A 66123-nucleotide genomic window follows, 5' to 3' on the forward strand; every position below is an offset into this window, starting at 1 on the left:
GCCATGGTCCATGGGGCCTCGACAGCGGTTACAATGGAGGCTCCGGCGGCTGCCGCTGGTGTCGCCGCTGCCGCCACCGCAGCTGCCTCAGCAACACCGTCCTGCCGCCGCGCGCACGGCCTGCTGCAGCGCATCCAAAGCCTCGAGGCTCAGCTCACGGAGCTGCTTGTTGCCGACAGCGAGGAGGAGGCTCCTGCTGAGCATGTGTCCAGGTCCAGCCAGGATACGGGTCCTGGGACGGAACCCAAGGCCGGGTCACCGCCGTGTCGTCCGACTGCAGCTAGCCGCCATTGCGACAATCCGCCATCCCGAATGCATCCCCCCAGCCAAGCTCACAGACTCCAGCCCCAGTCGGTGGCGGGACGGCGCAGTGCAGCTAGCAGTAGCAGCAGCAGTAGCAGTGGTGCTGGAAACTTGATGCCCCCGGCGGACGAAGTAGACACTGCCGCCGTTGCTGGCGCCGATGCCTGCGTGGCGCCGCAATGCGCCGCCTTCCGGCGCCGGTCCTCGCGGGTATTCGTGGTGGTGGAGCAGCTGTGTCGCGACTACAACAGCAGCGGCGTGGCGTTGATGGAGGCGGGATTGGACGAGGCGGCACGGGAGCAGCTGGAGAAGGCGCTGCTGCTGGTGGGGCCGGGGGGCCCCTTGGAGGGCAGACCAGACAAGCAGCGGGAGCTTCAGGTGCGTGTTGTGAGGGGAGGCCCTGGCGGGTCCAACATAACGGGGAATGCTTCGGAGAACGCTCCCCGGGGATGGAGGGAGGGATGGGAGGATGGGGGGATGGGGTGCCTGTCCTTGCCGTACTTGCCGCTGATGGCGCCAAGAAACCCTGCCTTGACACCATGGGGTTGCCCGTGTTCCCTGATGGCGTTATTCCTTACCGCCCGCGTTCCGAACCACCACCACCACCACCAACAACAACAACAACAACTACTACTACACCGCCATCCGGTGCAGATTGTGGCCCACAACAACCTGGCCTGTTACTGGCGCAAGTTGGGGAAGCCGGCTCTGGCGTTGCAGCACCTGCAGCACACAGCTCGCCTGGAAAGCACGGCTGCGGCTGCCATGAATGCGACAGCGGATACGGCAGGGCCGGAGCCGTCGTCAGCAGCCGGAGGTTGCTTGGTGGGTGAGATGCATCCGGACGCTTTGCACAAGCAGGGAACCGCTGGTGCAGCCGCTGCTGCCGAACCCGGCGGAGGCGGCGACGCCGCCGACGCTGCCGTCCCTCGTGGCGGCGGTCCCCAGGGGAACCCTACCGCCGCGACCTTGCTGAACCTGGCGGCCTGCAGCAGCAGCCTAGGTCAGCACATGCAGGCGCTGTCGTACGCTGCGAGGGCGGTGCAGGCGGCTGCGGGGGAGCTGCGGGTACGCTGCTGCGGTGGTGTGTGGGGTGTGGGGATATTTCCGGTGTTCGTATCGGTACGGGACCTACGGGGTCGCAGTGCGGACGTGGTGGAAGTGCTCGAAGTGCTGGAGGAGCCTAGCTTCCGGGGGAATTTGGGGGGGGGGTTGAAACACGATATGACACTGGGGTTGGTGGTGTCTTAGTTGGGACTGGGGATGGGATAAGCAGTTGGGCTGGGCTGGGCTGGGCTGGGCTGGGCTGGGCTGGGCTGGGCTGGGCTGGGCTGGGCTGGGCTGGGCTGGGCTGGGAAGGTTAGGGCTGGTGAGTGGCGTTCACGGGGCTCGAGGATACTGCCTGCAGCAACCAGCCAGTAGCTACCGGGCATGCTGGTCAGGCCATTTTCCCTTTCGTATCATCTCTCCCTGCTTGCAATCCATCCGTCTGTTTGCATGTATTTATGGGCGTTTGCTTGCAATCCATCCTTCTGTCTGTCTGTCTGTCTGCGTCGGTCCAAACGCAGATTCCCCAGGCGGCCCTGGAGGCGGCACTGCTCCAGGGGCTGCCGCAGGTGCAGCTGTGGGAGGTGTTGCCGCAGCTGCGGACGGCGTGTCGGGGCGCCACCATGCAGCTAGCCATGGCCTATTACAACAGAGCCGTGGAGCAGGTTGGTGCGCGGGGGTGACCAGGACGTGAACGTGTGTGTATTGCGGCTGTGGTGTAGCCCTGGAGAGGGAGCCTGTACAGCTGAGCACTGGACCAGCACCGGACACATCAACACCCCTCGGCAGCCGCTATGGCCACCAGGGCCGCAACGTCTTCCCCGAAATGCATCAACCCACATGCCATGCATGCCAGTCAACTGCGTGTTGTGTGTCGCACTCAACGTTATCCAAGTTCACTGTGATGCCTGCCTTCTCACCCCAGCCGTTTCTATCCGGGGGCCGTTTCTATCCGGGGGCCGTTTCTATCCTGGGGCCGTTTCTATCCTGGGGCCGTTTCTATCCGGGGGCCGTTTCTATCCTGGGGCCGTTTCTATCCGGGGGCCGTTTCTATCCGGGGGCCGTTTCTATCCGGGGGCCGTTTCTATCCGGGGGCCGTTTCTATCCGGGGACCGGATGTCTTGAGGGGGTTTTGGACGTCTTCAAGGACTTGCGGTACTTGCGGTGTTCCCTTGTTTCTTTTCTCTGACCGCGCTCCGTACCTTGACCGCTTCTGACCGTTTTTTTTGCACATACATACTGACATATACGCAATCCCTTTCTTCCGTCTGACGCGCAACCGGATTTAGGAGCATCTGCACCAGTGGCAGGCGGCGCTGGAGTCGTACCGCCTGGCGGTGGATGTGGCCAGTCGCTTTGTGGGGCGAGGGAATGACCTGACGTTGACCATGCAGCAGTCGGCCGAGGTGTGGCGGTGCGGTGCGGGGTGGGGTGGGGTAGGGTAGTTGGGGCCGGGGAAGAGGGGATTAAGGTGACGAGGTTAAGGCACACGCAACCCAGATGTGTTTGTGTGGGGGCCGCAAGTGCGAGTGCGAAACCCCCCATCCCCCCGGGAGCCGGAGCCGGGTTGCGGAGGAAGAAGAACCCGGGGGTTATGTCCCCCCGTGAGATAGAGATAGAGTGTGTGTGTATGTGTGTGTATGTGTATGTGTGAGAGGTAGGGAGGTCCCTGATGGCCATGTCCGTCATGTATGTGTGTCGTGTGCCCTATCTCCTTCTGCGGGACCTCCCCCTATTCCGGTGAAGGGAGAAGTGCCGTTACCAGGTCCACAATCCCGCACCAATCAACTCCACAACGCCCGCTTGCCACTGTCCGGTTTCCGTGGTTGGTCTGGCTGGATAATCGCGCTCTTGTGTTGGCACCGGCGTCGATAACGGCCGCTTTCCTGATCCCTTTTTGTTTTATTTCATTTTCTGTTCTGCGCTCGGTTCATTATCGGTTCGGTAGCTTTTTTTCATCATATCGGTCCTCGGTTCCGCAGGCCTTCAAGGTGCGGCTTCGGAAGCTGGAGCGGCAGGGCAAGGTGCGCGCCACCGGCCGGGTGGCCAGCCAGGGTGCCAGCCTCTGCGGGGTCGTCGCTACCGGCACCGGCACCGGCAGCTGCCCAGGCCTGGCACCGACCCTGCAGGCCAGCAGCACCACTGGCGCTGGGGCCTGCACCTCGGGCGGCGGCGCTCCGCCGCGTTCTCACCCACAACTGCGACCACTGCTGCGTTGCTCCACTGCGCCAAAGACGACGACCGCCGCCACCAGCACTGCCGCCGCCGCTGCCGGAACCGGGTACGCCGCCGCCGCCGCCGTCGCCACAGCTGCTGCTACCGCCGCCGCGGCCGCGGCGGCCCAGGCGATGGCGGGGTTGCCCGCCAAGGCCCTCTCCCGCACTCGCACCCCTGGACTGCCTTCCATTGTTCCCGGCCGATCCGCCTCACTGTCGCTCATCAGCGGAACCACCGCGCCGCCATCGCAGTCGGCAGCCACGGCAGCCTCCGCCGGCGGCGGCGCCGCGGGCTCCGTGTCCCCTGTCGCCTGGACCCAGGTCGGAGCTACCGGATCTGGGGCGTCGGCGCCGCCGCACTGCCCCGCGGCGCTGCCCCCGCGGCGGGCGCTTTCCGCAGGAAGGGAATGGCCGCCGCAGCGACTGTCAAGCGTCGTACTGTCGTCGGGCTTGGAATCACCAGCGCCCGCACCGGCGTGGGCTGTGCCGCAGATGCGCCGCGGCAGCACCTGCCATGTCACTACGGCAACGGCGGCAGCGGCGGCGCCGCCACCATCTCGAGGCAGCGCCAGCCATGTGCCTTCTGAGGCTGCGACGGCAGCGGCGCCGGAACCGCCGCTGCGCCGTGGCGGCGCGAGCGCGGGTTCAGCGGTGCGCGCCTACGCGGATGCCGCGCAACTGCGCCGATGTACGGCCTGGTCGCCGCCGCTGCCACCGAGGCCCCGGCCTGAGGTCTCTGGAGATGCAGGAGGCCGGGCGGGTGCTGGCGACAGAGGCGGCGGATATAGCGGCGGCGGCGCTCCGGAACCAGGGCTGCACATGGAAGTTGGGTGCCGGCCAGGCGGCCCGTCGGTGGCGGTATCTGGGATTGCTCGCGGTGGCGGTGGCGGTGGCGGCGGCGCGGTCAGCGCCGGTGTCGGGCCTTCAGGCATGTCGCCGCCGCCGCCGCCGCTGCCACCATCGCTGCAGCCGTGGTGCAGCTCCAGCTTGGCGACGGCGACTGTTGTTTCTGAACCTGGTGTAAATGGGGCGCGGTCCGCGAGCACTTCGTTGGCGTCACCGCAGCCGCCGGTGCCGATGCCGCTGGCGGCCCGCGTGGGCACCATCTCTGTCACCGCCGCCACGACAGCGAAGGCACAGCATGCACCTGCCTCTCATGCCGTGGGGCCAGAAGGGGCAAGAAGTTCTACTGCCACAAGCCTTACGGTGCAGCGGCATAGCGAGACGGAGGCGGAGGCGGAGGCGGCTGAGGGGGAGCGTTTTGCGGCTGAGGGAGGTACCCTAGCTGCCGTTGCTGCTGCGGCGGTTGCGGCAGCAGCAGAGCTTGCCCGGATATGCGCGGCTAATGAGGACACAGGTCAAGGACAGGGGCAGGGGCAGGGGCAAGAGTGGAGGCAGGTTGTTGTCGATGCACATGTAGGGCATCATCAGATGTACGGAAGTGAGCGGAGTCCCTCTAGTGTCAAAAAAGAACCGAAGCGTGGGTCACTGGCGGTGCGGTCGTCGGCTCAGCCATCGCCAGCTGGGGTTTGCGGCGCTGTGGGTCGAAGTGATGGTGTTAGTGATGATGTTAATGGTGCTGCTGATGGTGGTGGTGGCTTGGCCCGTAAGGGTAATGGATGTCCAGAGCGTCCGGCTGTGCATTCCGCTGCGTGTCCGGGAAGCATGCTGGTGCCGAAGCGGGATGGTGTGGCAGTTTGACCTCTGTATGTCGATGCGCGCCACCAGAGGAGTCTTGATGTTATTGCCTGAGGTTTGATGTATTTGTACGGTGGGGTCTGGGATGTGGGGCAGGTAGGGGTCAGGTGATTTGTGCACGGTTAGATGCGCGGCTGCCAAAGCACGAGTGCAGGATATTGTTAACTGCCAACTGGAAGTGACGAAATGATTACTGTGCCAACTGCTTGGATTTATACTGGTTGGGCTTTACCAACTAAGAGTTACGCGCCGGTGCAAAGTGGTTGTTTATCGTACAGAACGGGCGTTTTGGACCACAGCTTTGGCATGGCAGCGGGCGCTGGGATCATGATGATTGGTGCGAAAGTATCTACGATTTAGCATTATCACTGCACATAAGTTGTGACAGTTGCCTACAATAGAAGCGCGGTGCGTAGCAGTATTGTGACTACACATCAATTGGCCGAGCCGGACGTTATGCCAGTTCCCGTCAGTATAACCAACCCAAATGGGAAGGGCCTGGCAGCAGCCATGCCTTCGCAGCTTCCTACCGAGGGGCCATTTGCCCGATTGAAGGCTCAAGCGCAATCTGCGGCCATTAGAACAGAACCATCTGCCGGTCACAATCCTCAGCGTGATCCTGTGGACATGACACAGCAGCCTGAGCCAAGCACCAGCGCCGCGGCGACAGCTCCTGGCAGCATCGAGGTTCGCCATCTGAGCTTTGCTTACCCAGGACTAGGTAAGCTCATGGGAAAACCCACCTGCCAAAAGCGTTATGGAATGGAACTTTAGCAGCAGCTTTTAATTTGCAAATCCGTAACAAAATTTATGGTGTTGCTAAGCCAGGCATTGGGGGCTGCTTTTGCCCGACATGTGCGCAGTCAAGTTGAACACCAAAACCCCCCAGATAACCTTCCCAACAACAATTCGTTCTTGCTTTTTCACGCTTGCAACCTTACAAAAATCCACCACCTTCACCTCTCCATTTTCGCTTGTTCTACCCCAACCCTCATTCATTCTCAGATGGTCGCCCCATCCCGGGAATCCCGCCACTTTTGAAGAACCTTTCCTTCTCGCTCGCTCCCGGCACCACTTGCTTGTTGCTGGGAGCCAACGGCGCCGGCAAAACAACTTTTTTGAAAATCTTGGCGGGAAAACACATGGTGTCTGAGGAGTCAGTCCGGGTACTGGGGCGGCCGCCCTTCCACGATACCGCTCTCACCGTCTGCGGTGACCTGTCGTATATTGGCGGCAACTGGCAGCGCGACATTGCGTTTGCAGGCACTAGTGTGCCGCTCACAGGCGACTTCCCAGCGTCGTACATGATTGACTCCATCCCGGGCGTGGATCCAGAGCGGAAGGCCCGTCTGATCAAGGCGCGTCGGGATGTGGGGGACGAGGAAGGAAGGGCGTGTGATTGTTGGATGAGGGTGGGTGTTGGTGTTAAGTCCACCAACGCGGGAGGTGCTCTGGCCCGCAGTTTTATCCGGAAGGCCAAGGCCTTGATGATGACCCCTTGAGGATTGTTTATGTATATTGGCTCAGACTGTTCAAGGGAGATTTTCGTTTCATCGTGTTTTAATTAGTTTTGTATGGGAGCATGGTAAAGGGGAGATTATCTTTAGTGGCTAACGGCAAACTACTATGTGAGGATGACAGTTCCCTAAGAATGCCGGGGGGATGGTTGGGCCGGGGGTTGCAGCGAAGGAAGGAAACCGTAAAAGAACGGAGGGACGAAATCCACTGTTACAGTAGATTCAGACGCGGTGGACCGACTGGCCAACCTTTGGCGGTGCCTAGCTGGGCTTGCAGAAAACAAGGACACGAGCCCAAATCCCAAGCCGTCTCCACCTAGACCCAGCTCCCTTGTTTTCCTTACTTTGCGACTCCGTCCCGCAACCCTCAAGGTGCTGGACATCGACCCCACCTGGCGGATGCACACGGTTTCGGAGGGCCAGCGGCGTCGCGTGCAAATCTGCGTGGGATTGCTGAAGCCCTTTAAGGTGAGCAACTGCTTACGGATCTGCAACCGACCTGTTTTTGTCGGGCAGGACTTTGACGAATGATGATGATAGCTGGTATGGCATCATCATTGCAACGGGTTGTGGTTTGTGGTCATGGCGGTGCTATGCTGCCTGCGTGCTGATCTCCGCGCAGGTGCTTCTGCTGGACGAGATTACGGTGGATTTAGACGTGCTGGGACGAGCTGACCTGATGCGCTTTCTTAAGGAGGAATGTGAGAGTCGCGGCGCCACCATCATCTACGCCACCCACATTTTTGATGGGCTGGAGTTCTGGCCCTCCCACATAGCCTACCTCGCAAACGGTAGGCCAGCTGACGTACAAGGGAATCTCAGGATTGTGCGGGAATGCAGGTATTAGTGCCACTCTAAGCGTCTGTGCCGTATGTTCATGTTCCCTTGGTGATGCTCGTGTGCTGCGCGGTGCGGCGCATCAGCTGCGGCCCTTTGCGGAGATGAGTGGTCAACCCTGAGGCCATTCCGATGTGCAGAGAACCCCAGAGGCCTCCAGCAGCAACGATGAAACGAAACCATCGTTGGGTTCAAACACAGCGTCCACTCAACGTACTTGGGAAGACGGCTTTGTCGTGCGACACTTAGCGGCATGGGCATGGTACCTGGGAGCTAGAGAGGTCTCGCTGTGCTTTCCCACCGAACCTCATCACGTGAGCGCGATAGTGGCCGTATGTGCAGCCACCTCATACCCCGTAGTCCTTGACCCATTCGCTGCCGCTGCTGCCGCTGTCGCCGTCGCAGGTCAGCTCAGGCTCCTCCCTGCACGTGACGTACCAGAGCTGGCTCAGGGCCGGCTGCTGTCGCTCGTGCACCGGATGCTGCTGGAGGACCGGAACGCGCAGCTCAAGGCACGGGGTCCGCGGCCGGTGGAATGGGATCCCACGCGCGAGGGCGAGGTGGGCAATTTCTCCTACGCCTTCAACAACGGCTGGGTGCCGGGCACGTTGTCTTCCTCTCTGAGCAGTAATGCAGTCATGCGGGGGTGACTTGGGTAGAGAAGTTAATCAAAACCATCATTCGACGATGATGTTGAGAACGGATATTTTTTTCACAGGTTCGCTGACGGGCTGTGTGCCTGCCGGGGTTCAGAAGGCAGGCAGGAAGGGGAGGGGGAGGGGGGGAGAGCCAGCGGAGGCGGCTTGGGGGGAAAGCCAGATGGTTACGCCGCGGGCTTGGGGATGAGTTGAACAGATTTGTTGGCATGCCGATGCTGTGTGTGGATTAGAATGTGAGTGCCGTGTGTGCATGTCGATACGTAAGCCTTTCATGAATAGTTGAGTGGTTCACATTAATGGCCTTAGTAACCCTGCTTGGTATTTTGACAAATGCTACCCATTTTTTGACGAGTGAAGACAACACCCCGTGTAGCATCTGACAATACACCTTGGAACCGCCGATATTCGGTAGCTAACGTTCTTCGCACAGTGCTGCGTATCTGGCAACAGCGGAAACTTTACCACCTAAAATACCGAGGCGAGGGCGGGAGTCAAGAAAGGACTACAGCCTTTAGCATCTAGCAACATTTTAACATTATCTACCTGCCCACACGTTACCGTAAACAAATCTCGAATTTCGCCTACATCAATGCTGGGAATGGGGAACTTGCAACGCCTCCGCAGGCGCGGCATCAGCAGCCAACGCGTCTCATTGCTAAAATAGTGACAACGAAGAAGCACGACAGAGTGACAACAACATGTAATATAGCATGTTATGTCAGACACATACACACAACGTCAAAGCATAAATCGTTTGTGACGCCCTAGGTCGATGCCCTGGCCCGGGGATGTGCATCCACATATCATATGCCACGAAGACCCACCTTCTCCGTCTTCACCCCTAATATTCATAAGGGATGGCGGGTAACGCGAAAGGCCGCACAAAGGGCGTGTGCATATTGGAGTGCATAGATGCGCTTGCACATAAATTTGAATGCGCCGCCGGCAACTTAATCCATTCCGCCGGTTAATAAAATAGCTCGATACTGCCAATCGAACCGACCGACGGCTAAGCACTACGAAAAGCAACCGCCCAACCAAAAAGTCAAAACCAGCCCGCCGAATGGAATAACCATCCTTCGTCATCACTGCGAGTAACGCGAGCCCTCGCAAAATACGACTGCAAGCTTAAGCTCACCACCATTAGCCTAGGCCGCCTAAGCCCTGTCGATCGGGACCCAAAAAGCCATGCACGCCGCTAATTCACCCGCCGCAGCCTCATGCCTCACCTATCGTCGCCGCCAACACCTCTCCTCAAGGCCGCACCTGACTTTCCGGCTTGCCTGCGCAAAGCATCAAAGCGCAGCACTGTGCATTCTCTCTTCCGGCCCAACTGCAAGCCGAGATAGCGCCCCAAGCTCTCACCGCCCAGAGGTTCGCTTTTGCCATCAACGCCTTTCCGTAAGGTCCGACGTTGGGGCGGCAGATGTTGCGATGAAATTTTTGCCAGCGTGAAACCCCTGAAGCCGGAGTAACCATGCTGGGCGCAGCTCAACATGAGCCACGTGCATTGCCCTCGCAGCTTAGTGCAATCAAGCAATGCAAAAGCTACCTGGCTTATCCACCGGCTTGCTGGGCGCGCTGCATTCCCCGGCCACTGTGCAACCCAGCTCAGCCCTGCGTACGCTTCCCAAAATTCTTTGGGCGACAGAACTGTGGCCGCATTGCACAGTTGCGTGTTGCGGCAGCACTGGACCCCTTCCTCCGCTTGCTTAGCCACATCTATGCTAATCCAAAAGTTCAAGGCGGCGACAGTGGACCCCCGGTCTACGCAGTGCGCTTCTGGTGACAACTCAGCATCATAACGGCAGCATGCCAGTGGCTGCCATCGACGTTTCGAACCCTCCCTTCATGCTCGCCTGCTGGACACGGCCTGGCTAAATGCACTACACTCTCACGTCCCGCCGCGCAGGTAGGCACAAGACGCGCCTGTCGAGCCGCCGGCCACCATGTTTGGTTAACTGTCAGGCTGTAGGATGCCGCCTGCGCGCTGTTGCTTGTAAACTTGAGTCCATTTGTGGAGGACCCCACCTCGGGAATTCCCAAGCAGACGCCCATTAGCTCCATATGCTGTTTTGCCACAAGCGACCGTCATCTCTGCCAGCTGCGCCACTGCCGTCGCTGTTTCCACCGGTGATGCCGCCGCTGCCGCTCTCGCTGGAACCCCACAATATGCAAGTGCTGGCGGCACTTGCAACTGCGGCGGCGCTGCTACTGTTAGCTGCGCACGGCCGGCCATAGACGCCGTGTGCCGCAGCAGCCGCATGTGCACCTGGCGCCGGAGTGCTGGCTGGTAATCCGGCCATGGCAGCAGCAGGCTCAGGCTCCTGGGTCTCCAGCTGCTCGAGCTGTCGCAACGCTGAGGCCACCATACGCTGAACATAACCGTAAGCTCCCCACCGCTCCTGCGCTAGCTCTGCGCCCTTGCACCAAGCGCCTGGCGCGGCAGGGCCGCCACGGGAATAAGACGAAATAAGGGGGACAGGACAGGATAGGATAGGGAGAGATAGCGTCATGTGTTCGCAAGCACCTAGATGCTATCTGGTGCCTTGGCACAACCGAAGGCGTGTACACCGATAACAAGCGAGAACACACATGTGGGTGCAAGCATTTTTCGTCATGCTGAAGGCCGCAAAATGGCGCCAGCCGTTTCACTCTTGCTTTTTAAGCATTTTCCCTCCTACGGACCTGGCACAGGCTGCTGAGGAGCGAGGGGCTGGAGGTTGAGGCCGGCCAGGAGCGGCGGATTTGTGGCCATGGGTGGGTCCCGCAGCAGGATGTTGTCCACGGAGTGCTCATAGATTTTGCCGTGGCTGTCCAACCGGTACGTGGAGATGCCATCGAACGTCCCCTCCGCCTCCCAGGGCACGCGTGGAATACCGTGAACAGTCCACCGCATCTTTATAATGCCGTCCTCTGGCTGCCATATCCTTCTAACATCCACGTACAGCGTCTTGAAAAATATCTTTCCGTGGAAGCGCAGCGACCAGAAGATCAGCTGGTAGTTTTTCATGCCCTTAAAGCAGTTGCGCGGGTCCCTGAAGACGACATCGTCCCGATAGATGTCAACTGCGCGATTACGAAAGTAGCGACTGGGGTTAAGCGTTTCTGTAGATGTCCTTGTGACAACCACAAACCGTTCCGCAGAACCGCAGCCCGCGATCATGCCCTCAAAAGGGTATCCTTACTTACAGTTGAGTTCCCGTTGAAAAAGCATTGGAATATCCTCTCGGAGGCAACGAATGGCATCCCCAACATTGGCAAAGTAGTCCTCTGAACGTCCCTGGTTGCGTGTTCGCTGCGGCCGGTCGTCCACAGTCACAAAAAAAGCGCCATGTGGCATCCCGCCGAGAGCATCGTCCAGCGCGTTCCAGGAATACAGCCTCTCCAGCGTCACCCGCGCCCCGAAGTCCGCCAGGGAGCTCGTGGAGGGTTCGCAAGGCTCATATTTGGATTCAAGCCGCTGCGGCAGCGGCTCATCGCGCAGCTCGCCTGGTTGCTGCTTAAGGGCGCTGACGATGACGCTTCTGACGCCAGCACCTCCAGGACCTCCAGGAACGGTTGGGCGCCCTTGAGGCAGAGTACTACCCCGTAGGCCAAAAAGCATTCGTTGCTTGTTTCTCCAAGCTGGGCACCACGTTTTTGCTAATACGGACCCAAGGATAAACGCACTGATATGCCAGGTTGCAAACAGTAGTATTAACAGCCGCAGATTTAAGGCTCAAAGACAAAAAAATGTTTTACTGCCATGTGGTGAGTGAAGTTAAGCAGTCTACGGCACCACCTTGTACAGCTCAGTTGAGAATGTTTGCAACCTGTTTCCTCCCACACCTCTGACGCAAGTCCCTGATAATAACGAGCCCCTGCTTTCTTACGGGTCTTTGAAATCATGGGTCTACCGTGCAAGGTATCCATACTCTTGTTGAGCTTCTACTTAATCCTTCAACACGCTTTTGCAATTAAATTGAAGTTTAGGTATGAGGAGTGTATGCAATATGACGTTAATATGTATGAGCCTTTCTACGGGAGCTTTGTGGCGTTGCCGGACCTATATTCACTCCAAGTGGGTGGATTTATGTTGCCCCTGCGCAAGTGTCGCATTTTGCTTCCTGTTAGTCATGTACCATGCGACGTTTAATGAGCTGAGTTGCTTCGCACCGGGGCTCTTTTGTCGATTTTGATTACTACACTCGATCTTGCCGCTCTGGCTTCCCGCAACGGGTTTCATGGCCTGCATATCATGAAACCGCGCCACGCAGGCGCGATACGACTTAATCATCACATCGCCAAGCGGCACACGAGTGCACGAAATCTATGGCGAGCCGGAGACGAAGTAAGAAGTTTTTTCGCACACCGCTTGCACGCATTCGAGGGTCTGGCACGTGAAGGGGCACGTTTTCAATCCGTATGGAGCGAAGCAGGGCGCAAGATCTAGCGGGGTTCGGGTGTTGGCACTTCCCCTTAGCGTGCTGCACTCGTGCAACCGTGTTGGATTGAGGACGACGGAGCTGCCAGCCTGCCATGAAGCCCTGGGGATATGTGCGCCGGAAATGGCACAATCCTTAGTATCCGGCCCTGAATAAAGCCTCACCGTCGGTTTGATTGCACTCCAATCGTACTTAACTGACCTCACCCGTCCAAGACATCTCCAACCCATCTCCCTCGAGCCACCCTTAACAGCTAGCCGCCTCTTCATGTCCCACCGCCCAACGTCCCAGCAATGGCGGCCGCATCTTCGCTTTTCCCTCTCCCACGTGGGCATTGGCTTCCCGGCTCACCCCAGCATTTTACGCAAAGCCCGGCCCATTCCTGCGGCCGCTGCCACAGGTTTCACCTGGTCCCGTACGAGACTGGCAAGTACCGGTTCTGTTTGCGTCTGAACCAGGAGAAGACTGGTAGTCGCTACGTGCTATCCCGGGAGGTATTGTGGGACCTCCACTTGGGGCACTCGGAGCACCATGCGGAGAACGTAAAGGAGCACGACACCCAGGTATTGCGGCCGGAGCCAAATGTCTAATAAGACATGGCGGGGACTGGAAGCCGGCATGAGGGCGCACTGGCGCATGAGAGCAGTAAAAGGTCCGGGCAGGAGCTGCGAAATCACACAGAACGGATGTCCGATCATACTCCTTTGCACGGGTTTCACGTCAGAGTCACACCTTAACCGTTTGGTGACCTTCCAAATGGTGGTAGTATTTGGTAAATGTGGTGTCGCACATTTACAGGGAAAAGCCCTACGGGTAACAGGCCATCCTGCTTACGCTGCACGTGCACGCACGCACGGACAGGATATTGCGGGTTGTGCGGCGCCCGTTATGGGACTGCGGCTGATAAGATGCAACGATGGCAGCGTCGGTGAGCGGTGCTTGGCAGGAAGCTATTAGGCAACAGATGGTGCTGGGGCGATCCATCCAATGCTGCCTGACGGTTTCCTAATCCTGACTCCCAAAATTAACCTGCCACAGGGCCTCTGGCACTACGTGCACCAGGTGGACTCGCAGCTACAGCAGCTGCGTGCCACTCAGCAGTACCTGTACTGGCGGGAGCGACGGCACCGCATGACAGTGGACTCCACCAACCAGCGGGTGCTGGTATACGCATTGGTGCGCAACGGCGTGCTGGTGCTGGTCAGTTTGCTACAGACGTTTTTCATCCGCCGCATGTTTGCCAAGGCGGCGAACTAGCAGCAGCAGCGGAAGCAGCCGCAATGTAAAGAGATGACGGTTGCGACGCCTTGTGAATAGGGTTGGAAGCAGTTTGAGACGTGTGGAGCGAACTGCGAGCTGAGAGGTGGAGTGGAGTAGTGCTGTATTAGGGGGAGGCATGGCTTTGCCTTGGCCCGGAGGGGGCGTGGGTGGGTAGTGCTGCTTTTGAAGGCTGGCGCAGATGTGCGGTGCGTGCGATGGTGTGGCTGCTTTGTGGGACGCAGTGTGGGGTGCGGGAAGCGTTGTTGGAAGTCAGTACCGTGGCGTGGTGCAATACCAGGTTCTCATGTGTCGAGGTGCGCGGTGCCCGGGGCCGTTTGGGCCTAAGGGGGTTAGCGGTGCCTTCTCGTGTAGTCGTGTTTTTTGCGATGTTATCTTGCGCGCGTAGTCACCATTTAATAATGTATCAGGGGGGTTGGGATTACACTATGTCATCGCGGTGTAACTTCATAACGTTAAAAGGAAGTGTGCTGGCGAAGCTATCGCTAGCAATGGCAAGTCATCGAAGATACGAAAACTAGGTATGAACATCAAAAGCTGTATCGAGACGGTTCTACATCGCAAGAGTTGCAATACATGGAACGCTGTATTTTGTTGCATGCAGCACTGCGCCGGGAGGTACGAACGTTCCTTTAGTAACAAAATTTGCCGCGAAAAAGGATGTCCACGGAATATTCAGAGGATTATTTAGTTGACCTTTCCTTCTAAGCCCTGAAGAAGGTGTGTGCTCGTGCCAGCAATGCTCTCAGTAAACATGTTGTCAAAGTGTCAGCCTTTTGTTAGGGGTCCCGTCACGCCGCTGTTGAGAATTAATCCCAGCACGAATCACGTAATTTCTCCGGGAGCGCGTGTCTTGCTTTCGATACGGAATGCCTCCGTCGGGAAACCGAATTCTGCCGGAACGCAGCATGAGCGGGACCACACGGAACAGGCCGCACAAGAAAATGGTACTGCCGATACTCATGCCCACGGCCACACAAGCGATGGGCACGGTCATGCTGGCAGCCACGATGAGGGTCATGGACATGGTCATGGTGGAGTACAGGGCGCTGTCCACCAAGTCCAGCATCGTGCGGCTGAGAAGTCGGCGTTCAAATTCCTCGAGGCAGTTGCAGAGCGTCTCACGAGTAAGCAGGTGCGTCGAAACGGTCACGGACTCGCTGTGTTAACAATTTCCAGACCCTAGGTTAACAATTTCCAGACTCAGTTACGTCCATGACGAACACAATGCAGCAAGAACCTCGCATGTTTTTATGCAAAGAGCTGTCATCCGTATAACGGAGGGTGTTGCAGATGTAGATTAAGACAGTTATGGTCATGAACCTTTTCCAATACAGGTTATGCAACACGTCGGCAGTAAGGTCTTAAGCTCCGCGGCAGAGAAGGCTGGAGAACGCATTGGGGAACGCGCTGGAGAACGCCTAGTAGAGCGCTTGGCGGAACGCGCCGGTGAGCGCCTCACAGAGCGTGTTGGTGAACGAGTCCTCGAGCGCGCTGGAGAGCGCGTAGCGGAACGAGCTGGCGAGCGGCTGGCTGAGCGCATGGGGGAGCGTGTTGCAGAGCGCATGGGCGAGAGGATTGCAGAACGTGCTGCGGAGCGGGCTGGCGAACGGCTCGCGGAACGGGCCGGTGAACGCCTGGCGGAGAGAGTTGGAGAGAGAATGGCGGAACGGGCCGCAGAGCGGGCTGGTGAACGACTTGCAGAACGAGCTGGAGAGCGGCTAGCGGAGAGGGTGGCGGAGAGAGCTGGAGAACGTATGGCAGAGCGGCTAGGTACGGTAAAGCCTGGAGTATTCGTGTTGCCGACGTGCTGGACAACACTTAACTGCCGTAACAAGAACGAACACGCCCCGATTACGGCCAACCCAAATCAATCCATGTCCGACCCAGATCACAGTGCTTGTCCCACGCCATGGCAGATGGTGTCAGGCCGGACCCACATCGGTTTTCATCTTCTTGCGTCCTGGGGCGGCACACATTGTCAAAACTAGTTCGATTACCTATTTTGTCCTGCAGGCGAGCAGGCCCTGACGAAGAGTGGCACCCGCGTTGGCGCCCATGCTGCGGAGGCTCTCGCTGGGCGCATCTTGGAGCCCACGACAGCAGCCACGCGCGCCGCCGAGCACAGCGCCAGCGCGGCAGCGGCGCACGGCGCTGGTGCAGCTGTGGCACACGGCGCCGGCTCCCGCGGCGGATTGTCGATGCTGGACGCAGCCATCCAGAAGCTGCTGGGCAGCCGTCTGGGTCGGCGGTTCCTGACCCCGCAGCTGCTGGCTCGTGTGGGCCGGGGAGCCATGGTGGCGCTTCCCGCCATTGGAGCGCTCTTCGTGGCGCACCTAGCGCATCAGGTGTCTTAACTGTCTTATGCTTCTAAGCTTTGTAACATCGATTAAGCTTCATGTATCATCTGATAAGCTTCGACAGTCGCCCCCGACACCGTAGCAATATTTTTTATGAACGGTCCATGGCGGGCCCACCGGGTTTGACGGAATCCCCCCGCACCTGTGCGGACACTGTGTAACCGTAGCTGTGTAACTGTAACTGATAAGCTTCATGCGGTTTAAGCTTGTTATTCTGTTCTTACATTACAGGACTACGAGCGCATGGTTGAGGAACGCGCCAACGGCCACCTGGCGGCCTTCTTGGGCTTCTTGGTGGCCTTCACTTTTGATGTGCTAGATGTCCTGGCGCACATCGTAGTGGTGGTGGGCCTGATGCACCAGCACTTTCAGGTAGAAGGTTAAAGTTGTGGATGACGGTGTGCAATGCTTGCGGGTCCGCATGGTTGCCGCTGCAGCACGAAGGATCGGATGGAGTTGGGCCAGCGCGCACAGGGGCCAGGTGCCGTTCATACCTCAACATTGAGTACATTTGGCATAACTCAGGAAGCGTAGACGTCTAAGCTCATAAGGTATACTGCATGGGTGTTGGTGAATTGCTGCTGTGTTTCTGTGCACAGGTGGGTCTTCATGTGCCCCACAGCGTCCTCCATAATGTAGAAGGCGCCGGCATTGCCATCGCCGTCATCTCGACCGTCGCGGCGGCAGCCGCAGAGATCATGGCCATGCGACGCGGCCTGGCCATTGCCAATGCTGCCGCTGCTGCCGCCGCGGCGGCGGCGGGTACCGCTGCGCCAGGTACCGTCAATGGCGTTCCTCACGCTACTGCCACAGCCAAAGCTAGCGCGGCATCAGATGCGGCTGCGCCGCCAGTACCCCCAAACATTGATGCCATCCGGCGTCATGTTCACGCAAGCGCCGCGGCGGCGGAGGGCGCGGCTACGGCACCGTCCACTCCAGTGAATGTGACCCATGGGTATGTTGGTACAGTTGCTGGAAAGAGCGGCTCGGCGTCGTCCGTAGCGGTCTTGGGTGTCTTATCAGCCGGTTGGCACGAAAACGGACGGCAACAACCGCACCAGGCGCTTAACGGCGCGAACCCCGCTGCTGCCCTACAGCAAGTGGTTGCGGACGAGCGTACGGTTGCTGCCGCGAAGGCGGCGGATGTCGAGTCGGACATCCGGGCTTCGCCCGGTCGGCCTGACATCGTAGCTGCGGCTGGCGACACGGCAATGGAGGCCGCGGCTGCGGCAGTAGCGGCCGCGACTGCGGCGGAGTTGGCGGCGGACGTGATGGCGTTGGGTGCCAGCGGCAGGGCGTCCACGGCTGCCAGTGCAGCCGATTGCGTCAACCCCTCGGCTCGGGTCATGTCCAGCACATGGCACGGCGGCGCTGCTGACAAGTTGTTGACCGGTAAAAGGACCAGCGCCCGCCTCAGACGCAACAACGGCAAGGACAATGACAACACCGATTTGTGACATAGTTTTGAGCTCCAATATTTGTCTGGCCTTTTCCCTCCCTGGTGTTCGTGTGAGCAGATGCTGTGGTATAAATAACAAGTGTGGTGTTATGGCTAGCTGCATGCGTGGCAAAGGGCTTCATATTGGCGGACTGGCATGCAAGGGCATGCATAACCAAATCGTCGCCTCCTTTCGTACATATGCCATAAGTGGGTATGATGGGGGTTTCGGTGTGAATCGTACATAGGTTTATAAATTATCGTCCATTAAGGCCCTCTAATGGATGATGGTTGTGCAGTGCTGGTGGGGTCAGCGAGACACCTTTCTTAGCGAACTGGCATGCATTCACGCACAGACGGCAGCTCAGGGAGGGGTGCCCAATATCTGCACTGCACGCACCGCCCGCCCGCTCCCTACATTTCGCATTCGCGGCCCAGCAGTCCCTGGGTATTGAGCAGTACCTGGCACTGCTCGAGGATTACCATGGCACAGCCCCGCATTGAGATCACGAATGATGCTGCTGGGCAACGCACAACAAAAAGGGTGGTGCACCTTATCATACCTGGCGCTGCATGACTCGAGAGAAGAGATATGTGGTGCAATGCACTGTGACGGCCCCAGAGGTGGGTTATTTTCAGGCGGAGGCATGTGGGAAGTTGACCGAGAGGAAGTGCGATAGATACTTCAACTTAGTAATGAAGAAATAATGCGTATGACGTTTCGCTTAGCTTTTACTTTCCTGTCCGATTGTGTTAATTTCTGTCCGATTGTGTTAATTTAACTGAGCCGTGATACGGGAACAGTCCGAAGTCTTTGTCTGTGTGTGTGTCTGTCTTTTGGTCCGTCTGTCTGTCTGTCTGTGACACAATAACGCTATGTGATGTTCTCGCTCCTAGCTGCGACACGACGTTTGGCTTACGTGACGCGCTGTTGTGTGCTACTCTAGCCACCTCCACGTAGTAGTAATGCCCGTTTGTGTATCCTAGTCAGGCCTCCAATTCATCGTGTTCCGAGCAGTTGGCTGGAACTCTCATTCGGCCTAGTTTAAGGCCTCTCTCCTCCTGCCCATGCTCCGATAAACCATCACCGGTGGCATTGGAAGCTACCGCCAATCTGCGCGGCCTATCGCCCCTTGGCTCGTGAGGTGTGGGATGGGGTTGCAGCATACACCCTCTCACATAACAAGATTCCTCGTGCCGCTACGTTCGTAATTACTACCAATTAAAACATATTTTCTTCCCAGCACCCCTCCCCCCTCTCCACTTTCCAAGCTGGTCTCCTCACCTACCATTACCGTGTACACATTCGCGCATATCTATTTTCTCCCAACATCCAATCAATAGATCCTGTGCACGCGCAAAAGGGCTCAGTAGGCCCTGCATCCTGACACCGCCCCGCAGCCTCCACCACCAAGTGTCTCCCCTGGTCCCACGGCCCCATCACATCGCGCCACGCCACGTCATATGCTACACTTCCAAATCACTTTCGCTGCTGCTGTTGCTGCTGCTGTTCCCGCTCCGCCGCTATGCGTTGCTGCGCCGCCACCTCCCGTCGCTGCTGCCGCTGCTGCCGATCCTCTACCGCCGCAGCGGCGTCCGCAGCCTGAAGCACGGGGTCCTCCGCGATCAGCTTCGGCCTCAGCCTGTACCACATACTGGTCTTTCCCTGCAGCCGAGGGTAACCGGGGTGAGGCGTGAGGGGGAGGTTCGGAGAGGAGTGGGCCTCTGCGGGGGATAGTCCCGGTCAGGAAAGGGAAGAAACGAGATGCGGTCCAGAGCCATCGGCAGCACCGCCCTCAATCCCTCAGCACCGTATCCTCTCTCGCCACGAGATTCACATCTCAGCACCCGCTACAAGCACCGAAGCAAAGCCATGCGCAGAACCGCCTCTAGACAAGACGTGCCAAGCCCCATTCCTCCGGCCTCCCCGTGATCGCCCTCTGGGCTGGTTGACCGAGGGAGATGGTTAAGGCTCATGACGGCCACGTTACGGTACCCAATTAGCATCTAGCCCTGCAATGACTTCACCAGTATGGCTATCAACTGACCTGACGATACTTGGTGTGGAAGTTGAAGCGCAGGCGGTTGATCTGGTCGTCCACGGGGTCGTTGACGGTTAAGCCCTCCCGGTAGCGATGCTCACCGCCCTAACCCGACACAGAACCGAACACGCAGACACCAGATGTCCGCAGCGCAGTCACAGTGGTGTCAAATACATGCACAAGAACAAGTAGATGCGGTTTGACGTATTTATTACACTCGTTTGGAGCACTACCTACAGTGCATTTAGATGAAATGTGCGGTGTCTGTGCATGTAGGTTCTCTACAGTAACAACAGAAATCTGCCTCCTGCTACTGGCCCCGCTGTACACAAACATGTCCTCCAGCTACTTGGCCCGACAGCAGCATGTACACTGCAAACCACTCGTAGTGTCGCCATTTGTTCGGCACTGCCGAACTAATTGCGGAAGCTCTCTCAGCCATCGATTTTACTACAAATTTTCCCACGTGTGTAGATGCCCTTTCCCCTTCCTTGGATGGTGCGCGGGTCATGAAAACTCATACCGCAGGTACGTAGATGTCCCGTAGCCCAAGCTTGGAGATGGTGTACGAATACGACTCGAAGTCAGTGCGGCGCAGCCACGTCAGCATGCGCCGGCGCCTGTTGACGAGCATCTCCAGCTGCCTGTGACAAAGCGAGTTATGGAGTGAACGGGCCATGGGAAAAGAGGAAAGAAAGTGGCACGGCGTGCCGCAAAATGCACCGCAAATTTCTCCATGAATGTTCAGCCAGTCCAACAGCACCAGGACCTGCCAAGAAACCCCTTATTAGGCACCGTTCCAAGTTGGGGAGCCATCACCTGGACCAATAGCCCAACCTACCTTATGGATGGCAACTGCTTGCGGCCGGAATCGAACACGCGCACCAACGATCTCACCCGATGAGTCCACAGCGCCACTACGAGGAGGGAGCGGCATATACCATTTCCAGTTTGACAGTTGGCAGCGGAGGGAACTCTTTAAGGATGAAAGGTCCAGACTTTTAATTCCAGACCTTTCTAACAGGCGGTGGGCGGAAAGCGCGGCCGTGAGAGTGATCTCAGTCGGATACCAACCCCCAAAAAACGCCAAATTCTTCATTGCTGCCCATTACCGCGCTCACTCACTCACTCACCCATTCACTCACTCCCACTGTCTCTCTGTCTCGCACACATACTCACCCATGACCGACGGCGAACCCGTGTCTGCAGGGTGCCGCTGAAACTCCCGAAGCACCTCCTGTCGTTCAGCTTGCCGCCGCACCCCGGAGCTACACACGTCCAGAGACAGGAACTGCAGCAGCAACCCGCCGAACAAGAGAAGACATACCACAAGCGCATGGCGGGTGGGGCAACATCGGTCAGGCAGGACCGCAGTCGCGCTAGACCGGGCCGGGCCGATCACGGCGCAACTTGGCAACAAAAGAAACAGCAGTACGGGATGGATTGTATGGAAATGGAGTGGTTGAAGCCTGAAACAGCGCCGCACAGGGAGCAGATGTAGTAAGTACAGCGATCCCACCGTTCATCAAAGCACGCCAGGCAGGGAGAATGGCACCTCCCAAAGAGCAGAGTGGGCGCTGAATCGCGAGGCGATCAGGCGTGATAAGAGCAATAGGCTAACTGCCAAAGCCAACTCCGTTGAGGCAAGTCCGCACATACACGGAATACCATTACTGCATACCTGTCCGCGGCATATGCACTCCCTGTTACATACCTGCCAACAGGCTGATTACGTTCACAGAGCTCGTGTATCACCCAAGCCACATAGGTTCTCCAGCCAGGCAGGCAGGCAACCAGATAGCCAGCTGGACAGCCAGGCAGGCAAGCAGGCCAGCAAGAGTCATGTGCTCGCGCCCAATCTTACCTTTTCTACAAGATCCGGCTTCGCTTCCCTGTGCGCTGCCACGTCCTGCCCGCTGCCGGCGCCTGCTGCCACCCCCGAGTCATCACTCGACGCTGAAGCCGACGAATCGGTCGCCGCTGCCGCTGTTGGTGTTCGCGCTGCTACTGCTGCTGCTGCTGCAGGCATACTGCCATTGCTGGTGCTGAAGGCTGCGTTCCATGCGACTGAATGGAGGCCGCTGCACGGCCCGCAGCGCCCGTCAAGAGATACAGGTAGCTTGAGGTGTGGCTGCGCGGTGACAGGTGCTCGATCGAAAGCCGGAAGGGCAGCTGCGGCCGTGTTGGTGTAGGACGACGGATTTGTGGGAGCGAGTGTGAGGGTCCATCTGAGGCCATCTGGTTTCGGATGCGTGAATGCGGGAGGCATAATGGAGGTTAGGTGAGCAGTATGTCGGTGCGTGGGTATGGTAGCGGGTGTCGGGTGGTTGAATTCGTAACCTCGCCAGTTTTGTATTGCAGCACCAGAAGGATGGTACTTAGTGCAGTGGCGGCAGTTGTATATGTTGGCAGGGTTTCCTTAAACGTGCAATTTAGTAGCATGGAGAGGCGCCAGCATTGAGTACACAGGCCGCGAGAGAAAGGACGTGTGATGACTACGGGCGTGGGGGTGAAGTCATGGGGCCCGGCTGTGGGACGGGCCGTACCGGAGGAGCTTACCATGACCATCTGGCCAGCGCTGCAACGTGCTCCCTGCTAGGCATAACAGAGGTATGGGTGTCGCCCCGTCACAGGTGGCTTGACGCGTAAGAGAGAACACCGCTGTCTTTGATGAGACGCCGAGCCCCGAGACCAGGCGACCAACTAGCCACAGAGCCATCATCGGCACACCTATTCACTCCTAATAGCGCTAGTTGACAGGAAACAATTCAAGGCAAACAACAAAGGCACCAATTTTATATCGGGCATCAGACATTACAGGGGCGATGCCAACTTTGTTATGTCTGTTGTCATTGTAATCTTACAGCAACAAGCTCATAGGTCAGGTTGGGGGCTAATTTCTTCTCGTTGGGTTCTACAAATAAGTGCGCGACGTAGTACGGTACGACACGTCTTCCGGTCGCTCAAGTTGGCGACCTTGGCCCTTGAGGCCCATGTCCTTGGTTTCTTACTGCGTTCACACAACTAGAACAACATGTCGACACTACCCGCGGCGCTTGCGCCGCTGATGCACAGCAGATTTCTTATTGGTCTTGCCAAGTCTTTTGGCGTTATCTTGGCCTCTGAAATCGGGGACAAGACATTTTTCATCGCAGCGGTTATGGCGATGCGCAACCCGCGAATGACGGTATGAAAGAAGCCGTTTCCCAGCCCTAACGCCCAGCAGAGTCCCCAACAACCTGCCTCCCCCGGGGGCTATTTGCAGGTGTTCGCCGGTGCGATAGGTGCCCTGGCTGCTATGACGGTGCTATCAGCCGCTTTGGGTTGGGCAGCTCCAAATTTGGTGCGTAATGCTGTTGGAGGCGGGAATCAAGGCGTGTCTTGACACGCTCCTTGACTATTTGCTCCAGATCTCCAAAGTTTACACTCATTATGCGGCAGTAGCACTCTTCTTCTTCTTCGGACTTAAAACTTTGTATGACGCCTTCTTCAAGAAGGATGAGGTGCGCTTCGGTTTCGCAGTGCGAAGCAAGAAAGCATGGGCATTCTTAAAGAGCCTGGTATATACAGGGAGAAGAATCAGAGCTTGAGCAAGTGGAGCACGAGCTCAGCGATATGAACAAGAGCAAGAGCGCAGGGAAGGACATGAAGGACATGGAGAAACGGAGGACTAACATCATGGTTGCGTTGCTAGGAATGCTCTTTTCCCAGATCTTCTTGAAATCGTTCACGCTTACGTTTCTTGCGGAGTGGGGCGACCGCAGCCAAATAGCCACGATCGGGTGAGTCCGCCACGGTGACCTCAGAGGGCAGCTTATAATGTGCCGTAATTCAAAGATATTGATTCAGATAAGAGCATTCCTTGACGGAGTGGGGTTTGCAGGAGCAATTTTGCAGCCGCGCAACTGCCGGTCCGCTCGGTTTCCCCAACCCCGACCCTCCGTTCTGGGGGTACCATGAGCGGCCTCCACCCATACATGACCTTGCTTGAAATGCCCTTCCCGCCACGGGGTTTCCGTACCACATCATTCTGCGAATTTGTTCAGGCTGGCGGCCTCGGAAGACGTGGTAGGAGTTACCATCGGCGGTATCCTAGGACACAGTGCGTGTACGGGCGCCGCCGTGATCGGCGGGCGCCACCTAGCTACCCACATTAACGAGCACACAGTCGCGGTGAGGTGCAGCATGGTGGTGGGCGTGCTTCATAAGCGCATGCGGGGATGGGCTCGGCTGGGCTTTGGCTGTGGCGGATCACACTACATGCTGTTACGGTTTGCTGCCAACTTCTTACTTCTAGTTACTGTCGGCAATACAGGAGTGTGCATACCTGGGTTAACAGCACCTGTATCCAGTACCCTCCTGTCGGTCTTACCTTACCGACAGGGAGGATTGCGGGAATGGGTTGGATGGAGACCTAGGTGAAGCTGTCTTGCTTTTGGCTTGGCCCCAGGCCTAGCCCCAGCTAGGACTTGGCGTGGAGGCCGTTTAATAACTGACACTCCGTTCTGACATTTCCCTGTGTGCTCACTTGCACTGCTGCGACAGATCTTTGGCGGCGTCATGTTCTTGTTGTTTGGCGCGCACGCTCTTTGGACAGGGCCGTAATGACAGCGCTTTGCTGTAATCAGCCTATTACTTATGCGCAGCAGCCCGCTAGACCTGGAGCTGCAGCGAAAGTTTTGCACGCACTCGCCAGAATGGCGCCGGTCGTGTTGAGCTGCTATCCTGAAGGCTACTTTTGGCTGCGATGGCGCATCATCGATGGATCATTCTTCCGTCGCCCTGCAGCGGATAGACATTTGCATGGGATTTGGCCTGCGGTTCTGGCTACTCATCTGAGATCTGCATCTGCAGTGAGAGGAGTGAGGGGCGATGCGTCAGCTCGAAAGTGGCCGCGGCTTGAGCTGGCTAGGCCTGGCGACGGAAGGGCATCAGCTGGGCCGTGGCAAAATTATGCGGCAGTTGTTCGAGGCTAGGGCCGCAGGGTTTATATGTCGGTGCAACCGCTCTTGTGCTCTAGGTCAGCTGCAATTAGTATGTACCAGCAGCATTGGACCGACATTTTCATGGCGTCGCAACTTAGCAAAAACTCTCGATGTGGGTCTTCCCGCAAGTGGGTCATCCGGAGCGTGCCTCTTGTGCCTGTTGTGGACCCCAGCCAGCTTTTGCCGATGGCCTTTGCCTGCCTTTCATACTGGAAAAGCACTCGCGTGGAATTACCCAAAACAGTGGCCGAGCACGGGCGCCATCTGTGCGCCGCGATGCTGCACATCATTCCGGCAGGAGGCATTGCCATGGAGCGGGCGTTAGTGCATCAGCTTCTGTGGCGTTGCATTGGGTGCAGCGGCGGGAATCAGGGCGACGAATTGCGAATTCCAGGGCCGTGCGCCAAGGGAGGTCCCAGCAGCTATGAAGGGCCGACTTTCTGATGACCTGAGCAGGGTCGCACCTGGCCGCTTGGCCCGGCTTTATATCTCTCTGTCAGACGCGTTGGACACCCATTTTCCAGACTGAAGCAGCTTCGGGTCGCTGTTTCGTACAGATGTCGGAGCTTATCATCACATGGGAGTCCCACTGGGCAGTAGCTTGTCCCTGCCGCCTTCTGGCATGGCGCCTGTTTGGGTTTGGGTTGGGCGGCCCTAGTTAGTTGCAGGCATGTGGGCCGGTGGAGCTGTCCGAGACGTGGTGGGTGGGGTTCAGCTGGGGCGTGCGCACCTAAAAAGGATGTGTCCGTGCAGGTTGCGATGCTGTGCCGAAAGATACGATGTATGAAGTTATGGTGACATATTCGTAAGAGGGTCCAAGCACACAGCTGTTAGTTACAGCGGAAGCTCGGTGAGATGCCGGTTGGTGGTGCCAGTCCGGTTCGAGGGACTTCAAGGATCGCATGACTTTGACCAATCTCAGTGCTGTGTGTCGTCTCTCTAGTTTTATCAGTGGGGGTGTCGCTGTGAAGTAGTCCTTGATGCATGTTCAGGTCTGGACCAGACCAGGCGGAAGAAGTCTAGATGGGGCGGAATAGTCTGATCTTCGCAGCCTCCCACGCGAGCGTGCGGGGCAAGTGGCGGCTATTGTACAGGGGTGGGGCTTATGGCTAGCGCCCGTCATCATATCGCATATAGGCATATTAGCATCGCAAATGAAATTGTGGAGCGGAGGAACACCGCAGCGGAGGACTTTCAGCAGGTGGCCTTGGTCGCCTGTGAGGAGAACGCCCTGCCAAACCGGAGACCTGGCGGTTCCTGTGGTCGGCTGTCGATGTAAGGGTCGCAAGAAATCGCTATGCTTGAACTGATATGCTGTGAGCGTTACTAACGGGGTGCGCGCTTCGCGAAACGCTGCATGGCGGAGGAGGGTTCCTCCGGAGCCCGATAGAATCATCCTGATTGACGCGCTTATTGCGAGCATCGGTAGACCGACATTCATATACCATGTGTAAGCATGGCGCCAGGTTAGCCAGCTGTGCTACGGTCCGGCCCCAGGATTAGGAGTGCCCCCCCCCGGATTGGATTGGGACCCGGCCACAGGATTAGGATTAGAACCCCGCCCCTAGGATATGGATTAGACCACCACTCTGGATTAGGAATTAGAAGTGGTCCACCCCTGTTGAGATTAGAGGATTGCTGACCGGTACCCACCCCCTGGATTAGAGGATTAGGACCACTTTGCATCCCTCTGAGCCAGCTGTGCTACGGTTGCTGTGAAGTCATACTGCGCCATGGCCTTTATCAGGTCTACAGACCTTAATTGTCCACGACGCGAAACCCACTAATCCGTCGCAGAACACCAGCGGGAAGCGCAGTCGCTATAGCTTTACATGCTAACAGGCAGGAAGGTCAACCTGAACACTTCGGACGACTGCATGGAGACACGTTGGAAAAGTGCATCCTGTTTCCCGACAGGTATGTTGCATTGCGCAGTCATTACCAGTAACAGTATGTCCTAACCTGAACAGGAGTCCCAACCTGAAAAGAAGAAAGTAAATCTGCCTGTTGGTAATTTTGCTCATGCAGCGCTTGCGTGCTTCGACAACATCTCGCCTGACAGCCTTCCAAGGACGAGCTCCAGTGGTGCCACGCGCCTTCTTCACAAGGTAATGACCGTTTCTCCACAGTTCCAAGCTTTCATCGCGACTTGCCCTTTCAGCTCTGCCGTGCGAATAAGCACCCCGAATGAGGATCGCCCGGAACCACTTTAAGCAAACCGCTTCGCAGGGAAACCACACGTACAATCTCATTAGAAAACATCAATGCAGAGCACGCATGGTGCTGGGCGAACTGGGATGAACTTCAACATTTTGCTCCCGATGCAGGCTGGGTAGTGTTTTATCAGGGCTTCGCTCAGGAGGCGCACCCATGGCGTACACAACCGACAAGTGGTGGGATGAGAACACGGTGGCTGTAGTAACGGGAAGCAACAAGGGCATCGGCTTCGAAATCGCCAGGATCTTTGCAGAGGTCTGGGCGGGACTTGAGGCGTGTGCTATTGGAAAAACCCAAGGGGACCAAAAAGGAGCAGGGGGGTTCAGAACGAGGCCGTGGGGCTGGGTGGGGTCGTGGGTTGCGGCCTCCTGGACGATCGGCCATTCCGGATCGCCTGGAACACCGGACGAGGATCCGTGGCCCGTCGATCCCGTCTCTATACAAAAACGAAAATTGGGGACTGCCGTTCTTGCGACTCTTGCTGGTCTGCAGTTCCTATTGCAGCAGCAGCAGCTTCCGGTACCCAGCCCAGCACGTGCGTTCTGTGGTATTCCCCGGGTTGCCCCCCGCCATTTCATTCATTAGAGGTGTTGCACTAGGTGGCAGTAGGTGGCAGTAATTGAAACTCCCAATCGGATATGCGCTCTGTGTGTTACTGCTGCGCTGACCTCGCCACCTGCTACTGCCTTGTGGCCTTGCGCGGGGCGCTGTGGTGCCGCTAGGCCGCAACCCCCGGGGGAATTACTTTGTTTAAATCAAAACCCAGCTTAGCTCCCAGCTAAGTTGCCTGCTCAAATTTGCATCGGCATCGGAAGGCAGGCGTGTCTTGTTAGGTGTCGGTGCAGCAAGCATGCTTTGCACGCCTTGCTTAAGCCTAGCCTTAGCAGCCTTACACGAATGCGGAATTCGAGCTCGAACGCGTGGGACGCCAAAGCCCCGAAACCCACCCCGCCCGCCGTGCTCCCGCATCTCCCGCCTTTCTGCAACCCTGTCTACTTGCGCCCACCCCTGAACACTCGTTCGCGATTCGCCTTTCCCCACCCCTGAACCCAAACGAGCTGAACGCAGCAAGGCATCACCACCGTGGTTACGGCACGCGACGGTAAGCCCGGAGTACGAATGAGTAGGACTTCTGTACACGGGCAGTAGAGGATTGACTGCGTTGAGGAAAGCAGTTTATCAACTCTCTGTATCCAATCTGCAGCAGTAGCAGCAGCCGTAGTAACAGCGGTAGCAATAGCAACAGCAGTAGCAGCAGCAGTAGCAGTAGCAACAGCTTAGCAACAGCGTTGGCATTAGCAACAGCCGTAGTAGCAGCGGCAGCAATAGCAACAGCGGCAGTAGCAGCAGCAGTAGCAGTGGAGAGCAGGCAGTCGCAGGGTTTGGGCAGCCTTGTTTCGGAGCGGTACCTAGATGGAGGCCTTGTCAGCAAGCCAGCGGGGTAGGGTTGACACCTTCCTTGCCATGTGGGTGAGCCCCTCCCGTCGGTCGATAACCCCGCATTAGCAGCCCCCAACTCGCTTCCTCCTTCTCCAGCTCCCCCCTCTGGTGTGGGATGGTCCGTGTGTTTCCCCTACCTCCCCTTTGCCCCGTGGCACCTGGTGCACGATGACATCTTGCACGTGTTGTACTCCTCACCTGCACGTGTACTCCTGCTTGTACGGATCTTCGTGTACGGCATGACATAACGCTCGTGTGGTTACGGTGGTGGTGGCCGCGGGCTGTGCGGAACTTCAGAGGAGCTTGGGCGGCAGGCCGTGGCCAAGATCAAGGAGATAGGTGGGTGGTAGTGGGTGATAGCATCCACCCAGCGCGAGAACAAAAAAGGCGAGGTAAGTAGGTAGGTAGGTAGGTAGGTAGGTAGGAGGATGTAGATTTAGATAACAGGGGGGGACTTATCCGAGTACTGGGTTGCGGTCAAGGTATTGTTGGGAAGCCGGGGGTCCCGAAGGGCGCCCGGGGCCAGACGGCGGGAGCTACCATGCAGCCTTCAGGGCTTTCCGAATCGTCGGTCCAGGTTGTGGTAAGGCACCGCACCGTCAGCGGACCGCGTGACAGAGACACCCCCCCCCTGGTTCGGTCCGTGCACCACCTAGCCTCGAATCTCGCTGATGTGCGGCGCACGTGCCGCACCATACCCCCACGCCGTGCCGTGTCCCTCTTACCTGCCTCGGCTCCTGTGTTTCTTTCTCCCCTTCCCCCCCCGCAGCCCCCTCTTCCCGAGTGCTGCTGCACCAGCTGGACATCTCCGACCCGGCCTCCGTTGACCGCTTTGTGGAGTGGCTTCGGAGCGATCTGGGTGGCCTAACCATCTTAGTCAATAATGCAGGTCCGCGGGAAGTCTCTACAGTGGGCTTTTTCTTTCCAAGATTTCTTCTCCGAAGTAGCCAACACCGTGCGTGTGCGCGCGTGTGTGTGTGTGTGTGTGTGTGTGTGTGTGTGTGTGTGTGTGTGTTTTATATTGCGTGTCTTATGGCGCGGACATGAAGTGTCGAGGATGGCGACCCGTGTGTATATCCGTGGAAGCATGTGTGTGTATAGACGGATTGTGCAGGACGGATTGGTCAACTGGCCCCGTAATGGGGATGTAACGGGATGTACAGATAGCTGCGATGTCGGGTGTAAAGGATAACTTCTTACTTAACTTCGCTCGAACCGCTCGACTGCGCCTCATCCACCCGCACCCCGCCTGGTGTCAGGTTTTGCTTACAAGGGCAACATCTTCGGTGCGGACGAGGCCCAGGTCACCCTGGTGGGTGGTGTGGGTGGGTGGGTGGGGGTGGCTGACGGTTATGATATTCCTAGTCCAGGGAGGGAAGGTGAGAAGGGCGAGCAGGCGCCGTTGGATTATGTTGGGCCAACGGCTGTCTGTCTGTCTGTCTGTCTGTCTGTCTGTCTGGTCAGGGCGTGGATCAGTCTTAGAAGTGCCTCTACAAATGTAAGAATGCACCCCTTCGTGACTCGACTGCCTGCGTCCAGCTGCCACACCGTCACACCAACTGCCGCCGGCAACTGAACTGCCTCCCAACTGCTCCCCACAACCAACCGCCGGGCACAAATGCTAATGCGGGCATCAATGAAGGGCATTAATTTCCTGGGCACTCGAGCCCTGACCGACAAGCTGGTTCCGCTGCTCAGAGGTCCGTCCCGCATCGTCAATGTGTCGTCCAGGCAAGTGCGAATTACAGGGGTTGTGGTGAGTTGTGTGTGGGAAACTGGAAATCGTCTAACCCACCACCACACATCCCGGCCTCCCTAGACTTCGATTTCAGTTCTTGCTTCCTCCGTGCTTCCGCTTCAGGGCCGGTCTGCGATCCATTGTCAAGTCCCCCCAGCTGCTGGGCCGCCTCACCTCCGCCAAGACGCCGTACGAGCTCCAAACACTGGGACAGGAGTTCGTGGACGCCATCCGGGCTGGAAACCACGCCGCGGCCGGCTGGCCCAACTCAATGTACGGTAGGTGCGCAGCATATGCTGTACGGTCTGCTCACCAACTTCTACTTGGTTTCCCGACTGCGAAACCCTTTCTCAGCTTCAGTCGTCAGGATAGATAGATAGTTTTATAGCAGATTTTGGAAACTGTTTGCAACAGTTGGTTTGTAACGGCTGCGCCTCGGCTCACAGTGTGAGCATGCTAGCCAGCCGGCCCGGGTTCTCTTGTCGCCTGTTTGATCTACCTCCCCTCCCTCCTCCCTCCCCCCCACCCCCCAACACGCGCCCATCCATCTGACCTGCAACCGGCCAGGCACGTCTAAGCTGATGTTGTCATTGTGGACGGCTCAGCTGGCGGATCAATTGCGGGACAAGGGAGTCATGGTGAACGCCATGTGCCCCGGGTAAGGGTCTCCGGAAGGGGGGGAGAGGATGGCGACTGGGGGAGCACAGACCTGGGAAAGAGAAAAGCCCTCAGAAACAGTTCAGAACAACTAACTATCTTCAGCTGGAAAAATTGCCATGTTTGCCTCACCTTGCGCCTGATCGGCCGTCCGGCCTCCCTGCCCGCCTGTCATACCTTTTTACCTCAGATGGTGCCGTACTGACATGTCTAGTCAGGTGGGTGCTCTCTGGAATTGGTGTCAGCTGGGGACCGCGGCTGGGCAGGGGTTTCACACAGTGGGGGGTGGGGACGTACTGGGTGATGAAGGCACATAATACTTGAGTGACGGGATAGCCCATATGCACACCGTAGCAGTCCCGTTGTAGGTTTCTTCGGCCCGTCGGCTGGCCTGTGGACCTTGCATGGCTTTCTTTGCCTAGGGCTCCCTTTAGTGAGGCCCCACCTGGTAATGTAATCACATTTGTGGTGATCGTAGAAACCAGCAACCGTCCCGTCGAGCATCGTCCATATCCCGCGTCCACCGCTTCATTTTTTTGTACCGTGATCTTATCATTTAGCCAAATGTTGTCACATCCCGCTGTGTTGCTCCTGTGGCCTCCTTCGCCTTTTTCCCCATCACCGATCCGGACATCCCCCTCATCGCCGCTGGCGGCGTTACGCCTTCCCCTTCCCAATGCGGGTTTCTTCTATCCTTTCCTACTCCTCTTCCACGTCATGAAAACACACGCATACAAACGCTGTGCAAGTAGTCGGGTACCAAGAGTGCCGCCGACGGAGCCGATACCGCGGTGTGGTTAGCGCTGCGCAGCCCTCAGGACTTCAAGACAGGGGCCTTCTGGGGGGAGCGGAACATCATCTCCTGGTGAGGAGCCGGAACCGAGCGGCGTTACTCCGATACGACCTGTCCTGCTAAGCTTTTTTGGTGCATCTTCGTCGGCTACGCGGATTTAAACCTGAATATGTTGGCGAGAGAGCGATCCGCAGGCCGCCTGATCTATTGCAAGAGTTTGCAGCAACACCAGCTGATACTGTCGTATCGGACGATTCTACTGATTGTACGGTCGGAGGACGGAAGTTACGGTATACTCGCGGAATTCGTCGTAAAGAGAGAACTGGAAGCTTGTGACTGCGCGTCTCAATACGATCGTTGTTGCAGCTGCTCCATATTGTTGACACTGCTGGCATAACGACACCAAGTTTTGGAATGCTGTTTGAGCATTTCTCGTGCTGGGTTCTCTGGTATTACACGCCGCCCATTTGGCTGTCCTGGCTATGGTTTAATTCGTTTAGGGTCTTAGTGGCTCTATGCATTAATTGGCACAAGATGCACAAGGCGCTTGGCCAAATAGCCCAGCGATATATCTGGATTGTTTACTACTTGATGGCGTGGATGGTTAGTGGATTGCCGGGTGGACACGTGATCACGTATTACAAAGAAATTGTAAATTAGCCAAAGCTAAATTAGTGTATGTCCAACCAGTAGGCAATTATCCTTTCGACGCGCACAGATTTTCACAAAAGCCTGGCAACCCGGTGTCCTGTATTCGCCTACACCCGAGCCCAAGATCACACAAAGCTCTCCGTACTTCTCCACACGCCGTTTGGTCGTACAAAATATGTCTCGATGTTGGACGAGGACGCTCTTAGCTGGCTAACGCTACCAATAAACATTCACTCCATACTCCTTACCCTGTTGTCACACACACGCTCCTCTCCTCCATATCACGAAGTCATTCGACCTCCAGACCAGAAGGCTACCTGCATCCCCCCTTACCGCACTGATAAACTTTTGTAAAAGAATACGCGTGTAAATTAATAAACACCAGGCAGCCGATGTGCAAGGGGCCGCGGTCCTCTCAGCCGCTGCCGTCACACCTTCACTCCACTAGACCCTCCGCTGCATATCATTACTACAAGTGATTCCAACCAAAGGCAATGGATGTGCAAGAAGAAATTAAAGCGAATTTTGGCAATAGCTATTAAGCTTAGGGTTTGACACAGCATCATGCGCACTAATAATGCGGCAAGAGCGCGAAGCACGAAATGCACGGATGTGTCACCTGCATACATCAAGAAGAGTTGGCGCACCAAGCAGAAACCACCTCCTCACGAGTGCACAATCACCCCTAACCACCTGCTCCAAGGCGGCCATTGCCCCTGCCATTCTTTTCCATTCAGCTCGCTTCAGCACAAGCCGGTGTCCTTGGGCAGGCAGGCACACAACTCCCGCAGAGGAGGAGGGAAGCCAACTGCCCGACGGAGCAGTAAAAATGTAAATGGGTTGAGCCATTTCCTTACGACAAGGGCTTTGGAGTTCAGGAATGCAAGGGGCCCGGCACGGGGTCGTAACCTGGATCTGGCCCACATACAGATGCACGTTCACGAGCCTAGTTTATGCCAGCAGACTGGAGTTGTTGTTATGACGGTGGCTGTCCTTGAGGTCCTTGGCCAGTTTATCCCGCGCCGCCTCTACCACGCGCACCTAAGCAAAAACAACAAATACGACGCACATTACGAGAACGTCAGAGGGCCTGCGAATCTTCTCATGTGTCATCAGATACTTGTGGGCAGTGTAGGGTTGGCTTTCACACCACATTTAGGAAGTGGGTTTGCGGGTTTGAGCGATGTACATGCCCGCGACGTACCTGCTGCATAGTCATGAATTTGCCGGCCGGCACCACCAGGACAGGCTCCCCATCGGCCTCCTCCAGCGACCAACCCAGCGCTGTGAGCGCTTCCACGGCTCCTTGTGTATCACTAAGGACGGCCTTGACTTTAGGGTTTGCTAGGCGGACCTTGCGGAATTTATCCTCCTTGGGCTGGACAGCACAATTATATACAAGCTTATGGATCATCTCAACAGCCTCCATGGATTTCACGGCCTGCAAGCCCAACGGCCAACGCCATGCAGGTCCAAGTAATGGATTTGCGCAAGACATGCAAGCCAAGCTATTATTGTGCTCTGGTTCAAGGCATGAACGTCAAGTCCCAGAGACCCAGCAAGGAACACCAAAACTCCATCGTTCCACACACCACTCAACAAACCTGCACAGCTGCCTCAACCTCGCTCGGCTTCGGTGGCGGAAGCTTGGCCGAGACATAGCCACCGTAGCCCATTTTTTAGAATTAGGGAGTTTCACGAATCGGTCCTACTTCTGCAACGCTTCGCCCAGAAATATAGGCGAATAGGCCTTCAGAAGGACCTATATATATATTCTGGGCTTAGAATGACAGCAGGCTCTGAGAACTTGAGGACACGTCGCAGAGCGCTCACCAAGGATGGAATTAGGCCGCGGCCGGCAGGAACCTATGTGTAATTTCAGAAATCTATTATGCATAGATTTCTGCTGGCCTAGATTAAAGGACAACCTCCGCGTTTTATTGCATGGTGCATGTTGCACGACTCTTGGATCCTGCATGCATCCGTTTGAAGGGCAACATGACTACGATCACCGTCATGCTGAGTGCATGTTCATTCTGTTTACTCTATGCGGGAGAAAAACGAGGAAACGGTGTATCGAGTACCCCGCTAACTCGTTTCTCCCAAAATATCGTTGCCCAATTTTGCAACATTTGTGGGTGATGTTTGTTCGCTAATACATTACAGGCTAATATAGGTATAGATTACAGGCTAATAGATTATAGATTATTGCTTGGTGGTTATATTCAGTGTTATCTATTCAGAAGAATAGAATTCCACATGTCTCTCATTGTTCATGGATCGTTCATATCATGTTGAACGCAGCCCATCCCATTAACAATGAGCACATAAGTTATGTTGGGCCAGATCAGTAGTACGGTGGGGAACCACGTGCGAAACCCTGGTGACGATTTTTTTTATAAATTGTAAACATTGTGGGGTTACAATTTTTCCCTTACATGGTGATTGAAGTTGATCCTTTTTCCCCACCTTGCTGCGGGAAGCTTGTACACTAAAATCGCTTTTCATGTAACCGGGTGCGCCTTACATAGCTTGGGCCAGCCAATCTGAAATAACTTTCGATAGGCATGAGCCTATATATGACCACAAAATATTATATTCAAATGCTCTAGAAACGCCTGTAAAAGTCGCTGTGCACGGTGTCGCCGCAGTTCAGTAGCTTCTTGCTGCACCACAACCAGAAATCAGCTGCTTCCCACGGCGTGTTAAGCAATACTCTACCACTATTCATTATAAAATGATGCTCTATCAAAACGTTAGTTATATTACCAGCCGCCCTTGGCTGCAGCGATTCTGGCAGTGCAGGGGTATCTGTTTTCCCACCTCCGGACGCCACTTCGAAAGGTCCAACAGTGGGCGGTGTTGCGAAGCACAGGGGCCACTTCTTTTGCTGTGCTCAAACATCCCTTTACCTCGAGGCAGTGCGCTCCTGAACGACCTGACTAACTAGACGAGGACGAGGAGGCGGCCGAGGGGCACCTCCCGACCTATCCGTCTACCTTATATTCCGATAACAGCCCTCTGTACATGCGTGCCGCCATCGCCCCAACCCCAACCCACCCAAAACACGCAATCGCCACAACCTCTCCATCCTGCCCGCTTACCCTCACTCCCTTCATGATTAGCCCTCCAGGCGCCCTGCACCTCAAGCACAGGACCGCACCGCAAGAGGGACACCATAGCAACCCGCGGGCTGTGCCATAAAGCATAAAGCACGCTGTGCATCACGCCACCAGGAGCATCAGCCCGTACACTGCTGCCCTCCTACCTCTCCCCTGAAGTCCTTTCAAAACTCAAGTCTCTCTCTCTCTCTCACACACGCATACACACACACGTCCTCTCTGCCCTACCTATGGAACACGCGCCGTCCTAATAACGAACCGCTCTACGCGCGCCCTCATCCTGAGGTACAAACCGTCGTCAGGTCCTAGGCCCCCCCCCCTCACGAGTACAACACCGTCACATAACAACAAACACGCGCCCCACGCCATCCCGCCATCCCACGTCACTCCTCTACCCGCCAACCCCGACATGCGCCGTCTCCTGCACATCAGTGAGGCGGGGAGGTGGCCATGAGAGTCAGCCCACCACCGCGCGGCCCACCACCCTTTCCGCTGCGCATGCCCTGCAGCCCGCCGAACCCAATCTCGCGAAACGCATCAATCTCCTCGTCTGCATCCAGGTCCAGATCATTGCCGCCGGCGCTGCCCGCATCCGAACCCTGGATGGATGGATACAGGCGACCGGGGGCCCGAGCAGCCAAGGGAAATGATTGACACCATGCGGCGCCATTCCAAGGTAAAACCCACTAATTTCATTTTTCAACAGCAGGCGGCCCCAGTCAGCGCAACGAAAATCGACCCCAAAAGGCAGCTGCTTGCGTAAAATCTCAAGCAAACCCCAACCCCCCATCCGCACTCCTGCAACCCAACAAGCCCCCGGCGCGACGCATCACAACCCCCGGCCCCTCCACTCACCGACAGCCGGTCACGCACCACGTCCATGGCATCCACTTCCTGGTATAGCCCCGCTAGGTCGCCGTTGTTGAAGTCCAAGTCGGGTTCTGCGGGGGAGCCGGGTGGCTGCAGTAGCGCCGCATCACCCCGCCGCAGCTGGTGATAATCTTGGTGATGTTGACCAAAGGAATTGCACCCCGCGCCGCCGTCGTCCAACGCAAATGCCGCATAGTCGCCCGCATCGTACCCGTAACCTCCGTACGCCTGCGGCTCGTCGTACAAGTTACTAGGCCGGCCCGCCAAAGTGGTGCCCTCGCCGCCACCGCCGTACGTGTTGCCGACGTGCATGGGCGTAGGACTTGGGGGCCCCACCATCGGGGCGCCATCGACTCCACCATACAAGTCCGAGCTACCGACGCGGGCGCCATCACCGCCATCACCGCGGCTGTCACGCAACACGGGAGCTCCCAGGCTGAACGGCGCCGTGCTGCGTCCCTCTACCTCCACCTCCACCACCTCGGCGTCGCCGCCGTCCCCACCGCCGCTAACGCCGCAGGCCGCCTGCGCAGCCGCTGCGCCGGTGCCCAGCCCCCCGCCACGGCGCGCGGAGGCTGCCACGGCGGCTCTGCTGCTGCCCTGGTCCTGGTCCTGGTCCTGGTCGTGTTGGGGCTGCCGGTCACTTCCCGATCCGGGACTGCCGCCCTCGCCCTCACCCTCGCCCTCGCCCTCACCAGGGGCCGCTGCTGCTGCTCCTGCTGCGGGACCAGCATCGGACTGGAGGAGGAGGGGCGGTGCAGGCAGTGGTACGAGCGACAAGCAGCGCAGCATCAGCAGTAGCAGTAAGAGGTAAGGCGCGGTGAAGCGGGGGCAGTGAACGTTGTGATGATGGTCTTCCGCACCGGCAGCTCGGACGACCACACCATTTTCCCAGCTGGCTCAGGGTACATCTGTCCCACACCCCACACAGGGCTATACTAGGCCGCTCTCCCCTCGAGGGCTCATCAACCCCAAACCCCCAAATCCAGCCCCACCCCTATATAACCCTAGACACCCTCCACCTGTACAATTCTGTCCAACCCCGCTCCCAGCCCCAGCTCTCCCATCACGCAGCTCTCCACCCCCCACATGAACCCCCGACACGCACCGCCGCCGCCGCGGCCGCTGCTTGTTGCTGCAGCTCTGTGCGCTGCTGTCTGAGCTGCTCGAGGAGGTCCCCCAGCTCGCGGGGGTCAGCGGAGGCCTCTGCCCGGCGGCGGTAGAACAGCACATAGGCCGCCGGGGAGCGCACCCCCTCGGGGTCCACGGAGGACACCCGGCTGTCATCAAAGCAGTACCACCTGCATGGCGGGTGGCGGGTGGTGTTAGGGTTTTTGATGATCTGATGACCCGCGGGCGGGCACTGGGGAGGGTGCCAACGTACACGCGTAACAACGACTTCGTTAAGTCCTTGGCAAGCTGACGTGACGTATTCAGATGCGTTTGTGGGAAAACGGGGCAGTGTAGGAGTGTAGAGTGAGTGCGTGAGTGCGTGAGTGCGCTTGCTGATGGTGCGTTTGTTGACGGAAGCCCCGACACCAGGACACCGAAGACCGCGTATGTGCGTATGTGCATACGTATGTACGTACGTACCTGTCCCCCGAATGCGTCGCTGCCTCCTGTGTCTGCGCGTCTTGCGGCGGTGAGGGCAGTTTGGCGTATGCGGTGTAGTGTCCGCCGCCCATGGAGCCGTAGTGGTTGGACACCGCAAAGAGGTCATAGACGGGGGGTACGCTCTGGGGCCGCAGCACATAAGGCCCCAGATCCAAGCCGTGCAGCGGGAAGTCCACGGGCGTGTCCAGCTTGTTCCGAGAGTAACTACGGTTGCGGACCAGAAAGTAAATAACAATAATAGAAAAAATTATAACAATAACAACAATACGCTGAGCGACAATAGTACAATATGGAAACGGAGTTAGGGGCAGTTAGGAAGAGTGATTGGGGATGTTGTGGGGGGTTGGAGGGGGGTTGGAGGGGTTTCCCGGCTGTGTGGTTTTCGAGGGGTGGTGAATCACCCCTAGGTGGTACTGGGCCAATAGGATGCGGGAGAGGACGGGGTGTGTGTGTGTGTGTGGATGAGGCACAAACGCCACCGGACAGACATACGGATATACAGCTTAGGCAGGCGGGTTATACTCCATTTCCCCCGTAACTGCACCTCTCTCGCCCTCTCTCCCCCAGGCCCCCCCCCCACACACACCAACCTGACCCCCTCCGCTGTAGGGCAGCACCCAACCCTTCCACCTGCCCAACTACTCACCACTCCCCAGATTCAACCTTTTGCCGATGCACCCTTTCCCCCCCCCTCCCCTCCCCTCACCCTACCACACCCCGGTCAGCCCGTCATACCGTGTGTAGCTGAACCTCTTCAGGTGCACCACCAGCACCTCCGGCAGGCTCCAGAGGTCCAACTTCTTGTCGGCGCACACGTGGGACTTGCAGCGGGGACAGTACCTGTACAGGGAGGAAGCGGCAGCAGCACCACCACGACCACCATCGCAACCAGCAGCATCAGCAGCAGCAGACGTGACAAGACGGAGACGGAGAGGTATTTGAGCGGTTTCGAAGCAGACAGGAAAGCCGGAATAGCCGAAGGAACAGCCGAAGGAGGAGGAGGAGGAGGTGGAGGAGGAGATGCAGATCATTTGCGATGAACACCCTCCCTCCTCCGCAAAACTTCCCAAACTCCCAACTCCCACCAAGCCAGAGTGCCAGATAGGCACGTAGACAGATAAACAGACAGATAGACAGACAGACGGACAAACGCCCACCATGCATCGCTCTCCGCCAGTCTTTCCGGCTGTAGGAAAGTGGTCATGCACGCGTCCAGGCTGACCGGCTGCGGCCCCGCTGCCGCCCTCCGGCGCTGATCCCGCAGAGAGGGGTGCTCAGAGGGACTGTCCAGCAGCTCGGGGTCGTACAAGACCCTCCCCCCGGAACGTGCGGCCTCCGGGGTTGCGCAGGTGCCGGTGGCGGTTGTGGTGGCGGTTGGCGGGTCGTTGAAGAACAGAAGGAACTCCCTGGGCGCGGTTCACGTGAGCAGGAAGAAGAATAGCAGTGGTAGTTTGTGGTAATAGTAATGGGTGGCGGTATTCAGTTACGGGGATTACCGTACGATGCCGTACTCTACGGCCGTCTACCACAGCCCCACAAAGGCAGGCAACGTGTCAGCGGGCGAAAGGGGCCAAATATGGAGTAAAAAAAGCTCCCCGGGTGTTTGTGTGTGTGTGTGTGTGTCTCCGTACGCTTCCTCATGGCCTCACTTCGTATTCGGCCGCGGATGATGGCACTGACCTGTGGTGCTCAACGTTGATCTCCTTGTCATCGTACAGGTCCCACAGCGTCGGGTCGCCCTTGGGGTTACAGAGCTTTAATGAGAAGGGGCGGCCGGGGGCGGCCCCAGATGGCTCCGCAGCTGGAGGCTCCACAACGGCTGGAGGCTCCTTCCGCAGGTTGCCGCCGTAGCTCCCCTGCACAGCGGGGTAACAAAAACTACGTTAGCAAATAGTATTGATAACCCGCGGCACAGCACGGGGCGGATGACAGGGTGGATGGTCGTGTCTCCTTAAGAAGCGAATGGATAGTGGCCCCGCCGTTAGGTGTTAACGGCCATCAAGGTCATCGTTGCAAGACCTCCTGGGGGAGCAGTTCGCGTGCGTGCGCGCGCGCGCGCGCGCGAGAGAGAGAGAGAGAGAGAGAGAGAGAGAGAGAGGAGCACAGAGACCGCAGGCCGGGGTCCTCCCCCGCCGCCGCCGCCTCCTCCTCCTGCGCCCTCTCGCCACACTCTGTGTGTAGCATGGCCAAAGGAATCTCACTCACCCCGCCCACCCCCGACTCCATCATCACCCTACCATCCAACCTTCCTCCCCAGAACCCGTACATCATCACTTCACCAGCTCACCACCATGTCCCCACACTAGTCCGCATGGACATATCCGCACCAGGGCATCGCCTTACCACGTCCCACATGTTAAACGGTTCGACATCTCGGGGGCCCAGGCACCCAGTGGTCGCCGCATCCGCGCTTGGCGGCGGCCCCGCCAGGATGACCGGTGGCAGCGCCAGCGGCGCCGCCGCCACGTCATCCTCCATGCCCACCCAGGCCACCGGCTGCGGTGTGCCTGGCATTGATGAGTCACCGTACGCGGCGCCGCCGCCGGCCAGGCCGCTGGCGGAGCGCACTGGTACGGCATTCGCCGCCGACGCCAGCGGGAACACAAACTCCATCCCCTCCATAAATTCGGCGCCGTCGGCAGCGGCGGACTTGCCGCCGCTGCCGCTGCTGCAACGCCGAAGGGGCGCCTCGAGGCCACCGCCGCTGCTGCCACTTCCCCCGGCGGTGGCGGCGGCAGCAGCGCCGCGGTCGCCATCCCACACCGGGGTGCCCGGGCGTAACGCCTCATCACTACTGGGATCGTCAGCACCGGTCACGGCGACGGGCCTGCCATCCTCCTCCATCGGCACCGCCGCCGCCACCGCCTGTAGCTCACCTGCGCCGCTACTCCGCCCTGCGACGGCTACGGCATCTGTTTCAGCGGCGACCAGCGGCGGCGGTGGCGGAACCGCAATCATCGCGCTCGCCGCCTCCGCCGACGGTCCTGACGCGGCCTGCACCTCCGCGGCGCGGCTTGCGCCATTCCCCGCCGCCGGAAACGCTGACGCGTCCGGGGACAGGCTCTGTATGGGTCTCAGGACCTCCACGAGGGCCGACGACAGCGGGCAGTCCCCCGATATGACCCACTCCTGTTTATCCGTTTTATTGGTCCGTGTCACTTTCATCACCTGATCCGGATCGTAGGGGGGCTGGGCCTCGGGCATATACAGCACCTGCATTCGGGATAATTCATCATCTTGCAATGTGGCACTATAGTGGGGTGATGCGCTACGTTCGCTCCGATACTGGACACTGCTAGCAGCATCGAGCAGTCCCAGATGAAAAAATTGCCTCGCAGCGTATCTGGGTTGTTTTTTGTGTGTGCGGAGCTCCGCCTTGCCTTTTTGCTCCGTCTTGCCCAGGTACACACATACATACACACATGCATAGACCTTGCGACTCAGTTCATTGAATCACGTACACCCAGACACGCACACTCATACACACGTAGCAACATGCACACCTACAACACCTGCAAAACACACACACACGTACACACACACACACTTCCTCACCAGCGGCGCCCCGCACCAGGCTTCCCGCATCCACAGTCGAGAGCCGTTGTCGTGTCGCTTGAAGTGCACAACGACGGGGGCCATGCCCTCCGCACGAGGACCCCGACCCGCATCAGAGTAGTAGTACACCACCAGACCCGCATCTGTTCGGTGTTGTACGGCGGGTGGTTGTTGCGGAGCATTGACACGAATTTGGGAATTGGGTGCATGGAATGGATGGGGGTTATGAGTCATAGAAATCGACGAGGTTAGCAAGGTTGATGACGAGGTTGAGGAAGTTGAGGAGCAACCGACACCGCTCCTCGTCCGCCTCCACACAGCGTCACACCTCCACACAGCACGCCGGAACACCGTGTCTGCACACACCAGCTGCCGCAGCCAGTCCTTCTCACCCTCCCCCCGTTACACCCCAGCCAGGCGCCTTACGTCATATGCCACGTAATGCCTTGCTATTACATGAAAGCATACATGGACCACAAGTACATGCGCTCTGAACACATCACATCACACCAGATGGGCGCTCCCCAACGCCGCACCCCGCGCGACATCACAACACATCACTTCACCAGCTGCTCACAGAGCTTTCTCCCCCCCCATCTACCACCCTAGCAAACAGCACCTCCCGGCCTGGGCCCCTCCAAGCCCCCAAGCCCCGCCCATCAGCAACACGCGCTGCTCACCCGCGGAGTTCGTCGTGCTGCGCAGGCTGTACGTGGAGACGCCACCCGCCCCCCCCGCATCCACTGCATCCGCCACTCGCACCCGGCAGTCGGTCAGCAACACCAGCTCGTCGTAGGTGGCGGTGGCGGAGGTGCCGCGGAGTGTCCGGGCGGCCAGCAAGTGCGAGTCAGGGGAGGTCACGACCTCGGCTTCGGTGGGAGAGGGAGGGGGACGAGGGCGGACGAGCGCGGACGAGGAGGGACGAGGAGGGAGCGGAGCTTAGAAAGAAATTCCCCAAAGAAGAAGTTGGACATCGGTGGACCTTGTTCGGGCTCCCCGGGATCGAACACCTCCAGTGGTGTGCCACTGACCCACCAACTTCACCTTACACCACCACCCCTCCACACACACACACAAGCACATACACGCAGCTTGCGGCTGTGTGATTCGTCCTCAGCATTTGTTTCTTTGCTTCTTTTGCACCACATGATTCATCCCACCTCAAAGACGTCACCTGGGAGCTTTAGGGGGGATGACGATGACTTTGGGGGTCCCCAAACCCTAATCCTCAAATTCCCATCCACCACTGCCCACCACCATAACCCACTCTACCGGTTTCTCACCACACCAGTCTCCCCTCCTTCCCCCTCCGGCACCCCACCCGGCTGCCCTCCCCTCCCGCCTACCACCACCGGGCCCCTCCCTTACCCGGCAGTCCCGCAGTGCTAGCGGTAGCCCTCAGCAAGTCCCCCAACGTGGCACCACTGGCCAGCTCCAGAGCCATCCGGGAGGGCAGCTCCGAGCCGTCCGTGTGAACTAGAACCACCTCCACCACACGGCGCCGGCTCTCAGGCAGCGGCAGAGACAAGTACATGCTGTCGGTCGGATGGTGGGGGTCATGGCGGGGGTCATGGGGAGACGGAAAAGGGGGTGGGTGCTCCCATCAAAAAAGAAATATCCATTTTATAAAAAAGGAGATGCGGACCCGGCCGGGGGTTGAGGAAAGGGGCGGGTGAAGGGCAGCGAGGTGGGGTGAGGGAATCTCGACACAGGAGGATACAGCCGGGGGATGAGGAAGGAGGAGAGGGAAAGGGAGGGAGCGTAGCGCCTGACATTTGAACATCATTAAAGGATCTTGAAAGGGGCCGGAAAAAAAGAAGTTGACGGCGGCTCGGTGGTTACCCAGCCATACAAACAAGACCAAGCGAACCAATCCCACTATACGCGACAATCATGTGCGGGTAAGTGCTGCCAAGAGAGTAACAAACGGCGCTGAACCGATGCCGTGCGTGGCGATGCTTCCCTCCAGGCGCCAGTAGCCCCTAAACACGCGAGGAGAGGAGGGAGACCAAATCTCCAGCAGTCTTCAAATGAGGATGAGAAGGGGTGAGCCACGATGGAACCTCCAGACTTACAAGGGGTCGAATTTAACGGAGTTGAAGCCGCATTGAGGGCAGTCCACAGTGCTCTTGAACAGACCCTGCAATGCAACAAATAGGGGGCGAAAAAGAATAAAGAAGCTGTATGATTTAAAGGGGGGATTTGCCCAAGGCCAGATGGGAGCAAGGAGATGGACTTATACACAAAATGCATTAGTAAAAAGTAAGCACTGCCGCCGACGTGCAAGCTGGGTGCAGGGTCCAAGTATTTTTGCGGTGTTGGTGCTGAAAAAGAGGTACGTCGAGGCAGGGGGGCCCGGGCGGCTTCCTGGGGCACGAAGAGATACTTCAAGAGTACGGACGAGGAAAATGCAGCCCGCTACCCTTTGCTGGTTCGAGTCCGTCCTTCCCAGGCCATGACAGCATCCTGTCCTTCCCAACCCCACTCCAGCCCACGACAGCAAACTGTTCCCTCATCCTAATCAGTGGACCCAAACCAAAAGATACGCGCGCCAAACACACCGAGTAAATACAGATAACAGGCTAACCTCCCCTGTCCGCACACAGTCCCCTCCCCTTGACCACCATAAACTCCCCTGCTCCCCCTCGCGACTCGTCTCCATTACCTTTGCAGACACCGCCTCATCCCCCCTGACCTGACTTTTGCACCTTCCTCCTCACCTGGAAATGGTCCACAACCAGGGAGTCGTTCCTAGCCCGGTAGTTGGACCAGGCCTCCGCAGCCACCGCCTCGTCGGGGCGCCCGTGCAGGTCCTTCTCCTGCAGAACCCCGGCATGGTGGCAGTGGTGGTGGTTTCGGAGCGGAGGAACCGCCAACAACCGGACACGACCGGAAATGGCGGCGGGGGCCGGAAGGAAGCAGTGCACAAGAGGAGGAAGCGAAAGACACCGAACCCCCACAGCCTTCAAGACATCCTTCCGTATCGCCCGGAGGACCCACGCCACACCACACGCCAAGCCACGGACCGATCAAACGAACGGACGAATGAACCAGCAAACAGTGTGAGAAGCGAAACGGCTCTAGGCCGAGAACCAAGACGTACTGCCCTGCACTGCCCTGCAGGTACAGCAAACACTCTGCAGCCGTCTCACGGGCGACTTCCACCACCGCCACCAGGCCGTAGGGAAGTCAAACGACTCCAACCCCCAACTGACGGACCAGAGTCCGCCCGCTGGCCGCGCCGTATCCTGCGTTTCACCAGGCCTCCCTCCCTCGCTCTCTCCATTTCCCTTCCTCTTCCTCTCCTTTACCCTACCCCCTCTCTTCTAACGTACACACACACGACACCGTGTCCACTCCGCGGCCCTCCTGAACCTCCGACTCAGCATCAGCAATAGGTTGGGTCCGTCGCCCACCCTTCCCATATGCAATCTTTTGGTAAGTAATCTATTACTAATTTTGTCCAGAAATCCCTGATCCCTGCAAGCTGCGGCTCAATTGACTACTTAAAAACACAATCGTCAAGGAGACAACCCCACCGTCAGCTCACCTCAATGTACGGCTTGTTCTTGATGCGGTTGGTGTCCTCGTGCAGTCCGTCTAGCAGGAAGGCCAGAAACTCTTGAGAGTCGTGTTGTGCGTAGCCAGAGAACTGCGGCGCGAAGCGGCCAATCTTGGCCTTGAAGGAGCGAGGCGTCACCGCGGACAGCCCTCCCTGCATCACATCAGCATGACCAGCATCAAGAGCAGCAGCATTGTCAGCAGCAATCACCGGGAGCAGAAGGAACAACCAACAGGAAATGGTGGGGAGAAGCACCAGGCCGCACCGTGCATAGCCTAGGGAGTAGCAGCAACTGCTGCCCGGCGACAAGCAATGAACGCGATGAGATCGGCTAGACACAAACCAACCCACAAACCCACATTCATGCCGCATGCCGCTTCCAAATGCATCACACAATGCATCATCACTGCTAGAGACGTCATGCCTACACGCCCAAGGCGTGTAGGCTAAATATGCACGCGGGGTTCTCTTCACCAGCTCACTACCTCACTCACCCTCCACAGCTGCTCCATAAGGCCCCCAAATGCCTCCGCCAGCTCTCCCTTCATGCCCAGAGGGTTGCTGCGGTTCAGGTCCTGCGGCGAGTGGGGCCACGATAAAGGGGAAGAGGGTTGAAGTCCGTGAGGAGTCCAGCAAGTAAGAAGCTGTGGCCGGAGGGACAAAAGAACATACGGGAGCCTTGAGGAAAAGACACGGCGGTCAAATACCGGATGAGTGGAACCTTCCATACGCCGCATCGAAGGCCGCAACTGGGACATGGAGTTTTTGATCCACATGGCAAACAAATTGCACCGTACGCCTCACCGTATCGCACCGTACAACCGTACATCACCACGTACCTGCAGGTACCCTCCCCCCAGAAAAGCCCGCATGAGTGGCACCGCGTGTGCTAGGCACTGCAGACTGGAGCTCATAAAGCACGTGTTGCCCAGGTTGGTGAGACCGGCAAGACCGGGCGGCTGCCCGTCACGCTGCAGATGAAAGGTGGGTGGGGAGAGCGGGAATGGGCGGGTTCATGGGAGGGTGGGAGTGGGAGGGGTAATGGGAAGGGGTAATGGGAGGGGTAATGGGAGGGAAAGACGAACCACCAAGGAAAGAGAAGCAGAACTGACCAGTAGGCGGTTTTGAAGGAGCCGACCTCGGGATCAATGGGAGGGGAAGAAATGGACGTGTGTTAACAATTCCGCGGGAGGGGAGGTAGAACGGGAGGGAACCAATGGAAAGCGGGCGAGCGGCACAAGTCATGACCTGAATACACCCGATCGCGAAGTGCCCGGAAAACGAGCAAGACAGGGGCCTGAGAGACAGGGGCCTGAGGAGATGGGGCCGGAAGGGGAGGCGATGTGCAACCCCGGGTAATCATGCAATGTGGACAGCCTGCACAGGTCTCCGGGACTTCTGTTTCATCCCCTGATTGCCACCACACTCACTGTGATGACGTTATCCTCCAACGCGCCCCATGTCGACCGCTGTATAGCCGGACGAGTGCTTCCTAACCCCAGGACCCCACCGCCGCCGCCGCTGGTCCGGGCAGTAATGGCCGGCTGCGCCGGCACAGCCGGCCCAGAGACGCCGTCGCTGCGGCTGCTGCCGGCGGCGCTGGCGCGCCGCAACGCAGCAGCTCCCGCGGCTTCCGTCGGCGCCACCCGCGTCGCCGCCGCAGTCGCCATCGGCTTCTTGTCCTTCACCGTCTTTCGCCCCGCCGCTGGCCCTGTATCGTTGTCGTTGTCACTGCCGCACGCGTCGTCCTCGCCGTCCTCCTCGTCGCCCTCCAAGAGGGCTCTTCCCGCCATGACATCCTAAACGGTATTTGTAAAGAAATGACAACAGTCTCAGCTCGTTATGTTATTACGACAGCCCCTCCTCTTTCACACCGCGAGGACCTCGGCTATGCGAAGGCTCCGCAATACAAGAAAGACCAAAGGGCTCCTTCGTGTCAATATTGTTTGTTAGGCCCATACAACACCAAACACCGAGAAACAATTAAGGAGCTGTAAAAAACAACGGGTAAATAGGTACCATTGGCATAGTAGTTTTAGCAGCGAAGCACAACTTTTCACTCCACATTCAGGGTTGGTTTTCAGATCGGATGCAAATGCCAGGGAACTGAAGCTCAGAGGGTAAGTGCTCATCACCGATCCTACACGAGGAGGAGGAGTGTGGGAGAAGTATCCTGCCGGTGGCTGCGCCTCCCATGTTGTCTCTACTGGAAGTAAGTGTGATCCGGTCCTAGTCTCTTCACACCGGGATGGGAGGGGTTAGCCATGCACGGAACCGGCGGCGGGGGGGGGTCTCGTGAACACACTTCCAGATGACGGTCAAGGACTGAGACAGAATTCAACCGGATCCAACTAACTTAACCGAACCCAGACAAACAAAAAACTGATAGTTTTCTAAGCGAAGCATCTAGAAAACTAAGGTTTTCTGTGAATTCGGAGTGCCACTGTACGATGTACGGACTGGAGTGGTTATGTGTCGCTGCGAGTGACTATGCTGGTTACTTAGGGTTTGCGTAGAGCTACGTTTGGGTGCTGCCCTGAAGCGTAGGTTGGTCTGCAGGCCTGGTTGTCGCTTCGGGTAGTGCGCCCACACCCGGCCCTACCCTATCACGAATACTGTTTCTATTGCTTGCAGGTACTCTCTTTGTAACGAAGACTTCTCACGAAGACCCAAATCAACTGACGCCCTCCAATCGCAACCCGAATGCAACCCACATCACTCGATTTCTAACCTACCTATCATAACCCAAGTACCTCCAAGTTCAATCTAAGTTCACCAAACCCCTCTCGAGTTTGTGTTTAGGGCTAGGAGTTTGATAATATGGTGTGAGTTAGTCGATTGGATCAAGTTTGGTAGTGCTGCTTTCGTTTCCGTGTGTTGTCTTGTCCTCTGGGTTTTAAGCCCTCCAAACTTTGATTTAGGTGAGCTAACGCGAACTGTGTTGGATGTCATTAATCACGCTATCAAGACTCATGCGCTTCTTCCTCTAGCAGCCTAGCACCTTTCCCCCCCTCAAAAACACGGCAACCGCGTCGCCCTAAGCATTTCCCCCCATCCCCCTCTGCCCCGATCGATAACCGCCAGCTGCCGCTCCTTGTCCAGATCTTGCCACAGTCCAGTATTCCTATCCTCCAACCCCTTCATGCGCAACCCCTGGAAGGCCAATTCTCACCGTCCTCCGTAGCACTAGCAGCTGACCGTCCAGTAGTGGGACCTCCCGGAGGGACGGCCCCTGCACAGCAGCAGCCTTCCCAGCCGTTGCTGCTGCTGCCGCTGCTGCACCGCCCCCGCCCCCGCCGAGCTCAACATCCACATCCATGTTGCCCCTGCCGTCACCGCCACCGCCACCGTCGCCTGTCCTACCCGCGGCGTCTCCAGCTGCTGCAGCTGCAGGCGCCTCCGGTGCCCCGTCCTCCACTGCCATCGGTGAAGTGGTTCCGGCAATGGTGGCGCCGGCATCAGTGGAGAGCGGCGCCGGGGGCTCCAAAGGCCGCACTGCCCTGCGACCTGTGAAATCCCACAGGATCACCTCCGAGTCGGCGACGCCAATCGCGGCACAGGCGCGGGTCTTGAGCGCCGCAAGGGGGGCCTGCGTAGGAGAACGAGCACCAAGAGAAAAGGCGCTTTGCTGAATGGCAGGTTAAGCGATTCGCACAGAGTCAGACAGGCCGGCGGGCAGACAAGCAGGAATTGTGCCAGCGTGAAGCCGAACGCTTCTTTCCAAAACTAACTGGGGCCGCATGCGAAGATGCATGCAGACACTCCGTAAACCACATCTTCGCCACTGCTGCTGTTGTTGCTGCTACTGCTGAAGTCTTGGGCGGTCTTTTTCCTCGCATCCTATATATAGCCCTCAAGAGGTCGGCTACTGCAATGGTTTCGGATTTGGGTGCCTGTCCGGCGGCTCTGGGGCTCAACCACAACAACAGCCTCGAGATGCTGATTGGTAAGCCAGTTATTGGACAGAAAGGCGGGCTAAGAGGCCGGCTGGTGTAGAGGCCGGCTGGCCGCGCCCCCTGATCGCCGCCATCTAAGCTGTCCACCCACCTCAGGATCCATGGCTACCACGGCAGACCGCTCCTTTCCATCCTTGGGGCGATAGACCACCTCCAGCCGAAGCGGATACAGCGCCAGGCGGAACCAGCGCTCCCCAGCGCCCCTCCGCCCGGTCGGCCCAGGCGCAGCCTCGGCCACGACGCGCCGCGCAATGGCAGGGCCGGCACCGCCATACCAGCTGTACAGACGCTGCCAGGTGGCAGCGGACACGACCACGAAGTCACGCTGTTCCACGAGCCCCGGCCGGAGGGGAACTGTCTCCGCATCGGAGCCCAGCTGCGACGACTGTGGCTGCGGCGCTGCAGTACCGGGAAGCTGAGGCTTGGCGGCAGAGTAGCCAGGTGGCAGGAGTTCGGAGTTGGAAATGGGGCTGGGGCGTGGTCCGCTGCCGCCTGGAAGCGGAAGCAGCGAGGGGATGGCCGCAGCGCCGGGGCCATTGTAGCTGCTATACTGCACCCAGGTGTTCCACCACCTGCGTGGAGGTGGGTGTGAGATGGCGAGGTGGTGTCGCGGTGGTGGCAGGCAAGGGAGGTGGGAGTGGGGCCCAAGGAACCTGCAGTTGGACCTACTGCCGCGAAAACCACCGGGAGGAGTTACAACAATTTAAACGACGAGTAGCTCCGCGCAATAGGATGGGATGGAAATGAACATTGCTCGATTGCCGGTAACAGGTGAGGTTTCACTTAGTTGCCCGGGGCAACACGCCAGACACAAACATCCTTCTCGCCGATCAGCTGCCACCCCACAGCGCAGTGCCTGTGCACCATAACTGAAGTCCAGCTTTGTATAGCAGCTAATTACGGTTTCACCAACGCCCGAAAACTCACGTTGTTGAGACAAGATAGCCGATGGAGCCGACGGTCCAGGTGGCATTCTTCTCCAAAGCACCTACTTCTAATGCTTCGCTATGGCCATCAGCAGTCATTTCTGCTGTTCAATTGTTTACAAAAATTACGTTGCGCCGATCACCCGCCAAATGCATAATTGTTTCCTGCTCCTGTTTTTGCGACTTGATTGTACGCCGACGCAACTGGCCAAGCTTACACAAGATGGTCTCAGGACCTAAAACGATTAACAGACAACTACCATGCCGTACTCTGGGTAAGTAGATAGGGGCCGCTGCACAAGCTTGAATGCCATAAACAGGATTTGTCCAAAGAATAGCCCTTCTTTTTCATCTGTGCGCAACCGTCCACAGACTAGGCCATAAGGCCGTTAGTGGACGTTGCCGGAAGTTCATGAGTCCGAATGTTACCATACACCATGCCAACCTCCAAATGGTCTCAGCCTCTCTCGAGCAATGCTCAATGGCTGCCTTACGCTGCAAATTTTAAAAACATATTGCAGGCCCCGCAAAGCAAAATCATTCGCGCTCGCACCGCCAACATAATCCGTACAGCCATCAGGCCGCCCATGTGCCCACGAAGAAATATGCTGCACTCCTTGGTTACCTTGAATGCACCATCCCCGGTACTACACCATACGGTCATCAGTTTTGCACATGAATCCTAGCATAAATAGCCGCGAAGCTCGCACCTGAATGCTGCGCACCTTCAAGGCCGCGCGCGGATATCCTCATGCACTGAACGTGTCCAGGAACCTTGCCCGGCAGCAAAATCCTATTCCCTCCCTTCCCCTCCCACACACATATCAGCACTTCCCCAATTCCTGCCTTCTCCATAAGGCCTCCAGCACGAAATTTGCCTTCTAATCCCAACCAGGAATGCACCACAACAAAACTATTTCCCCTCCCCACACACAATCTCATCATCCGACAGGTCTTCAACACGGTCAAACTACCAAACGCGGGCTGTACAGCAACCAAACGTTCCTTTCCCCAGTCACTTGTGCACTCTCCAAACGGAACCCCTCCTGCCGGCCCCCTCAGTGATCTCCAGAGACGCTGCTTCTGTCGCCACCGCCACCCGCCTTCGCTGAACCCGTCTCGAAAATGCCGTACATGCCGTACTTACACCCATCCCCATCGCCAATCAAGTCCTGTTCCAGTCCCCGGCATGCCTCCAGGCCGTCTTTACCCCTTAAGACGTGGACACGGCGGGGGCCGGCACTGGAAACTGAGAGACGCCTGACTCTGTGAAAACGAGGAGAGGCCCCTGCCTGTCTCATGCCATTGTTGGCTTTTGGACGACACACAGCAGGAGGACTCCTCCACGCCATTCACACTTACACACTTACACACTTACTCACTTACGGAGAGACCAGCTGTATGCCTGTCTTGCGTTGAGTAGTCGGTTGCGTTCAGTCATATCTTCACGGGTAGGACGCGAGTGACTTTTCCCGCGCACATATAGACATACAGGTATACAACCTGGCCGGCCTGACAGTTGACGCCTCCTCTAAAACGGTCACGTCCCTTGCCGCTGTGCTCTGGATTTTGGTAAGCTGCACCACCACCATTTTCACCAATACCAACACCACGACGCGTCCGGTTCACGGTTTTTCTAAAAAAACACCCACTTTCCCGTTCTCAAGTCATACACATTATGCCAGAACCAACCACATGTACATTTCGATGTGCGGTGGTGTACATCTCCCTCGCTGGTGCCCCCTCACCGGCCCCATGTAGGCCGCCCTTTCCCGCTCCTCTCCGCCACACTTGGCGCACTTAGGGCTCTTCACCGTTCGACACTCAGCTGGCCTCTGGCGAACAGGACAGGTCCGCATGCTGTTGGTGGTGCTGCTGAGCGTTGACCCACTTCCCTTCACCCCTCCCCCTTGGACGCTAGACGCCGGCGGTTCATTCCTGATTTCCTCGCAGATGATTGTACCCCTACTGCCGTCGGTCTTCCCCCTCTCCACATCCACTCAGAAAGACAATCGAGGCATCAACACCGGGACACACAGCCGCATCTTGTCACACACAACAACAACCAAAAGCTCGCAGCAGGCGGAGCAGCAGCAGCAGCAGCAGCAGCAGGATCAGCCACGACAGCCACCATCAGCCCGGGCTGTGGCATATTCGGCCATGACCTCACGGTCACAAGTACGCCTTACAAGTACAGCAACCACCTCCACCTCATCGCACTTCCTCCTGGCCAAGTCAGCACCACCCTACAAGTACAGCGACGCCGCGAAGATGATGTCTCGCTTGATTCGCTCCCTGGTCTGTTCGAACCTCTCAGACAGGGCGAGCTCTCCGATGCCCTTGAGGGCCTCAGCCAGCTGCCGCAACAGCTCCTCCAGGCGCCGAATGGCCCGAACCAGGGAGCCCTGTACACGGGCATAGTGGTGGGGTTGGCGGTCTGGAGAGGAGCTGAAACGAGATCAATGGTGCTGGTGGTGCTGGTGGTGCCGGTAGCCACCCGGTGACAAAAGCAGCAGAGGAGGGGCAGCGGGAAGAGGAGGAAAACAACACGGCTGATGCAGATCGAGGAGGCTGAAGACGGGGAGCTAGTGGTATCGAAGGAATTGAGCGAGGAGGGGAGGAAGAGGATGTTAGGGGAGGAAGGGAAACAGCAGCAGCAGCAGCAGCAGCAGCTGCAGCGGCCGCAGGATGATGCAAAACCATGGGCCCCAACCCCCCCCGGCCCCACCTCGAAAACGGTGGTCATCTTGACAAGCTCCGCAAACTTGACACCACGCACCCAGGCCGCCACGGGCTCCATCAGGTCGGGTCGGAACTTGGCGACGTAATCGTCCAGACTGGTGGTGGAGGCGGACCCGCCATGAGGGCCGCTGTGCGAAGAAGAAGAGGAAAAGGAGGACGGACAGGAACTTTGAAAACGCAGTCAAGGGGAAGAGGAGGAGGGTTGGAAAGGGATGAACGCGACCAACAACGGTCAACAGAACTACGTAAAACAATTGCATGGTAAGTTACGCACGGGTTAGCACCAGTCGTGATTCAGTTACTGAAACCGGAATGATAGCTGTAACGGATTGTGTGAGACTGTCAACGTTGGTCTTTGCTCGGGGCGCCGCGCTCCTTCAGGAGCTTCCCACAACCCCTCTCTCTCTCTCTTGGCCCTCCTCCTCCTTCTCGCCCCCTCCTCCGCCTCCTCTTTCTATTCTTCCCTTCCCCGCTCTCCCGCACCAGTCTGCCTCACCAGTCGAGAGCCATCTTGCAGTCCAGCTCCACCTTGGCAACACGACGAGCCGCGTCCTTGACCGCCGCCAGCGCACCCACCAACTCATCCCGGAGCTGTGCAAGACGGGGGAAGGGGAGGAGGTGCGTGCGCGCGCTCGTGTGTGTACGTATGTACGTATGTGTGTGTGCACGTGTGTGTCATCCAGCTGAACCGGTAGCAAGACAAGAGGGTCAGTCTTCCGGTGGAGCCACGGGGTTAGCAGCTTTCGGCTGGAAAGCATCCCGAGCAGTCAGACATGATCCGATCCACAACACGCAATCACGCACACACATACATACACGAGCATTCCCATCGCTATTTCCTGCTTTTCTCGAGGTTCAGTCGTGTCAAAGAGCTTATTAACGCGCCACATGGCAACCCACGGCTCCAACTGGCTCTTCCTTGCGCCTCTCTCATTCACACTCGCGCAGACGTAGGGAGAGATACAGCTCACCTTTGGCCCGCCGCCCTCCCCTCCCTTCTCCTGGAACACGAAGCACGAACACGCGGCGGCCAGCGCCTCCAAGCTCATGGCGTTGAAGGCGCCCGCGAACACGAGCTCACACAGCACCAGCTCATCTCCGCAGCTGAGCCCCGCGGCCAGACGGCCCTTCACGGTCACCACGCCGTCCTCGTCCACGTAGGTCAGACGACGCAGCACCCGTTGCCGCGCCTGGAGACGACGAGAGGGGGTGGGCCTCGCGATGACCTCGAGCGAGGTGGGGCCTGCCCTGCCCCCTTTCCCCTCCCCTTTCCCCTCCCCCCTTTCCCCTCCCCCCTTTCCCCTCCCCCCTTTCCCCTCCCCTCTTTCCCCTCCCCTCTTTCCCCTCCCCCGTTTCCCCTCCCCTTTTTCCTCTCCCCTTTCCTTCCCCTTTCCTCTCCCCCCGTTCCTCCCCTCCCCTTTCCCCTCGCCCTCCCCGCACCACAGGACATCACGCACCTTGAGTTCGTCTTTTAGGATCAGACTGGTGGCGGCCTTGGCCTCCCTCCGTGCCGCTGCCACCGCCTCTTCCGCGGCGCTCCGCCGCTGCAGCGCCCCCAGCCGGGATCTCAGCTCGGGTGCTGGAAGGGAGGTGGCCAGGGGGTGGGCCGCCAACAGCCCCTCCACACTCTCAATCTTGGACTGGGTCTTGCGAACGGCCTTGTCGGTAACCTGGAGAACCAAGGGTGTTTGTCTGTCTGTCTGTCTGTCTGTCTGTCTGTCTCTGTCTTTGCTTAAGCAAAGTTTTCTCCCAATTCCATCCTCCTACTTTTCATCACTCATCACTGCTCGGCCTCTCATCCCTGTCCTCGAGTCATCGCAGGTCACCCTCACCTTCATATCGTCCTCCGGGTCCAGCAACGGTACCCTGCCCCCGCTCTTGCGCTGTCCAGCCAGCCGCACCAGCGCCTCCGCCAGGGCGGCACACGCGGCCTTCCGGGCGTCCAGCGGTCTGAGGTCACGTTGCAGGTAGATACGCACACTGCTGAGCCGGTCCACCTGGTGGAGCAACGGCGGCGTTCCCAGTAGGGGTTGGGGGCCGTGTTAGGATGGACCAAATGCCGATGTTCAGAGGAGGAGGTTGGGGGACATCCATGCATCCATCCATGCATAGATACATACGTACATACACAATCGCCCAAATCACCCATAAAAGCGCTGCCACGCCTCCCACCTGCGCGAGGGAAAATGTGACCACCAGCGGCACCCCCGTCTTGTCTCCGGGGGGCAGTAGCTTCACAGGGTGACCTCGGGGCAGAGTGCCGCTACTGCCACCTGCCGTACCGCCCCCCGGGGTCGGTGCCGTGTTCACCAACACGTCCACAATGAAGTGGCCCGCACCCCCCGAGGACGAGGAGGAGCTCTTCTTGGAGGATTTCTTGGACCCACCACCACCATCACCACCACCGTCTGCGTGGGTGGGTGGGTAGGTAGGTAGTTGTAACGGGTAGGTAGGTGGTAACACTTTTAATTTGATTGCATGACATGCGAGCATGTAGACATGAAGTAGACAACAACAAGAACAGCAATAACAGATAAGAAGGGAAACCAGAGGACGGACGGCGCACCTGCAGCCGCCGCCGCGTCCTTCTTGCCGCCCACCCGCTCGAAATTGACCACAGCGCCCCATACACCGTACGCCACCTCCGCCACCACAGCCTCCCCACCGCCCGCGCCGCCGCTAATAGACGCGTCTCCGCTGCCGTCGGCGGACGGTACGGCACCCGCCCCGGGCGGCTCGTTGAAATCCGGCAGCGGTCTAGCTGTCTCAGGTGGTTCCGGGAGTAGCCTAACCAGGCGACCTGCGGAACATGTGTGAACATGCCATTTCGTTTTGTTGTAGCCGTCGTACAGTACGTCGTACATACAAGTCGTCAATAGATTATGCGCTAAAAAAAGCGCTCTGCTTGCATCTTAAGAGAGATCTTGCCAGCGCCCAGCTACTACGGCCCGCGCACTTCTGACATCATCGACCAGTCAGTCCTCGCTCTCCTAATACACTACCCCCAGCACTTCCCCCTCTGCACCCATAAGGCCCTCATAAGCTCCCCCCCTTAAACCCCCCTTGGCCCTCATAAGGCCCCCCCAACCCAGCCGCATCTGCGGCACCTCACCTGGCTGCAGGAAGGGCAGGCACACCTGCGGCGAGTTGAGGAACCCCCGTAAGCTGGCTCGCAATGATGCCAGCTGGTCCAATAACGCATAGTACTGCCGTACAGACTGCTCGTCCGGTACGACAATGGCATCCCGCTGTGCCTCCAGTGTCGATACACGGGCCTCCAGGGATGGCAAACTCCGCTCCACTTGAAACTGCCTAAAGGGGAATGGAGCGGAGCGGGGGGGGGGGGGTTATTGCGTTACACTATCCGCCTGTCTGTCTGTCTGTCTGTCTGTCTATCTGTACGAAGGTAGGGGGGAGAGAATCATGCGATACTTGGTGAGCAAAATTTGAACTGTTGCTTAAATCCTTGCCGAGGACGCGGGGAATACAAAGCCTGAGATACTCCACCCTCAGGCCCAAGGACCCCGCAAGGCCAGCCGCCCTCTTTCCCCCACCCCCAACCAACCATACACGAGACCCCCGGAGCCCCACGCACCTGAACGATGCCCCCATGAGCTGCTCCGGTTCCGCCCCCTCCACCCGCATAAGGCCCAGCAGCATGTTGTATCCCAGATGGAAGGCCGAGTAGAGGGTGTCCGGAGCGCCCTTGATCATCTCCTTGGCCACGGGGGGCTCCAGTCGGGTGTCCAACATCAGGATCACAACACCTGACAACGTGCGTGCGTGTGTGTGCGTGTGTGTGTGTGCGTGTGTGTGCGTGTGTGTGTGTGCGTGTGTGTGGGGGGGGGGAGAGGGGGAAATCATGGGGTGGGAAAGGGGGAGGGCGTCACAGGACGATGCAAAATGCAGGAAATCATGCAACAAAACGCCAACGATGACAAAATGAACCAACTGCCATCTGCAAAGAGGGTTTAGATCGCACAGTAACATCCCGCTGCCAATCCAATCCAATCCAATCCAATCCAATCCAATCCAATCCAATTCATGTCAAGTCAAGAATGGAAAACAGCAGCCTGCACCCAGTTGGAGATGGGTTGGAGATGGGATGGGGTGGGTTAGGGGGGGAAGGGAAATGAGAACAAGGAATGCTGCGGACCCCCGAGCCCCCTCCTCATTTTTCTCCCCCACACCCATCCCCATTTGTCCCCTCCTGGAGCATCCGTCTATCTCCGGCATCTACTTCAATCCTCAGCGGTTCGCCTCCGCGCCCCTACCCCCCTCCGCCCCCTCGCGCACCTCTATCATCCAGACCTCGTCGCCCCGCCCTGCCGCTCATCTGAATGTACTCCCCGCTGGTGATCCAGCGAAACACACCGCCGTCGTACTTCTTGACGTTGGTGAACACAACCGTCTTGGCGGGCATGTTGAGGCCGGTGGAGAAGGTCTCCGTAGCGAATAAACACTTCAGAAGACCCTCCTGAGGTTGGGCGGTAAATTGGGGGGTAAGTTGGGGGTTCGGTGTGTGTGTGTGTGTATGCGGAAGACGAATCACTGACGGTTGAAGCAGATATTAGAGGGGGGGTTTAGGCATGGGGGGGAAGGAGATAGGGTTAGGGTTTAGCGTATAGGGGATGTAGGAGGCGTAAAATACACGTCCTTTATAAGCAAGGCAAGAAGCCCAACTGACGTCCCAAGTACCTAAGTGCTGGCGGACTGCAACGGGATTTGTGCGTGCGTGTATGTGTGTATGTATGGAAAAAACGGGGTGAAAGGGGGGGGGGGCCCGCCAACCATTTGCTTGTGTGGGGCCAATGGTTTGGGGAGGAGAGGAGAGGAGGGAGGAGGAAGGGGGGGAGCCAAGTTGAAGGATGTCTCCCAACGCACGAGCCCTTCCCCCTTCCCGCCCCTTCACACAAGCCGCCCCAGCCCCCACATCCAAACCCACCCACCCACCCACCTACCTGGAACAGGATCTCCACCACCTCCTTCACGATGGGCAGTAGCCCCGAGTGGTGCACCCCCACCCCCCGCTGTAGCATGGGCAACATGGCGGTGATCTGAGGGAGGCGCTGGTCGTCCTGCGTGCGTGTGGGTGTGGTTGGGTGGGTGGGTGGTGTGTGTGTTGTTCTTGGGTGGGGTGGGGTGGATGGTGGAGAGTGTGCGATGGAGCAGCAGGACAGAGGCGTTGTCGAGCGGTCAGGTGGTTTTATTGAGGGGTGCTTCCCTCGTGGTTGGTTGGGCAAGAAGCGGCCAACGGGCATGTGAGAGCCGCCTGGATTTCCCCCCTGGGTTACACCTCTGGTAGGCTGGCGTTGCACCTGTCGTACAGATACAACAACAGCTCTCCATCCCCTTTGAACCGGAACCCCTATCGCCGCTCCCCCCCCTTTCCCCCCATCCCCCCTCACACGCCTGTGACAGGCACTCCATTGCCGACCAGTAGATGTTGGCCACCAGCGCCTTCTCATCCTCGCTGTTGAGCTCCAGGGGGGCCATCTGGGCGGCAAGAGCCTCACATTCGCGCTAAGGCACGGGGGAAGGGGTACGGAAAGAGTTGGATGCTAAAGAATGGGTAGTGAATGAGTGAGTGAGGAGAACTAAAACCCAAGCTAAAACCCGGAAGCAACGCCTGTGAAACCTCGAACAAATCCGCAAATGAAACATCACAGCACATCGGGATGGGAAGCACATCGCAGCGGTTGGGTTCAGACGGGAAAGTGCCGTACTTTGGAGAAGGAGAACACGATGACCGGGTCGTAGTTCCGCTCCATGATCATTCGGACCAACTTGAAGATATCAGATTTCTGAGAGTCGGCACCGCCCACAGGCGCGGAGCCGCCACCGCCGCCGTTCTTGCCGCCCTTGGCTACGGCGAATGGAGGGGGAAGAGATGGAGGGGGAAGAGGTCGAGGACGAAGGAATCATACGCAAAATGCAAAGTATAATGTATGATGTGTGGGACAGGGGGGCATATCTTCACCCGTGGCCGCTACCCGGCGAAACCCTGCCTTCCCCGGTATTTCGGGGCACCCTCATCTAGTCACCCTAGTCAACTTCTCAGTGGATCGCTCAGGTTCCGCACCCACCACCAGCATCCAACGGAATCTGCCGGGTCGACGGCGGCCCAACTCCATTCCTGGTCAGCTCGCAAGTTAACTTTATCCCAGGTCACCACCGTCCATCGACTAGGGGCACTTTACCTTCCACCCTCGGAAGGATTTTCGACCCGTGTATGTATGCATGTATGTATGTGTGGTATTACGTTTTCTGACCGTCACCTTCGTTACGTTATCCTTCAAGATGTACACATGCATACATACATACACGCGTGTGGGTCTATACGAACCCCTACTGCGGAAGGCCAGGTGGGCACGTACCAACATCAGGAAGATGGTAATAACTAGATATTTAATAAAGTTTATGTATCATACATAAACTTTATAGCGCCAAAATACTAGGTAGCCGATAGGTTAACAAACAGACAAATTGGGCAATGACCGCGGGAGGACAGACAGACCCCACTTACCCTTTCCGCCGCCGGCGTCCGTTTCGGTTAGTACACCAACCGCTTTCTGGAAGTTGTCCTCCCGAAATACGCCCCGCTCGTCCACCACCATGTACAACCCATCACCACCTTCGGAAGGAACACGGGATCAGGGGAACAAGAGATTCGGGTCGCTGGTAGGTGGGGCGGTAGTTGCCGATTCGGTTAACGGTTGGGTAGCCAAGCGGTCGGTAGTCCGGCTGCGGTTTTCAGACACATTTCCGGTACGTTTCTGGAAGCCTGTTCCAGAAATCTTGGCACCCGGTTGACGGTTTCAGTGCGGTTGGCAGTTGGGTTGTTGGGCAGTTGTTTGGGCGCCAAAGCATTCACTCACTCATTCACCCACTCCGACAGGCCCCTCTCTCTTCTTTTGCATACATTCTGTCCTCCGCGCCGTACCCCGTCATACTCCGCCGTACTCACCCGGGCCCCCGCTCACTCACCCGCCGGGAAGAGGTAGTGTTGCAGGGGTGTGGGTCTGTAGTCCGTGTACACCACATGGCAGGGCGAACGGTGCGTCTTGGCCACCCAGTCAGCAAACTCGCGCGCGTTGGGGATGGTGGCGGACAGAAATACGAAGCGAGCCTGCCTGAGGAAAGGAACAGAAAAGATGGCCGAAGCGACAACGGCCGGAAAAGGTTTTGGCCGACGGCCGCGCCAGGCAGCAGCAGCATCAGAAATGGCAGTAGCAGCAGTACGCAGCTCGTCAAGCCAGCCAGGAGTTCCGTAGAGAGCACGGGGGACGTGCGTGTGTATGTGTGTGTGTGTTCCCGTGGAGAAGCCATATGCGAGAAAGAGTGGGAAGACGGCGGTGGTGTCCTAGAGGTCGGAAACTGCCCCTAGTGAGTGAGGGAGTCCTAAGCGGTGTCATGTGATGTCATCCACCCATTGGGACCAGCATTGGGGGCAGCATTGGGATGCGCGTGTGTGAGAGAGAGAGAGAGAGAGAGAGAGAGAGGAGAAATCCATTTTCGCAGGAAACACGACAGGGAACCAGAAAAACTTAGGGGGCCCTATCCCGGCCGGCCAGGAAACAGCAAGCAAAGGACGCGAAAGGCACGGACAGCGAGATGTCCAGAAAGCCTTATGGCAGGGAAAGGGGCCCCTACATGTTCATCTTCCTGGTCAAAACACGAATCCGTACATTTCCCGTACGCGCGCAGGTATGTGACCCTTACCTGGGGGCTAGGATGATGGACTCCTCCCACACCACGCCACGCTCCTTATCACGCAGGTAATGGATCTCGTCGTACACAACCAGTTGTACTTCACGTACGACCTCTGTAAGTGGGGCCCCGAACACATCCAGAGGGCCACATTTTCAGGCAAAAGGGCCGCAGGGCGACCCAGATGGCGGTAGTGAACCCGAGCCGCGAAGTTGATGACGGCGATGGTGATGACCGGAGTGGCGGTAGGGGTAGAGATGTCTTTGCAGAGGGTACTTTACACGGCGCAAAAACGTGTACTCTAAACGAAGAATGGTGCAAAAGGGCGGAGGACCATCACAGGGCCACCACGCCGAAACACATTCCCCCGATACCCTTCCCCCCTCACGTCACACGCACACACATACATACACACGTGCCATCGTGGGCTTCTTTTTTAGCCATATTCATATCAAAACCTATCCCAGCAGGTATTAACCGACCAACTAGTACTATCACATTCTCTTTGAAACCAATATCACCTTGTCTAATCTACCGGCAACAGCACATCATACCGACCCCCCGATACCCACAATCACTCCCCATGTGAGATGTTCGCCTACCTGACCCCCTGTACAACATGGACCTCAGAATTTCCGTGGTCATCACCAGGCAGGAGGCATTCGGATTGATGGTGACGTCTCCCGTCATCAGCCCCACATCCACAAACTCCTCCGCCAGCTCCCGGTACTTCTGGTTGGAGAGGGCCTTCAAGGGGGAGGTGTATACCACGCGGGTTTTGTCCCTGCAGGGCATGTTTGTGTGTTTGTATGTGTGTGTATTTTTATAATGTGCGTATGTGTGCGTATGTGTTATTAGAGGAGTGTTACTGAGCCGCGAGGAGTGTTAAGGTATGCGAGGAGGGTGTGTATGCGTATGTTTTCGTGATCGGATGTGTGAATGTGAATGTGCATGTGCGTGTGTGTGTATGCCCGTAGGACGTGTGTTATGCAGTGTTGGCAAAAGACAGAAGGGGAAGCCACGGGAGCGCGGTGCAGAGGAGGACATGTGAGGAGATGGGAAAGGAAAGGAAAAGAGCGGGAGATTACGTGCAAATTGGACATGGAAGGCAGGAAACCCTTCACTTTGCATCACTCAGCAGCCAGTCCGCCTGCCAGCCACGCCCTCCCAACCCCCGGGTGCATACCTCAGGGCCATAGCAAAGGCATACTCCGCTACCACCGTCTTTCCGGCCGAGGTGTGGGCCGCCACCATGACGCTGTGGCCTAAAGAGTAGACAAAAAGGTCGGGCGCAGGATCCGGGGATCGAACCCGGGTGGTCCAGGGAGTTACGTGTGCGAACATCATCAAGACGGGATTTGTGGTGGTCAACATCATCAGCATGAAACGGGAAAATGTAACCCCCGGAGGGACATGAATGAAAGCATGTAGGCGCGCACAGGCTTTGGACCGAACAACCTTAACGTTCGCGACACGTCATCATGTCGTACCGCGTCACGTCGCGCCATGTGGGTTCGGAGGGTCAATGGAAAACGTAAGGCCCATATGCTTTTGCCGGCTTGATCGAGGGGGTAGGCGAGCGTGATGAGCGCGGGGAGAGGACATGATAGTCAAGAGTTGACTTTCGCCCAAATGGCTACCCCGCCTAACTCTTGGACGCCCTCTCTCCGCTTCGTTAACTTCCCAACCCCTTAAGAAGAGAAAAGCAAGGAAGTGCTGCTTCATACATAACCCGCAAATTACATGCGGTTGGGAATTCTCTTCTTTGCCTGTTCGCTGCCCGTGCTATGCCGGCGGCGGGCAGCTGATGCAGGACAAACATGTCGGGGTGAGGGGCACGGTTAATTTGGGTCTTCTCTATCCCCATGGGCGTCTCCCCCTACCTCACCTGCTTCCAGACAGTTGACTGCCACTTGTTGGAAAGGATCAATTTTGAAGGGGTAGACACGCGCGGGGGCCCCCTCCCGTGCCGGCGGCGGCAGCGTGCTGCCCTCCTGGCCTGGCGGCCATGCAACCTCGTGCGTGCAGGACTTGCCATCCACCTCCACCAGGTTTGCGCCCACAGGCAGCTGGGCTACGCGTTCACCGCCTAGACGAGCCGCCTTTGCTGGGGGTGGTGCTGCCGGGCCTTCGCCGGGGTTTGAGGCATCGGCGGAAGCACTGGCGGACCGCTTGCCGAGAGCCGTATCCGGCGACATGCCGTTGACGGCGTGTAAGTTGTTATCTTTGAAAGGCTATATAATGCCGGGATGTTCTTTGAGGATGAGGCCGCCGCTGTTGACAGGCCCAATGCGGCGGCGAGATGCGAAAACAATTTATTATAGGGTCTGTCAGATTATTCAACGGATTAAGGAAAGAACTTGTGCATACACTTCAGGGGAAAAGATTTGAGCTTCACTCTGCAGCTTCGTTTTGCAAAGGTTTCCTAGCGAACACCAAGCAGAGAGAAAAACATGGATAAGAAAATAACGACTGCAATAATGCCAGAGCTGGCCTACTGCCTCTGGAAGTCGAATGCTCGTTCAACTTGTAACGACAGTTGCCGGTTTTCCAAGTGGTTGCACACTTGCAACGCTTTGCTGCAATCGCACAAAGCCATAGAGCACGTAGTCACTACGTAGAAATTCCACAAACCCTTTCTGTGAAATTACATTGTCCAAAATGATAGGACCTGACCGTGCGACCGACCGGCAATACAAGTCATTCAATCACTACAGCCACAGCGTAGCTTGTACCCTCGAAAGCATGAGGATTTCATCGCGAATCAACAGTCAATCGTTACGATGCAATCATTTCAAGGGGGACAGGGAACCAACCCACATCACTAGCCGTACATGCTAGCGGTTGACCTTGTTTCTTCTAATCTTACAAAGACCCACATGGATACGTAATGGAGCGCATGCAATAACAGAACTAAGATTGTATATGAAGCTCATGAGAATGCAATAATCTGATATAGTAACGGCATCTGTCCGTCCCGTAAGTTGCACCGTGCGCATCCCACATATGTTTCTCGGCGCATTGCTGCTTCCTGCAAATATTATAGACCTGACGACCCAAACCTTTGTTTAATTCAAACAATTTCACCATAGCCATAACCCCACACCATCTCCAATTCGCCGTTCAGCAATAATCTCCCTGTGAAAATACAGAAGATTTTGTGTATTATTTGCTAAGCCAAATACGTCTGCTTTGTAGTAGCTGCCGCTGAAAAGGCCTCTCGAGATAGCGCCTTAGCGCCTATTTGTAAACGTCGTGTGTGCCGTACTATCTACCAGCTGCAACGTTCTTCCCCTTTGAAGGGATCCGTCTCGTTCCCTTACGGCAACATACACACGCCTGCGCCTACGATTGCCTACCCTCGGGCAGTGGGTTATTTATCCACATCCTAACATGCGCCTAGCCTAGTCTTCAGAGTTTTCAGGCACAGAATCTTTCCAGTCAATCACAGCTACATTTAGTCACGGTAGTCGTGCAAGGGATCGTCATGCTTGACCTAGTCGTCTGACCCGATATCCACAATGCGGTCTGTCTGGGTCGAATTGACTGCATCTGGATCGTAAAATTGTAGTGGCTGGCATGCTCAGCTCATGATTCCTCCCCAGCTCCGTGGTCAATCTGGGTCAGCGCAAGAGGACGTGATGCATCCCGCAAGCATCAACATGAGGGTGTTAGAGAGCCCGATTCAATGAAGATCACGGTCGAGACAGGCTGAGCATGCTCACTACCAGTCGGGGTAAGCGTAAGGCCGGGTGGCGCCTTTCACAAGCAGCAGCACTGAGATGTAGTAGGACAGCGGGCAGCTACAGCGCGGTTGTGTGTGTGTGTGTGTGTGTGTGTGTGTGTGTGTCTGTGTGTGTGTGTGTGTGTGTGTGTGTGTTACATGGTTGGGGGTGCGTGACCCCATACCTGTAAGACTACCCATACGAGCCGAAGGCCCAAGGGCAATACTACAACGCCTAAAAGCCACGGAGGAAAGGAAAACACCGCACATCAGCCCAGACTAGCGTCCAAAGGGGATAATTGAGTTTCGGTGAGCCCACATACGTTCCAACATCCTCGCCAGACGTGCTGGTTCCCATTTCATGGCCTCCAACATGCTCTGTTGATGATCGAATCCCTCTACAGCACGAATATCATTATAGGCTGGGCATTCCAATAACACGTGTTTTTCATCCTCGATTCGGCTATTAGTACCACAACAGCGGCAAAACCGCTGCCCCCTGGGGACATGGTACTTGCCTCTTCGTGCTCTGTTTACCTCCAAAGCCCAGCAACATAAACGAAACTGCATTAGCTTACGATGTGCTAAACGAGGAATGAAACCTTAGCATGTGTTGGCCACATGACGGCTGCGGCTCCCGAAAAGGGCAGCCCCATCCAGTGCTTATACTTCGCCATTTGCACTCCCGGTTGCTTCCCATCTGATGGGTACTCCTTTGGCGCGGTTGGCTAGGAACAAGGCCCACCCACTGAGCATGCTCACAACCGTGCACCAGTGATGTCAGTGCTACATTTGGGGGGTGCTAATGAGTTTAGCACGAGTTTAGCATGATTTTAGCAGTTTGGTATGACGCGTTATTAGTAGGTTGTTATTTTCTTTAAGTTTGGGACCGAATGCGGCACTAAACACGGTGGAGCAAGCTGAGCACGTGATTGCGGCACTCGCACGTGAGTCATGAAACCCCGGTTATCCAAAATATTTTTTGCTCCGCGACTTTGTCGTACTGCTTAGGTCTTTCTGTTGTCCGTGCCATAGTGTGGAGTGCAGTGCGCCTGTGCGTGTGTTCTTTGACTGACGTGTCGTTGTGCACCTGCCAGCCGCCAGGTACACGATCTGCCTATCGTAGTGAATGTCGATGTTTGTGTGCACGCGCACGTGCATTGTTCCTGGTATACCATGACGCAACGGCTCCGGATGCATCCAGAATACGCCTGCTTCGCCCCCTCCTGCCGCCCACATGTACCCACTTGCTTGCCGCATGCCAACATATAAAAACTCTTCAGCAAAAACTTTCCATAACCTTGGAGCAGGAGAGGCGGTAAAGTGCGGGGAAGTGGGGCGGCAAGCCCACGACCCCGCACATGCCCCCAAACCACCTCCTTGGCGGCTCGGCGGTGAGTATACTCGGGGGATGGGGGCCGTATGGGTTGGATTATCGGCGCGGTGGCCTGGAGTGGGTCGTGCCCTGCCGCTTGAGGCGTGACTGTTAGCATTGAGCAATCATGCTTGGCAGGCAGCTGACAGCATCAGCAGACGCAGGCACAACATCAGCTGCAGCGAAGTCTTTAGGAAAGGCTTCCGGCGTGCAGCAAATCCAGAACAGAGCTGCCAGCCGCCTGAAAGCATGATATTGCTCTGAATTGTGATGTGTTGATCGTGTGTGCATACCTGGGTCGCGATTGCACGGCTTTGGGGTTTTTGAGTGGATTGTCTAACCAACTTCCCATCTGGTCGTGTGTGTTTCCCCTTGGCGCGCCTCCCTCGTCCTTTCCTTGGTGAGGTGTGTTGCCCTCAGGACGCGGCGACAACGGAAATATCTCATATGAGTGTACGGCATTCCGATGACCATGAACGCGTCGTCTGTCCTTAATCTAATGTTTGTTGATGCCTGCATACCTTCCGTAGTGTGTTGTACGTGTCGAGGCGGGAAGGTTTTGGCGTGGATTGCGCGTTGTGACATGATCCGATATTGGCACATAAAGTACATCCGATCATCCCATCGGTATTTACGGCTTTAAATCCCGATAAGCAATTCCCTA

General features: G+C 57.4%; 10 protein-coding genes across 10 annotated transcripts in view; 5 read left to right on the forward strand and 5 right to left on the reverse strand.

Annotated features, from left to right (window-relative positions):
- Nucleotides 1-5891: 5891 nt before the first annotated feature.
- On the forward strand, nucleotides 5892-8661 carry VOLCADRAFT_83674 (uncharacterized protein; the record flags this gene model as incomplete). Its single annotated transcript, XM_002956522.1, has 5 exons — nucleotides 5892-5985; nucleotides 6270-6634; nucleotides 7154-7249; nucleotides 7404-7572; nucleotides 8024-8661. The coding sequence occupies 5 exons, from the start codon at nucleotides 5892-5894 to the stop codon at nucleotides 8266-8268; spliced, it is 969 nt and encodes a 322-aa protein (XP_002956568.1). The 3' UTR covers nucleotides 8269-8661.
- A 1575-nt stretch (nucleotides 8662-10236) lies between these two features.
- VOLCADRAFT_77161 (uncharacterized protein) lies at nucleotides 10237-11983 on the reverse strand. Its single transcript, XM_002956561.1, has 3 exons — nucleotides 11470-11983; nucleotides 10966-11346; nucleotides 10237-10714 (listed from the first exon to the last, which is right to left on the reverse strand). Exons 1-3 carry the CDS (start codon nucleotides 11882-11884, stop codon nucleotides 10335-10337), a joined length of 1176 nt encoding a protein of 391 aa, XP_002956607.1. The 5' UTR covers nucleotides 11885-11983; the 3' UTR covers nucleotides 10237-10334.
- On the forward strand, nucleotides 11900-14109 carry VOLCADRAFT_107310 (uncharacterized protein). Its single transcript, XM_002956523.1, has 5 exons — nucleotides 11900-12030; nucleotides 12253-12340; nucleotides 12537-12610; nucleotides 13105-13267; nucleotides 13743-14109. Exons 1-5 carry the CDS (start codon nucleotides 12026-12028, stop codon nucleotides 13959-13961), a joined length of 549 nt encoding a protein of 182 aa, XP_002956569.1. The 5' UTR covers nucleotides 11900-12025; the 3' UTR covers nucleotides 13962-14109.
- An 817-nt stretch (nucleotides 14110-14926) lies between these two features.
- Nucleotides 14927-17799, forward strand: VOLCADRAFT_97607 (uncharacterized protein; the record flags this gene model as incomplete). The annotated part of the gene is made up of 5 exons (XM_002956524.1): nucleotides 14927-15117; nucleotides 15340-15755; nucleotides 15999-16330; nucleotides 16574-16714; nucleotides 16942-17799. The coding sequence occupies 5 exons, from the start codon at nucleotides 14927-14929 to the stop codon at nucleotides 17797-17799; spliced, it is 1938 nt and encodes a 645-aa protein (XP_002956570.1).
- Nucleotides 17800-18957: 1158 nt separating this feature from the next.
- mrpS15 (mitochondrial ribosomal protein S15) lies at nucleotides 18958-22701 on the reverse strand. Its single transcript, XM_002956562.1, has 7 exons — nucleotides 22382-22701; nucleotides 21687-22060; nucleotides 21002-21113; nucleotides 20664-20739; nucleotides 20346-20466; nucleotides 19829-19927; nucleotides 18958-19446 (listed from the first exon to the last, which is right to left on the reverse strand). The coding sequence occupies exons 1-7, from the start codon at nucleotides 22542-22544 to the stop codon at nucleotides 19261-19263; spliced, it is 1131 nt and encodes a 376-aa protein (XP_002956608.1). The 5' UTR covers nucleotides 22545-22701; the 3' UTR covers nucleotides 18958-19260.
- A 130-nt stretch (nucleotides 22702-22831) lies between these two features.
- VOLCADRAFT_83682 (uncharacterized protein) lies at nucleotides 22832-26096 on the forward strand. The gene is made up of 6 exons (XM_002956525.1): nucleotides 22832-23009; nucleotides 23088-23165; nucleotides 23233-23325; nucleotides 23393-23604; nucleotides 23869-23995; nucleotides 24368-26096. The coding sequence occupies exons 1-6, from the start codon at nucleotides 22857-22859 to the stop codon at nucleotides 24425-24427; spliced, it is 723 nt and encodes a 240-aa protein (XP_002956571.1). The 5' UTR covers nucleotides 22832-22856; the 3' UTR covers nucleotides 24428-26096.
- A 1038-nt stretch (nucleotides 26097-27134) lies between these two features.
- On the forward strand, nucleotides 27135-33083 carry VOLCADRAFT_121544 (uncharacterized protein). Its single transcript, XM_002956526.1, has 10 exons — nucleotides 27135-27279; nucleotides 28093-28126; nucleotides 28762-28803; nucleotides 29234-29353; nucleotides 29724-29776; nucleotides 30387-30480; nucleotides 30770-30860; nucleotides 31050-31077; nucleotides 31612-31724; nucleotides 32593-33083. The coding sequence occupies exons 1-10, from the start codon at nucleotides 27178-27180 to the stop codon at nucleotides 32642-32644; spliced, it is 729 nt and encodes a 242-aa protein (XP_002956572.1). The 5' UTR covers nucleotides 27135-27177; the 3' UTR covers nucleotides 32645-33083.
- On the reverse strand, nucleotides 33054-34205 carry VOLCADRAFT_107314 (uncharacterized protein). Its single transcript, XM_002956563.1, has 3 exons — nucleotides 33908-34205; nucleotides 33508-33744; nucleotides 33054-33344 (listed from the first exon to the last, which is right to left on the reverse strand). Exons 1-3 carry the CDS (start codon nucleotides 33977-33979, stop codon nucleotides 33255-33257), a joined length of 399 nt encoding a protein of 132 aa, XP_002956609.1. The 5' UTR covers nucleotides 33980-34205; the 3' UTR covers nucleotides 33054-33254.
- A 3156-nt stretch (nucleotides 34206-37361) lies between these two features.
- On the reverse strand, nucleotides 37362-45979 carry VOLCADRAFT_67166 (uncharacterized protein; the record flags this gene model as incomplete). Its single annotated transcript, XM_002956564.1, has 12 exons — nucleotides 37362-37596; nucleotides 37889-38113; nucleotides 38645-38749; nucleotides 39061-39315; nucleotides 41007-41341; nucleotides 42209-42333; nucleotides 42833-42999; nucleotides 43540-43604; nucleotides 44185-44283; nucleotides 45015-45179; nucleotides 45521-45601; nucleotides 45866-45979. Coding segments are annotated over 12 exons (1971 nt in total), but the record flags the coding sequence as incomplete, so codon positions are not given.
- Nucleotides 45980-52154: 6175 nt separating this feature from the next.
- The window catches only part of VOLCADRAFT_107315 (uncharacterized protein), a gene marked incomplete at its 3' end in the record, with an annotated part of 17439 nt that continues 3470 nt past the window's right edge, over nucleotides 52155-66123 (reverse strand). Inside the window, exons 6-25 of the mRNA XM_002956565.1 lie at nucleotides 62249-62594; nucleotides 61547-61625; nucleotides 60963-61144; nucleotides 60373-60475; nucleotides 59638-59783; nucleotides 59177-59284; nucleotides 58377-58516; nucleotides 58105-58173; nucleotides 57612-57728; nucleotides 56947-57127; nucleotides 56246-56417; nucleotides 55763-55962; nucleotides 55217-55450; nucleotides 54823-55058; nucleotides 54483-54647; nucleotides 54108-54320; nucleotides 53622-53840; nucleotides 53147-53241; nucleotides 52637-52778; nucleotides 52155-52313 (exon numbers count right to left, since the gene is read on the reverse strand). Of these exons, the coding sequence (XP_002956611.1) occupies nucleotides 52155-52313; nucleotides 52637-52778; nucleotides 53147-53241; nucleotides 53622-53840; nucleotides 54108-54320; nucleotides 54483-54647; nucleotides 54823-55058; nucleotides 55217-55450; nucleotides 55763-55962; nucleotides 56246-56417; nucleotides 56947-57127; nucleotides 57612-57728; nucleotides 58105-58173; nucleotides 58377-58516; nucleotides 59177-59284; nucleotides 59638-59783; nucleotides 60373-60475; nucleotides 60963-61144; nucleotides 61547-61625; nucleotides 62249-62594 (3306 nt within the window). The remainder of the gene's footprint in view (nucleotides 52314-52636; nucleotides 52779-53146; nucleotides 53242-53621; nucleotides 53841-54107; nucleotides 54321-54482; nucleotides 54648-54822; nucleotides 55059-55216; nucleotides 55451-55762; nucleotides 55963-56245; nucleotides 56418-56946; nucleotides 57128-57611; nucleotides 57729-58104; nucleotides 58174-58376; nucleotides 58517-59176; nucleotides 59285-59637; nucleotides 59784-60372; nucleotides 60476-60962; nucleotides 61145-61546; nucleotides 61626-62248; nucleotides 62595-66123) is intronic.

This window comes from Volvox carteri (assembly GCF_000143455.1).
Source record: "Volvox carteri f. nagariensis unplaced genomic scaffold VOLCAscaffold_62, whole genome shotgun sequence".
Lineage (NCBI taxonomy): Eukaryota > Viridiplantae > Chlorophyta > Chlorophyceae > Chlamydomonadales > Volvocaceae > Volvox > Volvox carteri.

Bases quoted from the DNA above. Each gene is read 5' to 3' on its own strand.
- VOLCADRAFT_121544 (XM_002956526.1), top strand. From the start codon at position 27,178: ATGGCGTACACAACCGACAAGTGGTGGGATGAGAACACGGTGGCTGTA. The intron at 28,127-28,761 runs GTAAGCCCGGAG...GCGGAACTTCAG, and splicing joins CGTGGTTACGGCACGCGACG to AGGAGCTTGGGCGGCAGGCC. The intron at 29,354-29,723 runs GTCCGCGGGAAG...GCCTGGTGTCAG, and splicing joins CATCTTAGTCAATAATGCAG to GTTTTGCTTACAAGGGCAAC.
- VOLCADRAFT_83682 (XM_002956525.1), top strand. From the start codon at position 22,857: ATGTCGACACTACCCGCGGCGCTTGCGCCGCTGATGCACAGCAGATTT. The intron at 23,010-23,087 runs GTATGAAAGAAG...GGCTATTTGCAG, and splicing joins TGCGCAACCCGCGAATGACG to GTGTTCGCCGGTGCGATAGG. The intron at 23,605-23,868 runs GTGAGTCCGCCA...GAATTTGTTCAG, and splicing joins AGCCAAATAGCCACGATCGG to GCTGGCGGCCTCGGAAGACG.
- VOLCADRAFT_77161 (XM_002956561.1), bottom strand. From the start codon at position 11,884: ATGCTTTTTGGCCTACGGGGTAGTACTCTGCCTCAAGGGCGCCCAACC. The intron at 11,347-11,469 runs GTAAGTAAGGAT...GTAATCGCGCAG, and splicing joins TTTTCAACGGGAACTCAACT to TTGACATCTATCGGGACGAT. The intron at 10,715-10,965 runs GTCCGTAGGAGG...CTGCCGCGCCAG, and splicing joins TCCTCAGCAGCCTGTGCCAG to GCGCTTGGTGCAAGGGCGCA.
- VOLCADRAFT_107310 (XM_002956523.1), top strand. The intron at 12,341-12,536 runs GTGGGTGGATTT...CGCGCCACGCAG, and splicing joins CGGACCTATATTCACTCCAA to GCGCGATACGACTTAATCAT. The intron at 13,268-13,742 runs GTATTGCGGCCG...AACCTGCCACAG, and splicing joins TAAAGGAGCACGACACCCAG to GGCCTCTGGCACTACGTGCA.
- mrpS15 (XM_002956562.1), bottom strand. From the start codon at position 22,544: ATGATGGCTCTGTGGCTAGTTGGTCGCCTGGTCTCGGGGCTCGGCGTC. The intron at 21,114-21,686 runs GTAAGATTGGGC...TTGCTGCTGCAG, and splicing joins AGCCGGATCTTGTAGAAAAG to TTCCTGTCTCTGGACGTGTG. The intron at 19,928-20,345 runs GTATGAGTTTTC...GTGTCGGGTTAG, and splicing joins GGGACATCTACGTACCTGCG to GGCGGTGAGCATCGCTACCG.
- VOLCADRAFT_107314 (XM_002956563.1), bottom strand. From the start codon at position 33,979: ATGGGCTACGGTGGCTATGTCTCGGCCAAGCTTCCGCCACCGAAGCCG. The intron at 33,745-33,907 runs GTTTGTTGAGTG...TTGGGCTTGCAG, and splicing joins AGGTTGAGGCAGCTGTGCAG to GCCGTGAAATCCATGGAGGC. The intron at 33,345-33,507 runs GTACGTCGCGGG...GTTTTTGCTTAG, and splicing joins AATTCATGACTATGCAGCAG to GTGCGCGTGGTAGAGGCGGC.